Raw genomic sequence first — 72089 nt, forward strand, 5'->3', positions numbered from 1 at the left:
ACTGCTAAAAGCAATAGTGAACATTTATGCACTTTTATGTATTTTTCTTAACTTTCTTGAGCAGGGTTTTCATTTCTGTTTACACTGACCAATTATAATTAAAATTGAAGTGTAATTTACCCTTCCCACTCGTAAAATTGAAGATGATTAGGAGCTTGTCAAACGAGTGTGTAAGTCCAAGAGTTGAAACTGGGGAAATCTAAATTTGCCCACATAAAGGTTTGGTAGCTTAATATTTTAATGGGTCAATAAAAATTGCAGGAGTTCTAAATGTTTTACCAGCCATGATAGTTCCAATAATCTGGAAACCCTTTCTCCAAAGAAGAAGCAATAGATGCACGTCCTTACCAGCCATGATAGTTCCAATAATCTGGCAACCCTTTCTCCAAAGAAGAAGCAATAGATGCACGTCCCTAGAAAACAATGTCAACTGCTCTCCGACTGCTGATGCTGCATGAGCGGGTGGTGGGATGGTCCTTGTGGGGAGGGGGAAGATACTGACTCACCCTGTACAACAAAGACAAAGCTGAATATTTTGTGTATATTATATTTCTTAAATATGTTTTTATACTTTTTAAATTGCGCCTTGGTTTCTGTGTCGTTTGTTTTCTTGGGTGGTGCTTGATGCTGCTTTAAGCTGCATCGAAGTTCTGAAGACAGATTTTGGAAAAGGGACTGGAGAGAGATGGAAAAGTTGGGTACCAGGGGGAATTGGGAAGACTTGGAATGGGCTACTGTCCACCAAAAAGCTTCGATCCCACTGGATGGAGCAATCCTGCATGGTGCAGTCTACCATGAGTGTCTGGTGTGCCAGCCGATGGATGGATGGATGAATTGAGATGTGAAAGTACAGGAGCAAGGGAGTGAAGGACTTGCAATTGAGGGGTGAACAGATCTGTGCATTTGGGCATGGCGGGCAGAAATCATATTGTCCAATGAATGATCGGAAGCCAGAATCCAGGGAGTTCACTCTGGCTCTCCTCGTACTTGCTGTTAGAACCTGCCTCTCACCCTTACTTAATCAATAGATTTCATTGCAGGGCTCAGAGATCAAAGGGGATTGGAACTGTTGAACAGCATTTCTAGACCTCCTTCCCTCTAAAAACAGACTTGGAGACACTTTAATTTGCAGTTGCTATAAGTGGTTAATCCCGGCCTTACCCAAGTCATGGAGCTAAACCACCAGAAGTCGAAACAGCTGAGTAACCAGCAAGAAAATCCTTGAATGACCGGATTAACTGAGGTACTAAGGAAGGCTTGGAGTGGGCTATTGGTTACCAAAAAGCTTCCATCTTACTGGACGGAGTAATTGTGCTTTGTGTAGTCTACCATGAGTGTCTGGGCCCTCCCTTGGATGGATGGCTGCTGTTCCCCGAGACTCGTACCTGAAAGAATGTTTTTGAGTGGCAAACAGTGATCAGGCAAAGTTAAGACTGCTGGTGACACCTCTATGGCTGTAGTTGATGACCATATGTTTGCTTTTCTGTGTAGTCTATAATAACTTGGTAATGGAATTCAAAACAGTTTATTTGCCTTTGGGAAAAAAGCACTTTGGAAATGGCCCCATCAAATTTAATGCAATTATGTTTTAAAATATTGTGTTGAAATGTAAATGTTGTATACTTGTAAAGCGCACAGCTGCCCCAGCAACGGGGCGTCCCGGCGCTTTATACCTCTGGGGAACCCATCCTGGCTTACCCTGTGAGATGGTCCCTACTGGGCATCTCCAAGGTGAAGACAAGCATCCCCGGCGCTGATGGGGCCGTAAGTGGAGATTAAGCAAGCTATTGCCCAGAGTTGCTGAGCGGGATCCATGGTTAGAGTAGGCACCGAGGCGAGAATTATCGAGTCCGCTGACCTTGGCCCAAGGCCCTGCCGCGTCGGGAATCAAACCCTGTTCCCGGCCCGACCTCTGCTTCCGGGTCTGCCGCCTCTAGCCAGTGAGCCACACCACTCCACAATACGCCACTCAATACGCCTTTTAGACGAGGTGGTTTATTATGGGTAAAATTACTCTTACATGTTTTTCACATTTCTTCATATATTTTGGTGACGTACAGTTTCGGGGTAGGGCTTCAGAAAAAAACCTAATCACAAACTTCAGATCCTTTTGACGAAGAGCTGCATTACTGTTGCCAGTTCATCGAGGCTTTGGTTTCTCAGAAGTAAATCTATATTCTAGAGGAGTGCTCCATTGAAGACCCTTCCCTCATTTGTTTAGGTCGCTGCTCTGCTAATGTCCCTGTGACTTATTTATTTTGAGATTGGCTGATGAGTCCTTGAATTCCCGTTTTGGACACCAAGTGACAACGGTTGCAGACTCCACCATGTATTCTATGGCGACTGCAAAAGACTTTAGTTGGCATGCAGTTTAAGGTGTCGTGTGGCAGCTCAATTCCGACACTGACTAACTCCTGAGGCGGAAAGCCGGGAGCAACGCTACGTTTTTAATTTTATTATTGGCATTTGTTTTTAGCTTCTGGGCACTTACCCCCCTCATTCCTCACTTCCCCTCTCCGCTCTTACCTGCACAGCCGATTAGGCGCTGTAGCGGGTTACGGGGACGATCGCCGCCATCGCGGGGGAAGCCCTGGGTGATGTTGCTGACGCTAGCCACGCCCACTCCCGCCCTTATTTAACGCGCCCCATCAGCGCGCGCAATTAGACACTGACTAACTCCTGAGGCGGAAAGCTGGGAGCAACGCTACGTTTTTAATTTTATTATTGGCATTTGTTTTTAGCTTCTGGGCACTTACCCCCCTCATTCCTCACTTCCCCTTTCCGCTCTTACATGCACAGCCGATTAGGCGCTGTAGCGGGTTACGGGGAGGATCGCCGCCATCGCGGGGGAAGACCTGGGTGACGTTGCTCACGCAAGGCCACGCCCTCTCTTCACCAGCATAAGAGGATGTCCCTTTCCCGGCCGCGCAGCGGGCGCGCCAAAGGCCAGCCCGTCTGCGCCCGTCCGGGGCCCTTCACTATGCCAATATTCTTACATACTCTTCTGCACAATTGCTAGCTTATCGTGCCGATTGGCCTATTAGCAATTCCTTGGTGGCTCGCCTTAATACTCTTGGCATCTCTCAGTTAGACTACACCAACTTGCCAACTCACCTGCTTAGACCGCAAACATTGGCGTTGCCTTCTGTATATCTGCATCCGTTGCCCTAACTCCATGCAAGTCCTCCCCCTATGGCCACCGCCTACCTCCTCAATACTCGCTCTGCTGTCAAACATCAAGTGGAGCTCTTTGATCTCCTGGACACTACTAAGCCTGATGTTTTGTTACTGACCGAAACCTGGTTCATTCCTGATTCTTTGCCAGATGTTTTAGCAGCACTTCCCATCCCGTACTACATCCTGCGTGCCGACCACCTGGAGGGGAAGACCGGCGGAGTGGCGATGATAGCCCACTCCAACCTCCAGTTTCAACCTCTTCCCCCATTGCAGCAGTTGACTGCTTCTTTGTTCGCTCCACCAACCTTGCGACCCCTCTTACCTGTGTGCTTTTTTTATCGGCCCCCTCAGGCAATGTCCCACTTTATCCCTGCCATACAGGAACTATTGGCCACGCTTGTTATCAATAATTCCGCGGTACTACTATTAGGAGACTTTAATTTCTGGCCGGGTGATCCTCGCGAGGACCCCATGTCCACAGATTTCAATAATATCCTTCACTGTATGAACTTCACATCTTATATTTCTCTCCCCACCCACACACACGGTCACACACTGGACCAAGTCTGGTCTGTCAATCAGTCAATTTCCACCCCGTCGGTGCTTCCCTGTGCATGGTCAGACAATTTTTTGATTTCTTTCCTTCTCGACCTGAGGGTGGCTACTAATCCTTCCCTCCCCAAAAATATCTATGTCCGAAACTGGATCCGTGTGGATTTGCCAGCTCTTTGCCGTTCCCTAGCGTCCTCATCTCCTGTTTTAGTTGACACCTTCCCTAACTCTCAGGTGACCACCGTCCATAGTTGGCTACTCGCTACTTGTGACCAAGTTGCCCCCCTCAAACGGGTTAGAACGTGTCGCTCCCATGACGCCAACAGATGGTTCACCAACGACCTTAAAACCCAGAAACTTGCGCTTAGGCAGGCTGAACGCCGCTGGAGGCACAAGTACTGTCAGGATCGGAAGGCTCATTATTTGGCCCTTCTACGGGATTATAAAAAAGCCATACTTTCAGCCAAGTCGGAATATTTTTCCCAGAAAATCCATCAAGCGGCCAATAAACCCAAAGAGATCTTCACGATCGTACATGAGCTCGCAGCCTCTGATAGAGTTGCCCCTAAGCCTACCCCCTCTCAATCCCTCTGCAATGCCCTCAATGACTACTTCATTAAGAAGATTGCTAAGATCAAGCACCACATCCCGAGGCCTCCCCCCTTCTTTCTCTTGTCCCTTACCACCGCCCACCCTCCCCACCCTTGACTATTTCCCTCTGATCCCAAAGGAGACCTTTCTCACCCTGTTGAGGAAAGTCAAGACAGGCTCCCCCTCAGATCTTTGTCCCGCCCATATTCTGAGGGAGATATTTTCCAGCTGCCCTGATCACCCCCCCTCACCCTGCCTAATTCTTCCATTTCTCAGGGAATTGTTCCTGACTTGTTTAAAGTCGCTACGGTCATTCCCATTCTCAAAAAGGTGGGTGCCGACCCCACCCTCCTTTCGAACTTTAGACCCATCTCTTTACTCCGATTCCTGAGTAAGATACTGGAGAGCTACATCACTTCCTACCTCTCCACCTTTATCGAAGATAATCACCTCCTCGCCGCTAACCAGGCTGGTTTTCGCCCTGCTCACTCCACGGAGTCCGTTGTCCTCTCCGTGGTGGATGAGCTCAGGAGGAGTGCTGACATCAACTCGCCACAGGCCCTGGTCCTCCTCGACCTGTCCGCCACCTTCGACACAGTCGACCACTCTATTCTTTTAGACCGTGTCGGGGGTGCCGGCGTTCGGCTCTGGCCTGGCTCACCTCTTTCTTGACGGACCGTACACAGACCGTTAGACTGGATGGCTTTTCCGCCCCCATCTGTCCAGTCTCTTGCGGGGTGCCCCAGGGCTCGTCTCTCTCTCCTCTTCAATCTTTATATATATATATATCCCCTGATTGCCGCCTTGCAGGAAATGGAGGTCACGGTATTTAATTATGCCGATGAACTTCAGGTCATTTTCAATCTCTCCCCCTCTCCTGACTCTATTCGCAAGTTCCGCTCCACTTTGACATTCATCTATGATTAGATGAACCTCAACCAACTTAAATTGAATCCCGACAAGACGGAGTTAACCCCTGCTTTTTGGCCCCCTACTTTTGGCTCCCCTCCTCTTCCCTCTGTGAAAACCTTGGGTATTAAAATCAGCCAAGACCTCTCTATGTGCTCCCAGATCAGCTCGGTGGTCTCATCCTGTTTCCTGTCCCTTAGAATCATCCGTAAAATATCTCGTTACTTCTCTGTGGAAGCCCTCAAACTCATCATCTTGGCCATGATTCTATCCCGCCTGGGCTATGGCAACGGCCTGTATTCCCGCGTACGAGCGCCGCAGTATGCAGCTCATCCAAAACCAGGCAGCTCGCCTTATTTACAGGCTTCTGAAATTCCATCATATTACCCCCCTCCTAAAGACCCTTCACTGGCTTCCCATCCTGGAGCGATCCTTATTCAAGATGGGTTGCCTGATCTTTATGTCACTGGCCGGCACGGCTCCAGATTTGATCAGATCAAAGATCAATGCCTACGTCCCGGGCAGAAACCTTCGCTCCTCTACCCAGTTCCTCCTCAGCGTCCCTCGCTACCGAAGAAAAAAACTTGGTGGTTCGAGATTTTCTACCCTTGCCCCCCTCTTCTGGAACGCACTTCCTTTTGCCATCTGATCCATTTCCATTTACATGGACTTTCGCAAAGTTCTTAAAACCCACCTCTTCTCTATGGCCTATTCATTGTAGTATCCTCCCTGCGTTGCTCATGATAGTCTTTGTTCAGCGCCAAGAAACCGCTTGGTAATAAAGCGCTCTATTAAACCTTTCAACTTCAATTCTGGCATATATACACATTGAGACATGTCTGTGCACAGGCCAACTGTCCTCCTGAAACATGTACACACTACATAACGGTGCTCTGTCTCCACCTTCATGCAACTGGCAAGATGGCTTAGTGAGTTAAATACGCTGTGCTAACAGCAAGTGAATGACAAGTCACAAGTTTGAATCCTTGTAAGCCCAACTTGACCTGACACCCACAGTTGCTAAACTGAGGCCCAATGAATTGTAGCACCACACATTTAAAGCGCTTGGGAGTGGCAGAAGTGTGGTAGGGTATATAATCACGGCACTATAGTATGGTATACCACAGCAACAAAAATTGAATTTGTGAGCCAGAGCCCTGCAGGACGATTCTCTGGCTACTGGTAGATTCAGTCACAAGTGGCTTTTTGAGGCCGCCTTGTTGGGCTCTCATATTATACAAAGTTCCAGTACGAGGAATGGATGTGATAGAAATGGCTTAGTTTGGTTATAGCACTGGAACACCACAGCAAGAAGAAAAAATGCTGTCACACAGGATGACTTGCACTACAATTACTGACTGGTGGTGGGGTGATCTAAAATGTGTGCAACACGACAAAGTATGGCTCAATGGGGAGACACACTGGGGTATATTTTCAAGAACGTAGGATAACTACTGCAAAAGTAGCTTAACGCAACTCTTCACATTGCAGTCTATCGCGCGAAAAGAACACTGGTAACGTGGTATTCCCAAGCCAGCGGTACCATGCGATAGGCCCACGATAACGCATCAAATGTCCGCGATAAAGTCAGCGCGATGCCGAAAAAATGCGAAACACGAACGCAAAAAAGTTGCAATGAGGCCAATCGTGATACACAAACCAGCCACAGACCTGCAAATCCCACGCCTCATGCGGGAAAATGCACTATAAAAGCAACGGGGGAGAAAAAAAAAAGAAACTGCGTAGCACCATGGATGCACCTGGCCCGTGTGCAGAGTCCAAGTCCCACAGACCACCAGCAAGGAACAACGGGGTTGGGGAAGGCCAAGGAGAAGAGTGAGCGGAAGAGTGGTTGCAGTCCACAAGAAAACCAGATCAGCGTCACGGAGGTGACAGAACACTACCATCAACTGACGCACAATTAACCAACGTGAATGCAGTCCGTGTCGAGGAGAGCAATGGAGGAGGCCACGAGGCGCTGGCCTGATGTGAAAAGCCGAACCAAGCACAAACCTGCTGCCAACAGGAAGGCAGCAACTGCCACAGGAGGTGGGAGTCCTGCACCACAGGAGGAAACTGGGGCCAAAGTCATCAGTGTGGAGACGCTGCAAGGAGGTGGGAGTCCAGACACAGCTCGAGAGGAACTGACACAACATCAACAGGGTGAGTAACTACCAGGGACTGGGGGGGATGGGGGGAGATGGGCACAATGGCATACATGCACAACGATGTGTAGCACACTGCACTCCCACAATGACCCTAGATCATGTCCCTGATTCCCGTGGCACACTGCAGCACACACACAGCAATCACAGCACATCCACGTTGACCACAATGTGCAGACCCGACACCGCAGAACAGAGGACACAACTGGCTGCGCTCATGTGCTGAAACAGGCCAACCACATCTAACAGAGCAGGAAACTGAGAAGGAAATGTAAGTGTACAATCTCACATCCGTCATGTAGTCCAAATGTCCACTGTCCTGCATCAAAATCCAGCACCTCCCAAACAGTCACAATGTACATAGTCCTACAGTCTGCATGTAAACAAGAACAATGCACCAACATAAATGTCAACACAATGTTAACATGTATCTCCCCATCACATTGCAGAGGGACAAACGCCTCCAGCAGACCAAACCAGACTACTCATCAGTAATGCTGGAGAGGACCACCACTCCTTCGACACAGATGCCCCACAACAGCTCATGGACATCCCAGGCAACCCACCACCAGGACCAGGGCACCCAAGCTACATAGAGGAGAACCCAGCCCCTTCACAGTCCACACAGCAGGAAGCACCCGCCAGCACGGCTGGCTCCCAACATGTCACCGAGTCACACATGGTATTCCAATGCCAGGTGTCAGGATGCCAAACGGAGGAGGCCGAACAGGTGCGGGTGTGGTCCGAACCCATGGAATACGAACTAGATCACATTCGTGGGTGTCTAATTCCCCTCATGGACCACCTACACCACACAGAGACCCACACTGTGACAGAGACCCATGCATTTGCACATTTCCAGTACTGAACCATGCCCAGAGGCACGCAATTATCATTCACAAACCCACGCTGGACCTGCGTACGATGGCCCAGTCCACTCCTCTTATGTATTGAGTGGGTGACGATAAAGCTACATGTCCAAGGTCTAACACGCTGCCTGTGGTGACACGTTGGTGTCCGCTGTACACCACACAATGTAATGTTGTCGGGCCCGGGCCCTCATGCATACATTATGATCACACGCAGATAGTTTGTGGAACTGGCCATGGGCACGTGCACCCGGCCCCTTTATTGGCAGGGCCACATGTAAAGTGACGGCTGTTCTGGATGTGTGTCGGGTAAGTGTGAACCAGCTCCCACGGAGTGGTTGGTGCTGGCAACAACTTGAACAGTGAACACCATTTAAACGGAAACAGAAAACACCAGCATAACAGAGGCAAATGCGGAGTATCATGGAGGTAGCCAGAGCAAGTACAGAGGTCACCCAATATGCAAACAGAAGTGTCCGTGAGTTGCAGTGCACTGAGGTTGGGGCACCTGGAGTGCTGAGCAGGGTATCAGGCAGATGATGGCATCCACCACAAGTGTGAGCAACTCCGTTAGTCTGCCAGTACGACTGTTTCGACTCTTGCAGTTGGTGGTTGGAGGTGGTCCTGGTGGTGGTGGCGTGTGCCTCCTGCAGTGATGCGTCGTCTGGGCTGGTCAGGACTCGATTTGTTGTGTGAGCCCTGGTCTAACGCAGTTGAGGCCGGAGGCAGCGGACAGCGCAGGGCCACATGCACATGGCGCAGATGACCCCAAGGCCATCGTCTCAGAGGCCATCCAATATCTCAAGAGCCAGCGTCCCTGACTAGAGCTGCAGAGAGTTAGTGGCCCCGGATGCACTGCGGCTGGCACAGTCACACCGGCACAGGACGGTGATTTGCGATGCAGTGAGAAGGGCCATGCGAGCTGAGCGGGTCCTCATTTATGTCCGAGGTGAATGTTGCAGAGGGCTGCGGGAGACAGTGGAAGGTGTCCTCCAGGGCAAGATTCAGAGGGTAGAAGCTGTCCGGAAGCAGCAAATTGAGGAGTGGAATGCTACTGCCTCGTTTTTGCCACCAAGTGACTATCACCGACTGATGGTGACGACAACCCCCGGTCCATGGACTCTGTCACCACCAAAGTTCAACCAGAAAGTGTCCATGGATCTCGGGGAACAGACTTAGTGGCACTGGAGCTTTAAGGGGATGCAGTCCACGATGAGGCCTGTACAATGATATCAAGTCTGCCATAAACAAATCACGACTGAGTTCGAAATGTGTGACCTACTCGACTGCAGTGTAGGCCCGAGGCAGCGGTCAGCTTGTCGGAGGTAAAAGCACCAGAGCTGAGTGGGTGTTCAGTCAGCGACGATGACGTGTCCTGCCTGGTACGGACTGGATTGAATTGGTGTGAGGTCTGCTGGACCGCAATGTAGGCCGAAGGCGTCATCAAGGGCCCACAGACACGTTTGGTTGGGATGCTATGCACAGACTTGGTGTCACCACATCGAAGGAAGTATATTGATTTAAACTCTGCCTTAATGTGTGTACTCTGCCATTGAAAAATCAAGACTCCGTTCCAAATGTGTGACCTACTCCAGCGCAGTGTGGCCCAAGAGCAGTAGTCTGCGTGGGCACACAGACACGTGTGGTTGGAATGCTATACACAGACTTGGTGGCACCACATCGAAGGGAGTATAGTGAGATAAAAGCAGCCATAATTAATGTTCTCTGCCAGAGTGCAATCACGAGTCCGTTCCAAATGTGTGACCTACTAGTCCACAGTGTATGCCGATGGAGTACGTCAACAAGAAGGGAGTACTGCGGGCCTATGTTGCGGAGGCCGTCAGGTTCCTGGCACTCAGGCTTGGAGCTTGCACTGGCACCTAGTGGTCCCTCTTCGACACACGCCAGTGTTGGCAGGTGTGCATTGAGGCTTGGGTGCACAGGGCCTGGCAGGACTGGTACGGGGACCTGCGGCCTGGGGGTGCAGCAGGCACACAGGATCGCAGGCAACGCCGCTCACGGCGTCGGCCTCGTGGCGGGGTGAGGGGCGCCACCCTGGCAGAGACATTGGGCTTTCCAGAAGAGAACCACGCCCAGAGCTACATGCTTTTTATTCACACCCCTACTCTGGGCTGGTGTACGCGGGGCCAGCCCACTTCGCTCATGCTTGCGGGGGGGACGTAACAAGCTACATTTCCGGGATCTCCCCCCCCCCCCCCGGCTGGGGTGCATGGTTGCATCCACTGTCCACTACACTCTAAACACCAGCGGTGTATGTCGACATGGATATGTGTGTGCTCTGCATACTGCAGTCTGGCCATCGCATCCACGCCACACTTGGCATTGTGTACATTCTCATTCATCGGTCACTTGCTTCTTTCGCAAATGCCTGGTCCCCACCTCTTCCGACAATCTGCTATCGTGTGGTTGAGGTGCCATGCCTTTGATGGCTTATGTGCATGGCTGGCCCAGTTTGCTACAGTAAGTTGTGCTGTTGTGTCTGGACATGTTGTTTGGCATGTTGTATGTGAGTTTGTGTCGTGTGCATTCCCAGTGTTGTGAGTTGCATGATTGTGGAGTTGAGGTGTGTGGTGTGTTCATTTGGTACTTGCCAACGAGCAGCGCCTTTCCGTAGGTGCCAGCCTGGAAGCGCCGGTTGATGATGGACTGTCGGAAGATGTGGGACTCATGCACTCTGCCTGGGTGGTTGGCGTCTACGTTGGTGTACATTCCCCAGTGGTCCACTATTGCCTGCACATTGATGGAATACGTGTGCTTTCGGTAGCGGATATTGTGTGCAGTGTTGCCAGGGGGTACAAGTAGGACATGTGTGCAGTCAATTGCCCCCTGAAAAGTGCGGGAAGCCAGCTATGGCGTAGATGCCTTTCTTGGTCTCCAGCTGTTCCTTCGCAGTGTGGGGGGAAGGAGAGGTAGTGTGGTACCAAGCTGATGACGGCATACAAGAAAGTTTTGGGGAACTTGGATTGGGCTGGCTGCGAGACTCCTCCGACTCTGGCAGTTGTTGTTTGGAAGGTACCAGAGGCCAACAGATGCAGCACAGCCAGCAGCTTTGTCTGAGGTGGGATGTTGGTTGTCAGCTGTGTTGGTACCGTCAGCCTGTGGGCAATGGTGGTCTGGATGCATGGGATGGTTGTCCTTTTGAGCCTGTGGTGGGCAATGACATTCCCTGGTGTTGGGTCTGTGAGGTTGGTGCGTTTTCAGGAGGTCGCTGTCTTTGTCTGCGCTGCCTCAGTGTTGGTCTGGGAGGGGGCAAGGGGATCCAGGGGGCGGTGGTCCTGGGGGTGGTGGCGGAGGGTGTTGTGGCCCTGTTGTGGCTCCAAGCTGCATGATCCGTGGATCCATGACATCTGTTGTTCTTCAGGTGTGGCTGTGTTCTGGGTTCCCTTTTCTGGTGTCGATTGTAGTCCGACTTTGCACCAGGTCAGAGCAGGTGTTAATTTCCTGCTGCCATCGCGCCTTATCGCCTGTTTTGTGATCTTATCGCAGATCAGGCTGGCTGTTGAGAATGTTGAGGTGAGGTGTTGTCGCTGATATTTCATTAGGAACACCTACTCTGCATCTTATTAGCGATAGTTGCCGGGGTCATCTGTGGCGATGTTTTTTGAGGATGCTATCGCCGAAAAACTGGTGATGTCGGCTGTTAGCACTGGCTTGTGAATGGGGCGGTAAATTTATCGCGACTTTGGCTGCGATAAAGTGCTGATAACTTGGCGATGGCTCCTTGAGAATATTCCCCACTATCTCATTTGATGACTGTTCTTTGTACTGATAACGCACTGTGAATTACACTTCTAGTGAGCAATGGTCTAACCCAAAACTTCTGTTGGGAAATGGGCAGGGTTGGACTGGGACAAAAAACAGGCTTGGGCACTAAAATAAGTGGCCCCACAGGAGAATCTGGGGTGTTTTGAGTTTGAAAGGCATGACACGCTGTAATGGTTTTGCAAAATATAGGCGACCGCATGCATTGTGGCAGGTGATGTTTGTGGTAATACCGCAGCAAACGGTCCACCAACCCTTAAAAGAGACCCACAAACAGCTAAAAATGCATCCCACACACTGACCTCACAGTTCAACCCTGGTCTCAACTGGGTGTTGCTGGGCTTCATTTGTCAGCTGGAGCCTTTTACTTGTAGCCTCCTTGTGCCACTGTACCTTTGGGCCTCAAAATTGAGCATGAAGTGCACAGCTTTAACACTTGTACTTCAGGTGGCTTGGCAGAATGGCCCAATGCTTAGTCGGGTAAGTGTTGAGATATTCAGAAATTGAACAAAAACACCCAGTGGCACAACAGCCCCGCTCAGTGCTTTTACTTCAAAACAAAGTAGTCGATTAAATATCACTAAATACTATACAAAAAAGAATGCACAGGTACAAAAAGGAAACTAGAAGTAATTCCAGAACTAGTTTATACAAAAAAAAATCGATCCTCCATACTGACTGTATATCGGGGCAATTTAGTGCTCATCACAGTAAATGAGAAACAGCCAAACCTATATCTAGGCTACCCAACTGCTGCAGTAGATTTATTTTTTAGGGTCCTATAATTTAGGCCAGAGCATTGTGGTTTTTTCAATACATAAAAAAAAACACAATGCAGAAGGAGCTATTGCATATGTCATGCAACAAAGTTGGAAACCAGTTCCATCGAAGAGTGTAAACCATAAGCTATTCATCCCACACCCAAGACACCAAACAATCTGCATATAGTTCTTTACATATCTCTGCATCCCAGTTTGTGCAACAGTGTGGCATGTAACAATATAGCACTTCAATCCAAGGCGTAGCCAGTCTTTCTCACCTACTATACTCAATAAGCCCCAGGGAGTAGTAGTGCAGCCTTTCCTATCTTCTTTTCAGGAGCTGCCCTTCTAGTGGGGCATATTCCAGAATGCCCTCTCCGGGGAGCCCCTCAGCCCTCCATCCATGTCGAATTTGTGCGTATTTTTGGAATTGGGTGGAACTCATCCCCTAGTCTTGTTGGAGTAAGGAAGACTGCACGATACCCCCCACCCCCTCCAAGGAGGTCTCCCACCTTGGATATTTCAATCCAGTCCCATGCCTCAAATCCATCCTTGTGATGTTTTTATCGGGGGGGGGGCAACCTCACCACCCACAGAGGCGTTTCTCTAGTGAGTTTACCGTGCCACCCTATAGGTTTCCTGGCCGTGTCCCATTCTGTTACTGTAACCTATGTAGCTGGGAGGAGACACCCAGTCCCCCGTCAGTATATATAAATTTTGAAGACAAGATCTGTCTCCCCACTGAGCACGTTCCAACCGAAAATCGGAATGATCCAAGGGGGCAAATAGACAGTCATGGATAATAAGGTGTGTAGTCATGTATGTTTGGCAGCACAAGTCTGCTATTATATTGGTTATGGTGTAAAGTTTTTAGGGTAATTCTGGGGTATTTACCATCCCACAGTAGAGTTTGCATATCATTGTCAATCAGCTGGAAGTTCTCTGGTGGGATCTTCTAATGGTGGTTCTGAAGGACATGAAGCAATTTGGGCAAGATCCTTTTAAACATGGCTGCCCTTCCCATCCGTGTAAGGGGCAACCTTTTCCATCTTTCCATGTCTTCTTGACAAGCTCTCACCACCCTCCCAAGGTTATGCGCATAGCAGCATATCCTTTCTGATGTCAGAAATATGCTCAGGTATTTGAACCCAAGTGTAGTGAGTTGAGCGGAGGTATCTCAGCCCACGCTGCACAAGGAAAAGAACTGACTTATCCAAATTGATGCTGTAGCCCGAATAGCTCCCATTTTCCTCAAAGTTGGAAGAGTGAGGGGAGCAACAATGGAGGGAAGGGTGAGGGGAGGAACAATGGAGGGAAGGGTGAGGGGAGGAACAATGGAGGAAAGGGTGAGGGGAGGAACAATGGAGGATCAGTCGGATATAGCAGGATAGCCACAGAGAGATCTTTTCTTCAATGACTGATCCTCCTTCAATTTTAAAGCCTCTGATTCTAGGGTAGATACGTAAGTACAGCACAGGCTAGGGACTCTAAGAGGGGACAGAGGGCATCCCTGCCTGGTGCCTCTACGAATGGGTAACTCTGCTGACAATACCTCGTTAACTTGGACCATAATCATAAACGATGAGGCTTGATATAATAGCTTGATACATCTACTGTAGCAGCGAGCAAAACCAAATTTAAGAAGAGTAACATCATGAAAAGGCCAGTGCACTGCATCGAATGCCTTTTCAGTGTCCAGTGAGACACCTGGATCTAAACGATCCTTAATCTATTCAACCAGCTGTGTGTTCTATGAAGATTGTAATGGGTCGATCTCCCAGGCATGAAGCTAGAGTGATACCTATGTATTAAAGGTGTAATCTGTAGGAGTCTAGAGGCCACTACAGTAGCCAGGATTTTGACTTCCATGTTGAGTAGAGGTATCGGACGATATGAATCCCAAAACTCTTTAGGCTTACCATCTTTGGGGATTACCACAATTATTGCCCACCTAAGGTCTGGGGGAAGGAAACTCTGATTATCTGCTTCTACAAATAAGTTCAGTAGATGAGCTCCCAATAACCTAGAGTATTGTTTGTAGAGTTCTGCAGGAATTCCACTGGGTCCCGAAGTTTTATTAGATTTAAGTTTGGCTATGGCATCTTCGACATCTGCTAGTGTAATGTCAGCATCGAGAGCCTCACAGGTCTCGGCATCCGAAACCGGGGTATTTATGGACTCGATGTGAGGTAATGTCTGTAATGGTCAGGCTTTGTAAAATCCCTCATAATAGCAAACAAAAGCTGCAGCTATAGCCTTGCCGGTCTCAACACAATCTCCCTCAGGGCCCACAATCCATTGTACCCATCTGGCTTCTCGCCTACCCAGCCATGCAAGGAGTTTTCCAGCCTTATCCTTGGTATGCTATAAACTATGCAGAGAGGCCATAATTTAGGATTTGGCCTCATCATGTGCTAAAGTTCAATACTCCTCTCTTAGGAGACTTAATTGTCTGAGGGAGAGGATCGGGATCTGAGCCCAAGGTCACCTTCAACCCCAGCAGTCTATTCTCCAACTCCTCTATGGAACACATCCTCTTTCTTTTGGCTATAAGATTCTGTGCACTGTCCCCGGAGGACTGTTTTATATGCTTCCCAGAGGATTATTTTAGATGTAACTGATTTCTTATTTTCTTGAAAGTAGAACACAGAGTCTGGTTGCCACGTCCCGATCCCTCAAGCCCCACATGTTTAATTTCCAACTAGATCCTTCCATACACAGATGACTTCATTTCACCAGCAGATGGGAGTGGCCAGAAAGGGCCTGAGCCAAATATTCTGCTTGATTTACATTTCCAACCTCCCCCGCTAGAGCAAAACATAGTCCAGACAGGAGAAGACCTTATGAGCTTCAGAGTGGTATGAATATTAACGCTCGTTAGGACGTGCCAGACGTCCAACTAAAAGAAGCCGCAAAAGAGGGATAGGGGAGTGGGCTGCGTGGACTAACCCTGGGGGCTCATCCTATCCATTTCGGGTGTCATGACCTCATCGAAGTACTTCTCCCTCCCCATGAAGTGAAGTGGGGAATCTGCCTTCAATAAAACCGCTGATAACTTCTCTAATATGGGGAGCCTGTAGTCGAGGGGGTGCATGTAGGAAGGTGGAATCTGACTATATGGTTGCCCCCACTTTTTTCCTGGTGTTTGAATGATTTTTGACTAGTCTGGCTGGGATCCTGCTATCCAGGACCCCAGCCTATCTGCTTACTCCCTTAAATGATTGGAGTGCATATTAGATGCACTAGTGATTGGATACTGTGGTACCTTATGAGCCCCTAGTATATGGTACCTTAGGTACCTAGGGCATTGGTACTTCACAGGCCTACCAGGGGCTGCAGCATGTATTATGCCACCCCTGGGAAGCATTCTCAATCTGATACCACAGGCCTGCTACTGCAGCCTGTGTGAGGTAGTGTTAGCACTCCTCACTGAGGTATAGGTTCCTATATCTCACCATACACACACATGTAAACCTATCAGCCACCCCTATTGCAGGCCCTATCAATCCTGAGGGCAGGGTGCTTCGTTTACTATGTGAGGGGGTGCTTCTGCATGAGCAGGACCACTCTGCAGCTGGCAGAGTCTATTCTCTGCTGCTGTTTATGGATGCGGTTAAACCATATACTCTTAAGTGCATTATAACCTTGCGGTAAATGCCAACTTTGGAATGACTGCATCAAAACATGTCGTGTTTGGTGTCAAACAACTTGGAATCATACCCCCACACCAGTAACTGGTATGGGAGTATGATCCCACCCTTCTGGAGGGGATGACATGTACCCACTGTACTAAACAGTAGAAATCTCCTAGAGCCCTGGCATCACAAAATGGATGCCACCAGCACAGACACTGGGCTGCCCTCCTGCTGCTGACCGAAACTCGCAGAGGAGGAAGCCCAACAAAAGGCATCCTGTCACAGGGAGGTGTCACCACCTCCCAGACAGGATTTAGTGTATTGGAGCTGGGTGGGTGCACTCTTAGAGTGCTTTGAAGTCCTCCACTGGGGGAGCAGTAGGCTCCTCTGTGCATATGCCAGCTCAAACCGGTTCAGGGGCTACCTGCCCCTACTCTGGCGTGAAACTGGACAAAGGGAAGTGGGTGTAACCACCCACTACCCTGACCCTCCTAGAGGAGTGGTCATCGAGCTAGTCCCTCCCCTATCTTCACTATAAGATAGCAAGCATTGCCAATGCAATTCAGATTACCCTGGACGACGCTCTACAAAGAAGAATCCTGGCCCTTCGACGTTCCACTATCTTTGGAAGACTGAAGAATCTCCCTTGGAGTCAAGGAGTGACTCCCCTGCTTGGCAAGCACCAATAACCTCAATCAACGGTTGCAAACTTCACCGCTCCTACCGGAGTCCGAAGTCCCTGCGGCCCCAGAAGCGGGTTTCCTGACCTCTCAACGGCCATTTTGAGTCCGCAGCGAAGCTGTGGCATCTGGACCCCACAAGTGACGAGGAACGGCAATACCTGGGAACCATGCACTGATTCAAGTGCAAACCCTAAACAACGTTCTACGAACTTGTGCTTTGGACCATTTATGGCCCAATTCCCCAGCAGATCTTGTTCCAAAAATCAGTGGCCTCCAGTGAAACTTTTCCTGTGAAGGCATCTTCACGGTTACTTGCCCATTGGCTAGTGACTCCCCCGAAGACTTTCCAACCAACTTCAAGGGCTCTCCTGGTTTCTCCAGGCCTGCCCTCACTTACACTCGCTGGGTAAGTCCATCAGACCTTGCTGGTCTGCATCACCGACTATCTTTAGTCCACACGAGACTTGCAGTTGCCAAGGTTTATTGGCTCCAATCCGGTTGCCGACACTGTCATCAGCTGCAGACATCATGGGACACTCCGAATCCAGCTGCTGGTCATCGTCGATCCCTCCTGGACCTCGTGAGCGAAGAGACAAAACACCATCGACGACCTGAAGCGATGCAACATCTGTGGTCATCCATCTTGCTGGCCACCGGTCACTGGCAAGTGACCTTGTACACTCTCCCCTCAATTTTCAGGTCCTCTTCATCTTCAATCCACCTTCGGATTCCAGCGGACACGTCTTCAGTCGTCTCAAGCAGCAAGTCTTCATTGGTCACCATTGAAAACAGCATCGCAACCCAACACCAAAAGACACATATGAACCCGGCTTCCCTGGGTGAGGTAACTCGTGCACTCCGGTGCCCAAGTGTGTGTTGGCCCTCGAAAAACTTACCCTGTAAGTGGCTTGCTTGTTGGCTTCTTCGAAGTGCCCTAAAACTTTAAAATACAAACCGCGACTTGCTCCATTGTAACCTATAGGAAACCCGCGGCTGTGTTTAGACACTGCACGCGTCTCCCGTGGGCTTGTTACTTACCTGCTAACACTGCAGTAGTGAAGCCCCAGCGATTCCCAAGGCCCTAGGCTTTGTCATTTTGCAAGTCGACTTTGTTAAACCATTTTCTTAGTATATGGTCTGGTACGCCCCTAGGGCTCCAGCCATATTTGTGCTTAATTTATTGAGAACTGTTGACATTTGAATTTGTATCTGGGTTCTAATCTCATTAAGAGATTAGTAGAGTGTATCTAGAAATAAATACATATATATTTGATATATATACTTGTGTGGTGTCCTTTTCATTTGGTAATTCAAGAGATTATAAGGTAAAACAAGCTGCTTTACATTCCTCAGAGACTTAGCCTGAAGGCTGCTCTCCACAGCTACCACTAGGATAGCTTTCTTTAAAAGGTTGTCTTAAACCTATCTACCATAAGAGTTGAATTGGACTGGTGCAAGGTGGCCACTTTAACTAGTGACCAGCATATGCCAGGCCAACTTCTCACATTGGTGGGCAGTGTGTGGGATTCCAGCTTGCCATTGTTTTACCAGAAAATCTCTATTTGAATTACTAACTGAAAACCACTAAAGGTACTCAAGGTACATATAAAGTCAAGCTAGTATCAATAAGTTCTACTGAACTTAGAGCTGTTTGTGAAGGGATAAGCACACCCTTGCTACAGCTCAAGCTAGGTTCAGTAGGCCTCAACTAGTGTAGGTAGTACAACACTGCACAACACTAGTATGTCTCACCAAGGTGGAGCCAGTGGGTCCACCCCATCTCAGTACAAAGACATAGCCTACACTGACCTGAAGGCCTTATGCTTTGAAAGACAACTGAGGGTGGGCAGGAGTCCCTCCTCACAACACCTGATAGATCTGTTAGTAGCAGATTATCTTAAACTAGCTCTAGGAGCTAGTGGGTCAGCATCAGGGAGTGGGTCAACCATAGTCTCTGGGTCTGATGATGAAAATCAAGATGACCTGGAGTCTGTGATTGAAGGGCCAGACCCAGAAAGGTCTGAACAGAACAGAGGAATTCTCCTTAAGAGAACTGACAGAGTGGGAGAAAGGCCTAGGTCCCCCTCAAGGGACTCTGACCATTCATATCACTCTGGAAGAGAATCTGTTCCACAGAGGACCTCAAACTATCCCAGAGAGACCTCCTCTGATAGAAGGTTCAAGATGCTCCAGTATGAGGAAGCTAGGCTTGCCCTCAGAACCAGGCAATTGGCCTTAGATAGGGAAGCCTTCGAGCTCCAAAGAGATACCCCTGGTGGCAGCAACAGTGTCCCTAGAGGCAGAGATTACATTCCAGACCATAGGAACCTGTCCAAGGTTGTTCCTCCCTACCAGAGTGGGGATGATATCCACAAATGGTAACTGCTATGGAGAGGGCCTGTAAAGTTCAACAGGTCCCCCAGACCCAGTGGGCAGCAATCTTGTGGCTCTCCTTTTCAGATAAAGCTAGAGACAAGCTCCTCACTGTCAGAGAAGAGGATGCTAATGGCTATGAATCCCTGAAGAGTGAATTAATAGATGGGTTTGGCTTAACCACTGAACAGTACAGGTTGAAGTTCAGAGACACCCAGAAAGCACAGACTCAGGATTGGGTGGACTTTGTAGATTGTGCTACCAATACGCTGGAGGGTTGGATAGTTGGCAGTAGAGTCACTGACTTTAAAGGATTGTATAATTTGATTATGAGAGAGCAAATCATTAATAATTGTCAAAACCAACTCTTACACCAGTACCTGGTGGACTCTGATCTGACCTCTCCCCAAGAATTGGGAAAGAAGGCAGACAATGGGTCAGAACCAGGGTTAGGCCCAAGAACCAAGTGGGTGACCAAAAGAAAGATTCCACTAAGCCCAAAGAGAAAGGTGGGGATAATAAAACAGAAAAGTCCTCTGAAGGGCCCCAAAAACCCAGTTCAGGGGGTGGGTCCCAAAATCCTTCCTCTTCCAATAAGAAACCATATTGCCATGTGTGCAAGCAACCTGGACATTGGAAAACTGACTCCAGCTGTCCAAAGAATGACAATAAAGAAAATGTTCCTCCCACTGTAGCTCCAACACCTCCTGTTACTACCAGTAGTAATCCCCCAGGTGGTGGGAGTGCACCCAAAAACTTAGTTGGGTTTTCTTGGGGAACTCAGGTGGACTCTGGCCTAACCATGTCCCCTACACAAGCAAATCTAGTCTGTGATGGTGGCATGGGGTTTGCCAACTTTACCATGAGTCCCAATATATGGGGCAGGTACAGACAAGAGCCCATGATCAATGGTCAGAAGGCTGTGCCTACAGGGACACAGGGGCTAGTGTCACCATGGTGACAAAGAGACTAGTGCCCCTAGAACAGCTTTTACCTGAGTTTAGCTACCAGGTGACCAATATTGATGGAATTAGGACAGACCATCCCATGGCAGTGGTAAATCTCAGCTGGCGAGGGGTTACTGGCCCAAAGAGAGTGGCAGTGTCCCCAACCTTGCCTGTGGATTGTCTACTGGGGAATGATCTGGAAATCTCAGCCTGGGCTGAAGTAGACCACAATGCCCATTTAAGAATGTTAGGCATCCATGAGAGAGTGGATGAGACCCTGAGGGCCTCACCTCAATACCAGGAGAAAGTAAGGTGGGGAACAGACTAAAGGTAAGGGGCAAGTTTCTAAGGGAACTGATCCTGCCCCTTGTGAAGTAACTGCCCCAGAGGTGGACAGGCCTGTCCTGGCCACATCTCTGATGGCAGGGGATCCTTCCAAGGTGGCACCCAGTCTGGAGCAGGTATCCTGCCCCTCTCTACCCTGCCTCAGTCAGCCCAGGGCTGCAGAGGTCAGGGAGGTCAGTGGACCCTTAGTGGGCCCCTGTCCAGAGGAACCCCCTCACCAGCAGATTAGGGACACCCAGCAGAGTAGTTCTAGCCAGGTGAATATTCCTCTACAAACTGAGGGATCCCCCTTACCCCTAGGTACAGGCACCCCCCAGATGGACTTTGTTTGGCACAGGGAAACCTGGGGCATAGTTGCCCCAAACATTCCAATGCCCTCCACTATTCCAACCAGAGGGACACAACCCCCATCTGTTGGCAGCCAGAGGTTGACCCTTAGGGCCAGATATGACACAGTCATGGACAGAAAGGCTTCCATGGTTACCATTGTGCTGAGGAAGTTGAGACCACCCCAAATAGGGCCTCACTTCCAGACTCAGACACCCCACCAGCCTACTTCTGTACCAGAAAACAATACAGGTAATTTCCCCAGACTTTGGAGAAACTCCAAAACCCCTTGAGGTAGGATTTCCCAAGTGGACCATGAGACAGGGAGCAACCATGCTAGTGCAGGTTCTTCCTTATATGGCCACTCAAGAAATAAAGGCTTAACTGGGCAAGGTTAGCCTTATCTCCTTTCGTTGGGGGGGGGGGGGTTATGTAGGAAGGTGGAATCTGACTATATGGTTGCCCCCACTTTTTTCCAGGTGTTTGAATGGTTTTTGACTAGACTGGCTGGGATCCTGCTATCAAGGACCCCAGCCTATCTGCTTACTCCCTTAAATGATTGGTGTGCATATTAGATGCACTAGTGATTGGATACTGTGGTACCTTATGAGCCCCTGGTATATGGTACCTTAGGTACCTAGGGCATTGGTATTTCACAGGCCTACCAGGGGCTGCAGCATGTATTATGCCAGCCCTGGGAAGCATTCTCAATCTGACACAACAGGCCTGCTACTGCAGCCTGTGTGAGGTAGTGTTAGCACTCCTCACTGAGGTATAGGTTCCTATATCTCACCATACACACACATGTAAACCTATCAGCCACCCCTATTGCAGGCCCTATCAATCCTGAGGGCAGGGTGCTTGGATTACTATGTGAGGGGGTGCTTCTGCATGAGCAGGACCCCTCTGCAGCTGACAGAGTCTATTCTCTGCTGCTGTTTGTGGATGCGGTTAAACCATATACTCTTAAGTGCATTATAACCTCGCGGTAAATGCTAACTTTGGAATGACTGCATCAAAACATGTCGTGTTTGGTGTCAAACAACTTGGAATCATACCCCCACACCAGTAACTGGTGTGGGAGTATAATCCCACCCTTCTAGCCTTCTAGAGGGGATGACATGTACCCACTGTACTAAACGGTAGAAATCTCCTAGAGCCCTGGCATCACAAAATGGATGCCACCAGCACAGACACTGGGCTGCCCTCCTGCTGCTGACCGAAACTCGCAGTGGAGGAAGCCCAACAAAAGGCATCCTGTCAGAGGGAGGTGTCACCACCTCCCAGACAGGATTTAGTGTATTGGAGCTGGGTGGGTGCACTCTTAGAGTGCTTTGAAGTCCTGCACTGGGGGAGCAGTAGGCTCCTCTGTGCATATGCCAGCTCAAACCGGTTCAGGGGCTACCTGCCCCTGCTCTGGCGTGAAACTGGACAAAGGGAAGTGGGTGTAACCACCCACTACCCTGACCCTCCTAGAGGAGTGGTCATCGAGCTAGTCCCTCCCCTATCTTCACTATAAGATAGCAAGCATTGCCAATGCAATTCAGATTACCCTGGACGACGCTCTACATAGAAGAATCCTGGCCCTTCGACGTTCCACTATCTTTGGAAGACTGAAGAATCTCCCTTGGAGTCAAGGAGTGACTCCCCTGCTTGGCAGGCACCAATAACCTCAATCAACGGTTGCAAACTTCACCGCTCCTACCGGAGTCCGAAGTCCCTGCGGCCCAGAAGCGGGTTTCCTGACCTCTCAACGGCCATTTTGAGTCCGCAACGAAGCTGTGGCATCTGGACCCCACAAGTGACGAGGAACGGCAATACCTGGGAACCATGCACTGATTCAAGTGCAAACCCTAAACAACGTTCTACGAACTTGTGCTTTGGACCATTTATGGCCCAATTCCCCAGCAGATCTTGTTCCAAAAATCAGTGGCCTCCAGTGAAACATTTCCTGTGAAGGCATCTTCACGGTTACTTGCCCATTGGCTAGTGACTCCCCCGAAGACTTTCCAACCAACTTCAAGGGCTCTCCTGGTTTCTCCAGGCCTGCCCTCACTTACACTCGCTGGGTAAGTCCATCAGACCTTGCTGGTCTGCATCACCGACTATCTTTAGTCCACACGAGACTTGCAGTTGCCAAGGTTTGTTGGCTCCAATCCGGTTGCCGACACTGTCATCAGCTGCAGACATCATGGGACACTCCGAATCCAGCTGCTGGTCATCGTCGATCCCTCCTGGACCTCGTGAGCGAAGAGACAAAACGACCATCGACGACCTGAAGCGATGCAACATCTGTGGTCATCCATCTTGCTGGCCACCGGTCACTGGCAAGTGACCTTGTACACTCTCCCCTCAATTTTCAGGTCCTCTTCATCTTCAATCCACCTTCGGATTCCAGCGGACACCTCTTCAGTCGTCTCAAGCAGCAAGTCTTCATTGGTCACCATTGAAAACAGCATCGCAACCCAACACCAAAAGACACATATGCACCCGGCTTCCCTGGGTGAGGTAACTCGTGCACTCCGGTGCCCAAGTGTGTGTTGGCCCTCGAAAAACTTACCCTGTAAGTGGCTTGCTTGTTGGCTTCTTCGAAGTGCCCTAAAACTTTAAAATACAAACCGCGACTTGCTCCATTGTAACCTATAGGAAACCCGCAGCTGTGTTTAGACACTGCACGCGTCTCCCGTGGGCTTGTTACTTACCTGCTAACACTGCAGTAGTGAAGCCCCAGCGATTCCCAAGGCCCTAGGCTTTGTCATTTTGCAAGTCGACTTTGTTAAACCATTTTCTTAGTATATGGTCTGGTACGCCCCTAGGGCTCCAGCCATATTTGTGCTTAATTTATTGAGAACTGTTGACATTTGAATTTGTATCTGGGTTCTAATCTCATAAAGAGATTAGTAGAGTGTATCTAGAAATAAATACATATATATTTGATATATATACTTGTGTGGTGTCCTTTTCATTTGGTAATTCAAGAGATTATAAGGTAAAACAAGCTGCTTTACATTCCTCAGAGACTTAGCCTGAAGGTTGCTCTCCACAGCTACCACTAGGATAGCTTTCTTTAAAAGGTTGTCTTAAACCTATCTACCATAAGAGTTGAATTGGACTGGTGCAAGGTGGCCACTTTAACTAGTGACCAGCATATGCCAGGCCAACTTCTCAAATTGGTGGGCAGTGTGTGGGATTCCAGCTTGCCATTGTTTTACCAGAAAATCTCTATTTGAATTACTAACTGAAAACCACTAAAGGTACTCAAGGTACATATAAAGTCAAGCTAGTATCAATAAGTTGTACTGAACTTAGAGCTGTTTGTGAAGGGATAAGCACACCCTTGCTACAGCTCAAGCTAGGTTCAGTAGGCCTCAACTAGTGTAGGTAGTACAACACTGCACAACACTAGTATGTCTCACCAAGGTGGAGCCAGTGGGTCCACCCCATCTCAGTACAAAGACATAGCCTACACTGACCTGAAGGCCTTATGCTTTGAAAGACAACTGAGGGTGGGCAGGAGTCCCTCCTCACAACACCTGATAGATCTGTTAGTAGCAGATTATCTTAAACTAGCTCTAGGAGCTAGTGGGTCAGCATCAGGGAGTGGGTCAACCATAGTCTCTGGGTCTGATGATGAAAATCAAGATGACCTGGAGTCTGTGATTGAAGGGCCAGACCCAGAAAGGTCTGAACAGAACAGAGGAATTCTCCTTAAGAGAACTGACAGAGTGGGAGAAAGGCCTAGGTCCCCCTCAAGGGACTCTGACCATTCATATCACTCTGGAAGAGAATCTGTTCCACAGAGGACCTCAAACTATCCCAGAGAGACCTCCTCTGACAGAAGGTTCAAGATGCTCCAGTAAGAGGAAGCTAGGCTTGCCCTCAGAACCAGGCAATTGGCCTTAGATAGGGAAGCCTTCGAGCTCCAAAGAGATACCCCTGGTGGCAGCAACAGTGTCCCTAGAGGCAGAGATTACATTCCAGACCATAGGAACCTGTCCAAGGTTGTTCCTCCCTACCAGAGTGGGGATGATATCCACAAATGATAACTGCTATGGAGAGGGCCTGTAAAGTTCAACAGGTCCCCCGGACCCAGTGGGCAGCAATCTTGTGGCTCTCCTTTTCAGATAAAGCTAGAGACAAGCTCCTCACTGTCAGAGAAGAGGATGCTAATGGCTATGAATCCCTGAAGAGTGAATTAATAGATGGGTTTGGCTTAACCACTGAACAGTACAGGTTGAAGTTCAGAGACACCCAGAAAGCACAGACTCAGGATTGGGTGGACTTTGTAGATTGTGCTACCAATGCGCTGGAGGGTTGGATAGTTGGCAGTAGAGTCACTGACTTTAAAGGATTGTATAATTTGATTATGAGAGAGCAAATCATTAATAATTGTCAAAACCAACTCTTACACCAGTACCTGGTGGACTCTGATCTGACCTCTCCCCAAGAATTGGGAAAGAAGGCAGACAATGGGTCAGAACCAGGGTTAGGCCCAAGAACCAAGGCGGTGACCAGAAGAAAGATTCCACTAAGCCCAAAGAGAAAGGTGGGGATAATAAAACAGAAAAGTCCTCTGAAGGGCCCCAAAAACCCAGTTCAGGGGGTGGGTCCCAAAATCCTTCCTCTTCCAATAAGAAACCATATTGCCATGTGTGCAAGCAACCTGGACATTGGAAAACTGACTCCAGCTGTCCAAAGAATGACAATAAAGAAAATGTTCCTCCCACTGTAGCTCCAACACCTCCTGTTACTACCAGTAGTAATCCCCCAGGTGGTGGGAGTGCACCCAAAAACTTAGTTGGGTTTTCTTGGGGAACTCAGGTGGACTCTGGCCTAACCATGTCCCCTACACAAGCAAATCTAGTCTGTGATGGTGGCATGGGGTTTGCCAACTTTACCATGAGTCCCAATATATTGGGCAGGTACAGACAAGAGCCCATGATCAATGGTCAGAAGGCTGTGCCTACAAGGACACAGGGGCTAGTGTCACCATGGTGACAAAGAGACTAGTGCCCCTAGAACAGCTTTTACCTGAGTTTAGCTACCAGGTGACCAATATTGATGTAATTAGGACAGACCATCCCATGGTAGTGGTAAATCTCAGCTGGCGAGGGGTCACTGGCCCAAAGAGAGTGGCAGTGTCCCCAACCTTGCCTGTGGATTGTCTACTGGGGAATGATCTGGAAATCTCAGCCTGGGCTGAAGTAGACCACAATGCCCATTTAAGAATGTTAGGCATCCATGAGAGAGTGGATGAGACCCTGAGGGCCTCACCTCAATACCAGGAGAAAGTAAGGTGGGGAACAGACTAAAGGTAAGGGGCAAGTTTCTAAGGGAACTGATCCTGCCCCTTGTGAAGTAACTGCCCCAGAGGTGGACAGGCCTGTCCTGGCCACATCTCTGATGGCAGGGGATCCTTCCAAGGTGGCACCCAGTCTGGAGCAGGTATCCTGCCCCTCTCTACCCTGCCTCAGTCAGCCCAGGGCTGCAGAGGTCAGGGAGGTCAGTGGACCCTTAGTGGGCCCCTGTCCAGAGGAACCCCCTCACCAGCAGATTAGGGACACCCAGCAGAGTAGTTCTAGCCAGGTGAATATTCCTCTACAAACTGAGGGATCCCCCTTACCCCTAGGTACAGGCACCCCCCAGATGGACTTTGTTTGGCACAGGGAAACCTGGGGCATAGTTGCCCCAAACATTCCAATGCCCTCCACTATTCCAACCAGAGGGACACAACCCCCATCTGTTGGCAGCCAGAGGTTGACCCTTAGGGCCAGATATGACACAGTCATGGACAGAAAGGCTTCCATGGTTACCATTGTGCTGAGGAAGTTGAGACCACCCCAAATAGGGCCTCACTTCCAGACTCAGACACCCCACCAGCCTACTTCTGTACCAGAAAACAATACAGGTAATTTCCCCAGACTTTGGAGAAACTCCAAAACCCCTTGAGGTTGGATTTCCCAAGTGGACCATGAGACAGGGAGCAACCATGCTAGTGCAGGTTCTTCCTTATATGGCCACTCAAGAAATAAAGGCTTAACTGGGCAAGGTTAGCCTTATCTCCTTTCGTTGGGGGGGGGGGGTTATGTAGGAAGGTGGAATCTGACTATATGGTTGCCCCCACTTTTTTCCAGGTGTTTGAATGGTTTTTGACTAGACTGGCTGGGATCCTGCTATCCAGGACCCCAGCCTATCTGCTTACTCCCTTAAATGATTGGTGTGCATATTAGATGCACTAGTGATTGGATACTGTGGTACCTTATGAGCCCCTAGTATATGGTACCTTAGGTACCTAGGGCATTGGTATTTCACAGGCCTACCAGGGGCTGCAGCATGTATTATGCCAGCCCTGGGAAGCATTCTCAATCTGACACAACAGGCCTGCTACTGCAGCCTGTGTGAGGTAGTGTTAGCACTCCTCACTGAGGTATAGGTTCCTATATCTCACCATACACACACATATAAACCTATCAGCCACCCCTATTGCAGGCCCTATCAATCCTGAGGGCAGGGTGCTTGGATTACTATGTGAGGGGGTGCTTCTGCATGAGCAGGACCCCTCTGCAGCTGACAGAGTCTATTCTCTGCTGCTGTTTGTGGATGCGGTTAAACCATATACTCTTAAGTGCATTATAACCTCGCGGTAAATGCTAACTTTGGAATGACTGCATCAAAACATGTCGTGTTTGGTGTCAAACAACTTGGAATCATACCCCCACACCAGTAACTGGTGTGGGAGTATGATCCCACCCTTCTAGAGGGGATGACATGTACCCACTGTACTAAACGGTAGAAATCTCCTAGAGCCCTGGCATCACAAAATGAATGCCACCAGCACAGACACTGGGCTGCCCTCCTGCTGCTGACCGAACCTTGCAGTGGAGGAAGCCCAACAAAAGGCATCCTGTCACAGGGAGGTGTCACCACCTCCCAGACAGGATTTAGTGTATTGGAGCTGGGTGGGTGCACTCTTAGAGTGCTTTGAAGTCCTGCACTGGGGGAGCAGTAGGCTCCTCTGTGCATATGCCAGCTCAAACCGGTTCAGGGGCTACCTGCCCCTGCTCTGGCGCGAAACTGGACAAAGGGAAGTGGGTGTAACCACCCACTACCCTGACCCTCCTAGAGGAGTGGTCATAGAGCTAGTCCCTCCCCTATCTTCACTATAAGATAGCAAGCATTGCTAATGCAATTCAGATTACCCTGGATGACGCTCTACAAAGAAGAATCCTGGCCTTTCGACATTCCACTATCTTTGGAAGACTGAAGAATCTCCCTTGGAGTCAAGGAGTGACTCCCCTGCTTGGCAGGCACCAATAACCTCAATCAACGGTTGCAAACTTCACCGCTACTGCCGGAGTCCGAAGTCCCTGTGGCCCCAGAAGCGGATTTCCTGACCTCTTGACGGCCATTTTGAGTCCCCAGCGAAGCTGTGGCATCTGAACCCCACGAGTGACGAGGAACGGCAATACCTGGGAACCGTGCACTGATTTCAAGTGCAAACCCTAAACACGAACTTGTGCTTTGGACCATTTGTGGCCCAAGTCCCCAGCAGGTCTTGTTCCAAAAATCAGCGGCCTACCCCATCCCGAGTGACCGTGGGCTCCTGTGAAACCTTTCCTGTGAAGGCGTCTTCACGGTTATTTGCCCGTTGGCTAGTGAATCTCCCGAAGACTTTCCAACCAACTTTAAGGGCTCTTCTGGTTGCTCCGGGCCTGCCCTCACTTACCCTCGCTGGGTAAGTCCATCAGACCTTGCTGGTCTGCATCACCGACTATCTTCAGTCCACACAAGACTTGCAGTTGCAAAGGCTTGTTGGCTCCAATCTGGTTGCCGACACCGTCATCAGCTGCAGACGTGGGATACTCCGAATCCAGCTGCTGGTCATTGTCGATCCCTCCTGGACCTCGTGAGCGAAGAGACAAAACACCATCGACGACCTGAAGCGACGCAACATCTGTGGTCATCCATCTTGCTGGCCACCAGTCACTGGCAAGTGACCTTGAACACTGTCCCCTCAATTTTCGGTCCTCTTCATCTTCAATCCACCTTCGGATTCCAGCGGACACCTCTTCAGTCGTCTCAAGCAGCAAGTCTTCATTGGTCACCATTGAAAACAGCATCGCGACCCGACACCAAAAGACACCTATGCACCCGGCTTCCCTGGGTGAGGCAACTCGTGCACTCCGGTGCCCAAGTGTGTGTTGGCCTTCGAAATACTTACCGTGTAAGTGGCTTGCTTGTTGACTTCTTCGAAGTGCCCTAAAACTTTCAAATACAAACCGCGACTTGCTCCATTGTAACCTATAGGAAACCCACGGCTGTGTTTAGACACTGCACGCGTCTCCCGTGGGCTTGTTACTTACCTGCTAACACTGCAGTAGTGAAGCCCCAGCGATTCCCCAGGCCCTAGGCTTTGTCATTTTGCAAGTCGACTTTGTTAAACCATTTTCTTAGTATATGGTCTGGTACGCCCCTAGGGCTCCAGCCATATTTGTGCTTAATTTATTGAGAACTGTTGACATTTGAATGTGTATCTGGGTTTTAATCTCATAAAGAGATTAGTAGAGTGTATCTAGAAATAAATACATATATATTTGATATATATACCTGTGTAGTGTCCTTTTCATTTGGTAATTCAAGAGATTATAAGGTAAAACAAGCTGCTTTACATTCCTCAGAGACTTAGCCTGAAGGCTGCTCTCCACAGCTACCACTAGGATAGCTTTCTTTAAAAGGTTGTCTTAAACCTATCTACCATAAGAGTCGAATTGGACTGGTGCAAGGTGGCCACTTTAACTAGTGACCAATATATGCCAGGCCAACTTCTCACAGTGCATTAATAATATTGAAGATGACATTTGTTCTGCCCCCTCACTCCCACATACTTACCAAGTGGGTCTGCCTATATTTTAGACACATGGGGGCAGATTTATGTTAGACTTGCGCCACTTTTACGCCGCCGTTGCGTCACTTTTGTGACGCAGCGGCTGCGTAAACCCTGCGCCACGTTGCGCCATATTTACATCGTGACGCATCTATGGAGATGCATCACGGTGTAAAGCCCTGCGCCACATTAAACCTGCGTCAGGTTTAATGTATGCAGGGTGGGCGTTCCATCGGCAAAAGCCACGGAAAAGTGACGCAGTGAAATCTACAAGATTTCACTCAGTCACTTTTCCGACGCTGCTGCGTCAAAACCTTGCGCCTGCTTGAAGCAGGCGTAAGGCATGACGCAGCATGTTAGGTATGGGCAGCCCCTAAACATTGCTGGAGTTTCGTCGTGCTTGCGACACAACTCCAGCAATGCGCCGCCCTTACGCCATCAGATGCGTCACGCATCTGTTTATCCTTGCGCCACGATGCGCTGCATTGTAAATGCAGCGCATCTGTGGTGGCGCAAGGGTAAACTTGCGTGACGCATCTTTCCTGGCGCATCCCTGCTGATTTGCAGGGATGCGCCAGGAAACATAAATCTGCCCCATGGTAGGGTAAATCCTTCTTTATCAGGACAGCTAATAGCTACTCCTCTTGACCCAGAAGTGTATCCGGCATGGGCAAATGTAATGTAAGCGCCTCTCACTAAGAATGTACATTGCGTCCGCTTAAGATTTGTCTCCTGTAGGAGTATCACATTGGGATGTATGAATTTGATATATTGGGCGACTAGGCCCCTCTTGATTGTGTCCCCAAGGCCATTAACATTCCAAGAAAGGACTGACAAAGTCCTGGTTTCTTACCCATCAGAACATGAGACAATATTATAGGGAATTGCTGCCCATTTGCGTATAGCAGTGGTGTATGTTGCCTGTAATGCGTTATATGCCGGCTGATGCATCGTCTGAGTCATTACCCAAACTCTAACATTGGAACCCCCTGAATGTGTCCCATCCTCCTCACCCCGAGGCCCCCTGACAGTGTAGAACCCCATAACATAACAATGACTCACTCAAAAGAGATTTGAGGTCTGTAGCCCCGCTCCCCCACCCAACAATTCAGTCCCAAATAAAACTAACCACAACCATTCTATTTCACTCACCCTCCTCACTGAGGAACAACAGTGAGTCTGAGGGGGCGAGGTAGAAGGCTTCAGAAACTCCAAGAATTACACCACTTCAGTTGCCGGGATTATTCGCATTCATTGCGGCATTGATCACAAAGGACTCTACCCAGGACTGTCCCGGTTCCTGCAAGTCAATTTATTTAGCTAGTGGATGTGGATCATCCGTGTCTGAGGATTGATCTTCATCTGGTGCATTGGGAGTCTGACTGCTGCTTTCTCCGGCCAATTTTGACGTTTTGCGTAGCAAGGTTGTATCTCCTTCCGTGCTGGAGGACAAACTGCTCCTGTCGGTTAACCACCAGTGGAGTTCCACTACTCCAAGGACCATCGGAGTGACCTAGCCTTCCCCTCCCATATTTGAGTCTTGGGCCTTGTTCCCGCCAGGTACGAAGTACTTTCCCCGTTACCTCCATCTTCAGTGTTTTTTTTAGTGGAATAAAAAAGATTTACCTTCAAATATAACCTTAAGCTTTGCGGGAAACAACATATTTCAACTGGAGGGCTCATAGTTTAATATTAACTGAGTCAAAGTACGCCGCTGTCTCTGCACCTCTTGAATAATCTGAACTCCATGATTTTGTTTCTTTTGTATTGGACCTCTCCCAAACGACGAACCTCACTTAGAATCATATCTCTATCCAAGTAATTCAACAAGCATTTGCAATGCAATAGGTCTCGCATTTATACGAGTTTGAGCTATTGGCATTGTAAATGACAATGCTTTTTATTTAAGTTTGTTTTTTTTAAAACATAAATAAAAGGCACTGTCATTTACAATGCCAATAGCTCAAACTCGTATAAATGCGAGACCTATTGCATTGCAAATGCTTGTTCTATCATTTGCCGAACATTTTCAGCCATTCTGCTCCCGAATGGTGCGCAGGGACCTCCCTCCAGACTGTGTGTCAAATACCAGAACATCTGCTCTGCTTAACCATTTTGTCAGACAATTATCTAAAAAAAATCATTAAAAAAATAATCGAATATTTTGACTGCAAGCCAGAACAACACTGATATTTATACGTGCAATGCTATAGAACGAATATTGAAAAAAATGCCTTCGAGACAGCGTGCGTGGCATTGTATTTGTACTTTTTCTCCCCTCTGCGATGATCTCCAGAAGCATTAATTATTTCTCATAGCGCAGCTTTGTCCCGTAAAGTTTCAAAATGCCTTCCTGAGCTATTCTAGGCTTTGTGCCCCGAACAAAGTCCAACAGGTGGTTTGTGTCAGTTGTATTCGTGCGCTATAAAGTCTGTTCCTAAATAGTACTAAGAGCGCACTGTGAAAAGGGCCGAAACTTAAGACATATTTTAAACAATTAAGCAGATTCCCGTTTCAAACCTCATCCATTAAAACTAGTGGAGCAAAGAGCTATCTTTTGTTTGGCCTTTCTGGAAAAGCAGCAGACACACAAACTCCTAGCCCTCTTTCGACACACCCGCACTCCTGGAGGCTTGGTAACATGATACATTGTGCTGGTCTTGTTTCTATGCTTGGGGAACATGCATGTTGGGGCTGTCCCGTTACGGAGGGCAGGCACCCCTATTGTAAGCCCCACTTGGCCTATTGCTGAACAGGGAAGACCTGTTGCTAAACTATTTTAACCCGCGGAGAGGAAAAAACACTGTTACAGAAATCCACAGTCAGGTGCGGCTTGAGCGACGGGGAGAAAGAAAGATAGAGCAGCCTTAGCGCCAGCGCAGTAGCATCAATCACGGGGTGTCCCAGCAAACCGCAGCCCCCAAGCAAAAACTGGGCCAATAATTAGACACGTTGGCTGACTCAGGTTATAATCCAAATGTGCGTTGGGAATGCTTACAGACAAACCTGCAGTAGTCATGTACAGAGGGGTGTTTATTGTCCGTCCTGACAAAGTACTTTTATGCCGAGTATTTCAATTTAGTACATTGGCTCATTCTTCATTGTCAGGCTACTTCGCGTGTCATAAGTCGCACAGACCACAGAAATTACTTTTAGATTCATGTATTTATATATCTAAGGCCTGAGAGGGGTATGCAGCCTTGAGTTGAGCTCCGTGCGCTCGTGCGCCAGCCGCTAGTCCTGGGTGGCGCGCCGCTGAGTTGAGCGGTGTCCGATTCGGGAACGAGCAGACACCTTTGTTTACCTCAAAAACATTTGTCATAATCAAGAGCACGTATCCCAGAACCTCTCGTGCAACTTATTATTGCAGAACCTTTTATTGCAATTCTGTGTAAATTCCACATGAAAGTTTGAAGGTAGAATCTGTAGCGTGGTCAAGAATTGTGGGTGTGTGTGTGCGCCATGTGAGTTGGTACGCATGTGAGAAAGTGTGTGTGTGGTTGAGTTGAATCAGACTGTCTGTGTATGGGTGGAAGTGTTTGGGCCTTCGCGTATGTGTGCCGTGAGTTATGTTGTGCATGTATTGGGGTGTGGGGACAGAAAGAGATGCGAGTTTCAGTGTCAGAGTGCACGTGAGGGGAAGAAGAGTTTGTGTGTCCGCATGTCTTTGTTTTACATCGGTCTCTGAAGCGCCCTGCATCGCTGCGCTGTTGAAGTAAACAACCACTCCTGCTAGCTGCATCCATTATTCAACCTTTTAAAAACGCTGATCCTTAGGTCAATGCAGCCTGTACCAAACAAGACAAGCCCGGCGGAGCGTGGCGCGTGCGCGCTTGGGGGCGGGGGAGCAGACCCTTTGAAGTGCTCCCAAAAGGCGGATTGCATGGCGGCACGATGCGCGTGATTGTGCGCATGCTAGCCATGCAATCCGCTTTTTGGGAGCACTTCTCAAACCCACTTTCTATAGTCTCGCTTTGCGATCGCTTACGCGATAGCAAGGTCGAGACCTAAAAAACGGGTCATTACTGAGTGGGTGGGAAGAGCCTGGGGGCGGTTTGGGAGTTAAGGTTCTGTGGGCTTGTTCAATAATGAAACATGAGAACTGTTCCGATGCGAGCAAGGCCCACAGCCAATCTGACAGGAAGCCCCCCAAACCCCATCCGGAAAGCCCACAAAATGTAGGTTATTCCTTATGGCTCGGTTTTCTGCGTCTTTAACTTCTGAGTTTATTGCCTCTGTCATAGTGACCCTCTCTGACAGGTTTCATAGGTCTTGGCACTATAGAGAGACATCAGATTGAACCTCACTGATGAGTCCCTCAATGACCTCCCATGAGAATTGAATTGCCAATAGCTGGGCTGCATTGTCTGGTATGGTCAAACTTTTTTGTTCCATCTCCACTGAGGGGCCACCGCTTTAGTGTAGCAGTCTAGTTTGCCTCGTCTTTGAGGCTTAGGGGGGCTGATTTACAAGCCCTGTGCGCCACTTTTGCGCCGCCGTTGCGTCACTTCTGTGACCCAGCGGTGGCGTAAAGCTAGCGCCATGCTGCGGGAGATTTACAACGTGACGCATCTAGGGAGATGCGTCACGTTGTAAAGCCCTGCGCCACATGAAACCTGTGTCAGGTTTCATGTGGGCGTTCTGGCGCAGGGGGGGGGGCGTTCCGGTGCAGGAACGCCTCGGAAAAGTGCCTGAGTGAAATCTACAAGATTTCACTCAGGCACTTTTCCGACCCCGCTGCGTCAAAACCTTGCGCCTGCTTGAAGCAGGCGTAAGGTGTGACGCACCATGTGCAAGATAGGCCGGGTTGACACAGTGCTGGAGTTGCGTCGCGCCCGCGACACAACTCCACCACTGCGCCAACGTTAGGATGGCAGATGCGACACGCATCTGCATTTACTTGCGCAATGATGTGCCGCATTGTAAATGCGCCGCATCCGTGGTGGCGCAAGCATTGTGATGCGTGTCGCAAGTTTCCTGGCGCATCCCTGCTGATTTGCAGGGATGCGCCAGGAATTGTAAATCTGCCCCAGGGTCTTTATCTTTAGCCGTGGTGGCTTGTGCTGAAAATGTTGCTCACTGGAAACCAGGAGGGACGTTCAAGTCCAGTTGCAATACTAGTGACCACTTGCACCACTCCAAAGTCGCGTGCCTCCCCACAAGCAACCCAGTGGCTATATCCAATAGCTGTTTAGTGAGACCAGGAAGGATCTGGGGTCTGCGGGTTCACTTCTGACGCAGCACGAGCAACCCCCGTGAGAGGAATGCACAGGTAATAGGCAGAAGAAGAGGATCTGGTAGTGCCACTGTGGTGTCACCAACATGTCAAAAGAGGGCAGAGTTTTGCCAGGAGCCCGGGACTTGTGTGGAAATCGCAGAGTATGGTGAATGCAGTCAGATGAGGCAGGGTCTATAGGACGGCACCAGCTCTCCAAGCGCAGGGTAAAGGGGCCCACCAGCACTCACAAGACACCCAGCATGTAGTGCAACACGAGCAGCCCCCAGCAGGAAGTCTCGAGGACCTTGCGCCTTCCTGTCTATAATGAATAGTAAGTGGTGGATGTGGCTTGTCTACAAGTGGTAGGCACAGTCAAAGAGAAATCAGCCCACCAGGGCCCAGCCGCTAAGAGCTGTCCAGAACCACGCCCAGTATCGGGGTCCTGTCATTAGTCAGGATCTAACCGTGGCCCTTCAGGGCCAGAGTCACCTCTGAGAGGGAGCGTGAGATCATGGGACAGGAAGCAACCTGCTCCACCTCTCAAGCAAGACTCCCCACTGCAGCAGCTCCACCGGTGTGGCAGGAGGGCATCCCACACCAATATGGCAGTGGGGAGGAGGGCCCAGCCTGACCCCCTCCTGGTATGCCACTGTCCACCGGCATGCCCCCAATGAAGGAAGCCCGGTCAGATCTGTCTCCTTGTGCTCAGTGGTGTATCTCAGCTCACTGGCGGGATGCCAAGCCTCCACCTGCCCGCTAGCGCTCGTCACATCTCCTCCGCCCAAGGGCACCACTACAGCAATCACTGACTTCAATTCACACGGCCTGCTTGGCCCGCAACCTGTCTGTCGGTCGCCACAGTGGTCCGCCTGGTGATTTCAGCGCGGGGATCGAATCCCCCCTCAGTTGCTGCAGGTTCAGCGATTCGAGATTGGCGTACCCTGGTCAGTGGCATGGAGGATAGATGGGGTTTCAATGAGGAGCTCTGTTACAGAGCGTAAGCCTGTTGGCCTCTAAAGCCACTGTCGTACTTTAGAATTTGGGACCGTGTAGGAGGCAGGGCCCTACCCCTGTCTATCCCGGTAATAGTGAACCGCGAATGGTTAATGCGGTATGTACAAGTGCTTTGTGTAACGTTTTTAGCTATGAATGCACTGTGTATACGCTATTTCACATCACTACGTGGGTTCCATTTTGTATCGGTGGCCATCTTATGGTTGCCCTCACATAGGCTATATAGCATGAAGCGAATACGGGCCTTTTAGAGCACATGTGGCTTTCTTTGACTTTTCTGTGACCTGGGCAGCTTGGCTCCGCTGCCCCAGGTCAAACTGGTCTCACGAGTTCCCCGTCCTCTGGCCACCTGTGATTAGCATCAGGGCTTGACACACCATAAAGCCTTTACATTAAACACGAGCCCCCAGCTAATCTCTTTCTCACCTGACTGTTCCTGTTTTATGGCTTGTTTTCCAAACAGGAGATGCTCATGTTTATTGGGGCCTATCGATATCTGATGTGGGATCTGAGCCTTGCTGTGTAAATAATTGCGGGCTGGCGTAACTGGAATGTGGGATGGTCATCATGACTCTGCCTTTTCGTTTGTAATGTATACTTTAAATGACCATGCCATAAACCTAGGAATGTATGCCTGAGGCAGGATATTCTGTATTTAAGAAGAAGCCCGTTTCTGTGATTTTCAGCAGTCTCCTGAGAACATACACGCTGTTGTACTTCTAGGATACCTGTAATTGGTCTGCAGCCAATAAACTGATCTTTGACTTCACCCAGAAGACTCTGTGTTTCTGTAGGTCTGAAACAGGAAGAACCCCGAAGTCATAGGGTGTGTTCCCCTGCACCACTGGGCTTAAAATACCCAGTACTTCAGTTGGCGCCCAACTCGGCGCGATTTCAGCGGTACCGGTCCAAGCCAGAGGTTCGTGAGGAGCTTCGTGTGGAAATTCTGGAGGAAGGCCGCCACTTCATCGACCCCTGCATGTCGACGTGGTCCGAAAGTCTTTTCTGCGAGGTTCTCCGCGTCCCGACGGCTACGAAGGACTGCTGCCCTGATTAATCGCCCTGTTTTGGACCCTTGACGATTTTTTGGTAGAGCGAAACAATCGAGAGAGTCTTCTGGTGACGCCATCGATCATCAATATTCAGTTAAGAATAAGTGGAGCATCTCCCAGTTTGAATTTGGTATCCTTCGGGATCATTTTGATTTGGTGCTTGCAAGTCCCAAAGCCAGAGGACTCGTGTATTCACGAGACTATCGTATTCGATAATCCTTTGACGTTTGAAACTAGACTAGTGAGCGAAGATGCCTGGTTCTAGTGTATTTTGTAGATTGTTTTGTTTGGGTTGTGGAAGGAATTTCCAGTTAGAGGATTCATGTCCGGTTCCTCCAATTGGAACTCCTACTTATGAGCTTTATGTAAAACATGGCGTGGGCCCCATTGCATATAATGAAGTATGGATCCGATACACCAGAAAGGACGGTGTTTTAAAATGGCCCCAAAATGGCAGTTTCGATACAGATATCTTAGATAATTTGGAAGTTAAATTGTTTAAAAAGAAAGCCCGGCCGGCGATGTTTGATTCTTTCCGCCTATGGCGAAAGGAAGCCAAACAGAAGGAAATTAAGCTAGCGAAGAGGAATAAGAAAGAAAGAGGTATGTCAGTGATGCAAGCAGCTGTGCAATTTAAAGATAATGAGGAGGAACAAATGAAGGAACAGTTACATAGACAGCACAAACTAGGGATCGATAAATGTTACCCTGTTTTGTCACCCCTTGTGCAAGATGAGACGAAAGAGAAAGAGAAAGATTCCTTAATGTCCCATTTGTTAAGTTCACCACCCCCATATGCGCAAAATGCCACAGCACCTCCACAGCTTGTAAATGCGCAGCCTCCAGTAAATATGCCTCAAGCCTTCCCACAGCCGCCAACTCCTCTTGAGCTGGCTCCTATCTCTGCAATACAGCCCTCTCAAGGGCCGCCAGTTTTGCTACCTGTTGCCCCCGCCTCCTGCGACTTTGCCTAGCGCGCCAGCGGCTTCCCCTGGCGCTCCTTCTTACACTACCCAGGTACCTGTCTCTGAATCTGTTTTTCTTCCCTCTGTCTATCCCCCCGTTTTCGCCTCAACCTCTCCTTCAGCACGACAACGACTAGCTAATGTAGTTACTAGTCTAATGACGCCTCTCTTTGGGTCATCGAGTGCGACTCCTGCCTTACAGCGTAAGCAATTGCGCAGTCAGCTGCCTGGTCCCGACGAGAAAGAGGTGTTAGATCATCTGGCGCGTAGGTGGATTGGTTTCCCTTCACTCTATGATGTGGAATCAGTTGTTAACATTTTTCACCAATGGGATGCCCCAAAACAGAGGTATGTCTTTGATAAAATGTGTGAATTCCTCTGTGAGGAATTGGAGGATAATGGTGCAAACCCAAACCCACAGGAATTGTGTCGAGTGCGATTTGATTTTGAAACAGGTATAATTGTGGGCCCCAATGTAGATAAAGCAGTTGCGACTTTACTGTCCCTCAGAAATGGTGATTGCCAGCAATCATTGTTCGAACAGGAACTCAATGTAGGGAAAAAGGTAAAAGCGCGCCAATATCCGATGCGTGAGGTTCCCCCAGTTTGGAGACCTGCTGATCCAAATGCTAATCCACCTGTCTTAGCACATTTTAACGTGTTTGGGTGCATGTCCCATGAAAGCGATCTGAGGTGTTAGCGCTCAAGCAGACATTGCCTGACCCCCGTAAGAACCCTACAGGATATTATAAGGAGTTATCCCAAACTGCAGAATCGTGTGTCATGAATTTGGCTGACATAGATATGTTATTCGGGAATGTTGTTCCACAGCCTTTATGGGGATCCATCCGTAATACGGATCATGCTGCAGAGGTAGGGGGTACATGGGCTAATATCGTTGCTGCAGACGCTAGACAAGTTGGTGGCGCGAAGCCTGACCCTTTGGTAGCAGAACTCCCTGGTAGAATTATTACCTACATGAAAACTATAATGCCTGCGATGCGTGTAAATTGGGATAAACTATCCGCATGTAAGCAGAAGAAAGATGAGACAGTGTCTGATTTCTTCACCAGGTTTGAAGAAACGTTTATCGACCACAGTGGTCAAGACATGAGTACTGAAGGTGGCCAACGCTTATTTGTTGATAAATTTGTGCAGAATCTACTCCCCGAGTTGTGTAAGAAGTTAAAAGACTCAGAAAGTTCTTGGGCTGTTTCCTCTTCAGCGCAAATACTGGCTACTGCACAGTATTATGAGAATAGAGACAAAGATGAGAAGGATAGAACAGATAAGAAAACGAAAGAACTGAAGACAAAGGTCCTTTTGCAGCAGGCCTATCCGCCACGTGGAGGACAGAGTAATTATAGGCAAACACAAGGTATCTATCAGCAACCCCAACAATTTCAGAATAGTCAGCAAATGAACGGGTATTATCAACCACGAATCCCTGTAGGTCCCAACCAATGTTCATATTGCAAAGAGGAAGGTCATTTTAAATATAGTTGCCCTAAATTAATACAGCGTAACAGTAATGCGTATGGCGCAAGAGGTAGAGGTGGTCAGCAAGCTCCTAGGGGTAGAGGGCGTGGAAATGCTCCCCAGAACGCGCGTCCTCTTCCGCCTCAAAATACCATAAATAGCTTTGATCAGCAAGCCAACGCGACTGGTAATACAGCTCAGTACTACAATAATGATTATTATGCAGAAGATGACAATGTAGAAGATAATGATTACTAGGACAGCCGTAGACAGAGAGAGGGAGTTGTTTCAGTGCCAGTGGATCAGAGCGGACCTTATGTTAAAGTAACTACAGCAAATGTAACGGAGCCCTTTCTGCTAGACACCGGTGCTGCAAAGAGTTCAATTATGCATTCAAAACTCCCTGGCGCGCCTTTGTCTGGCGAAATAAATGTTTCAGTAGGTTTTTCTGGCGCCCCAGTTAGGAACCCGATTTCTAGTCCTATGTCTCTTTCTGTTGGACCTTGTGAGCTAAAAGCACCCCTCATTCTAACAACAGGTTGTGGTGAAAATTTGCTAGGCTTAGATTTGCTAAAAAGATTGCATGCCACGCTGTATTGTTCTCCCTCAGGAGTACAACTTACATTAGGCAAGAAAGTGATTTCCCCAATGTATTTGTCTAAAAATGCAATGCCACCTGAATTGTCATCCCTTCCGGATGTCCTTTGGGCTACTGGTCCCAATGATGTGGGTCTCTTGGAAATACCGCCATATGTGGTAACTTTAAAGGCCAATGTCAGATTGCCACGTATTCCCCAGTATAAGATCTCCAATGAAGGTCAGAAAGCGTTGTTAGAAATTGTCAGCGATTTGATTAAAAAGGGTGTGATTGAAGAGACAAGAGGCAACGTTTGCAATAGTCCTGTTTTACCTGTCTTAAAACGAACGGACCCTTCACAGCCACCTGTTTACAGATTTGCGATTGATCTTAGAGAGGTTAATAAGATTGTTGTGCCACAGTTTCCAGTTGTCCCTGATATAACTGCCTTGTTAACTATGATTCCAGCCTCCGCTGCATGGTTCTCAGTGATCGATTTAAAGAATGCTTTCTTTAGCATCCCAATTGCAGAGGAGAGCAGAGACATTTTTGGCTTTAGTTTAGGAGGTCGCAGCTTCCGCTTTAAACGCGCTCCCCAGGGCTACTGTGAGAGTCCATCAATATACAGTCAGGCTTTAAAAGCGCAGCTTGATGCACTGGTTTTACCTAGTGGCGCTATCCTCATTCAGTACGTCGACGATTTACTAATCGCCGCGGACACTGAAAAGATTTGCAAAAATGCTACCTTGTCATTGTTGCGTCATTTGTCTGCCTTCCATCACAAAGTGTCTCTCTCAAAGCTGCAATATTGTCGACAAGAAGTGACCTACTTAGGTCATCTCTTATCGAAGGAGGGAAGGAAACTGACCCCAGAAAGAATTCAAGCCATTGCACAGTTGAGTGTGCCAAGAACACAGAGAGAAGTGCGTGCTTTCTTGGGCATTACTTCTTACTGTAGGCATTGGATTCCCAATTTTTCCTTGTTGGCAAAACCTTTGTTAGCATTAACATGCAAAGACACACCAAATCCTATCCCATGGTCTGAAGAGTGTCAGAAAAGTTTTTTGGAATTGCGTAATGCGTTATGTTCAGCTCCTGTGTTGGGTACCCCTGACTACAGCAAGCCTTTTACATTGTATGTTCATGAGAAAGATGGTTGCGCATTATCAGTGTTAACACAGCCTTTTGGCGACAGACCGCGTCGGTGCGCGTATTTTTCGTCAACCTTGGACCCGGTAGCGAGGGCATTGCCAAGTTGTCTGAGAGCCACAGCCGCTGCAGCTATGTCTATTCGACAGTCTGCTGGACTAGTAATGGATAACACATTGATTGTTATGGTTCCACATGCTGTGGACACATTGTTAAACAGGACCAAGACACAACACTTAACTAGTGCGCGATTATCTGGTTATGAGCTGACACTGTTAGCAAATCATATACACATAAAGAGATGCAACACATTGAATCCAGCTACACTATTACCAATCCCAGCAGACCTAGATGAGATTGAGCAACATGATTGTCTGTTCAGAACAGAAAAAGAGACGAAAGGGAGAGTAGATCTTAAAGATACTCCCCTGACTGAGTGTGATGGTACTATGGGTGGATGGTTCGTGTTTCAAGCTTCCGAATGGTGATACGACTGCTGCATATGCTATCACGACTTTGCACACGATTGTGGAAACTGCGCGTGTGCCACAAAATTCGGCTCAAGCAGCAGAATTAATTGCCCTTACGAGAGCATGCGTGTTGTCTGAAGGAATGAAAGTGAACATATATACGGATAGCCAGTACGCCTTTGGCGTGGCTCATAGTTTTGGGCGATTGTGGAAAGAACGTGGATTCCTGACTTCGCATGGAGCTAAGATTCAGAATGGCAAGTTGGTGAATGATCTCCTTGAGTTGCTGACCCTACCATCACAAGTTGCGATTATGAAATGCAGTGCGCATAAGAAAATCACTGATGATGTTGGTCGTGGTAACGCGTTTGCTGATGAAGTTGCGAAAGAAACAGCAAAAGATGTGAAGATTCGAATGTATGTTGCAGGCCCTGCCAGATGGGTTGGTGATGTTGGAATGTGTGAAAACACAATAGAGAGTGTAAAGTCCCTTCAAGCTGAAGCCACAGAGAAAGAATTGAGCAAGTGGAGAGAAAGTATGGGTAAATTGGATGAGAATGGTTGTTGGATTGATTTGTCAGAACATAGGCGATGGTTGTTACCTGATGCATATGTGCTTCCAGTGGTTACTATGGCACATGGAACGGCACATATCAGTACGAAAGGAATCTGTAAGTTGTTGGCTCCAGTATGGCAGAATGCTGGAATTCCTAAGTGTGCAGAGAATGTGGTCAAGAATTGTATGGTATGCTTGAAGTACAACCCTGGTAGGGGAACCCCAACTCCAGCTGGTCATTTTGCGCCTCCATCATATCCATTTGAAGTTTTGCAGCTAGATTTTATCCACATGGAAAGGTGCAACAACCTGAAATATGTATTGGTGGTTGTTTGCGCTTTCTCAAAATGGATAGAGGCCTATCCTCTAAAAGATAACACTGCTCTATCCACAGCCAAAGCCCTTGTGAAGGAATTTTTCCCTAGGTTTGGAATGCCAAGAATGGTGTGGAGTGATAATGGGAGTGAGTTTGTGGGCCAAGTGATGAAGGATGTGTGTGAGGGACTAGGTATAAGGCAGAAATTTCACGCTGCAAATCACCCCCAATCAGCTGGATTAGTGGAGCGCTACAATGGCGCTCTAAAACTCAAACTGGCCAAAATCCAAGCGAGCTCAGGTCTTAAATGGCCTGACGCTCTGCCTCTAGCACTCCTGTCCACTAGAATGACCGTGCATTCACGGGTGGGACTTAGTCCATACGAGGTCGTTTTTGGCCACCCGGCCAATGTATGGGGTGTGCCAAGACCGACGAAATTCAGTGAAATCGAACACCCAGTACTGCTTGATTACTTGTATGATTTGACGGTTAAACTGCGTGTTTTACACCAACAGGTGCACAATACTCTCCCCCCGGCCTCTGAGGCTCCAGGACACCCCATTGACCCTGGCACGTGGGTGCTCATCAAAAACTTCCAGCGGAAAACCAACGATGAGCCCCGCTGGATTGGCCCTCATCTCGTGCTACTGTCTACAAGATCAGCTGTTCGAGTAAAGGGGAAAAGGAACTGGATCCACGGCGCCCACGTGAAGAGGATCCCTTTGCCTCTGCCATATGACCAGTGGGTCCAGGAGGGTATCGCTGACTCTGAAACAGACACTGTACCTCGTTTTGTGCCGTTCAGTGATGCACGCATAAAAGACACAACTTCAGCACAGGAGAGTGACGATATTTTGCAAGAAGCTGTGCCACCGTCAATTCAATTGGACACTACAGAGCCTGAACTTTTGTTTCAAGATCAAACAGTACCTGGCCGTTTTCATTACAATCTAAGACCAAGGCCCATGGACAAATAAATATTCTTTTTCTTTTACCTTTTTATTTTTTTTGATAACCAGAGCTCTCCCATCTGAAGCACTTTCTTGATTTTTGTTTTTCGAAAACCACCATCCGGGTTCAGCCGCAGGGTCGCGGTGCCGAGACTTTGGGGTACAGGCCGAAGACGTTAGGTCGACGGTTCTGGTTGGTCTAGGGCGTTCCCTGGACTGACAGGCGTACTCCTTAGCAGAAGATACTCACCCGCCGCGAGCGGCACGATTAGAGGATGGAGTTTTTTAAGATGGAGAGACTCACTGAGGAAATGAACTTTAAAGCAAGAATGAGCAAACGTTTTGTATTTTTATGCCTGTTTGTATTATGTAGTATGGTAGTGTTTACTGTAGGATTTGTATTCTTCTCCTCTCAAGAGCCCATTGCACCCACTGTACAGCCTATACCTCCTCCTACTGTCTCCTCACACTCTTTTCACCCTCTGCTTGAACATGAACAAGCTAGACGGTCTGAATTTGTGAATAACTCGTTTATTCAGCTCCTGCACCAGCACCAACTAGTCATGAATACAACCAATTGCTGGGTGTGCGGTTTAATGCCACATACCATTAATAAGGGTATTCCCTATCTAGTGCTGCCGTATAGTTACAATGGATCGTCATGGGCATTCCAGACCATGTTTCTCTATGCACTAGATGCGTACTCCCCGCGACAACCGCGTTCCATCAGACCTAGCACCAATAACAAAGCTTTAATGAAAGGAGTTGCCGATATGAGTAGAGATATCGATGCATACTCATCTATTCCCAAAGAAGAGTTGAGAGCTTATGTAGGGTGGAACGCAACGGGGTATAGTATTAGTCTGGGTGAAAGACAGAAAAAAATCTCATCCCCAATCTGGGTCGTACCCCACATAGGTCGGTTCTGTTTGCAAGGTAATGGTCAGAATCCTAGAGCTCAACTGGGAAGAAGTGACTGTACTGAAACGTACACTTTTCCATCACAGTTTTCCCCTGCGTTTTTGGCTGCCAAGGGTACATATTTTATCTGCAATGACCGAGCATATACATGGTTGCCCCCTGACTTCTCGGGCACATGTTATATTGCAAATCTGCTACCGCCAACATTTACTGCCGCCTCTGACTATCACAAGACCAGAGTTGTGAGAGTCGTGATTAGTAAGGAGGATACTGCCGGTCAGGAAGCGGCAGATTTCTTTTTGGGTTTCCTGCCATTTTGGGGACCTATGGTTAATAGTAGGAACCTGAGACAGCTGACTCGTGTGGTTGAATCCACTGTTAATGTTACGGCTGGTGCCCTTGGTAATTTGACAGCTGAGCTCCAAGCGGATCGCCTCATGACTTTGCAGAACCGCATGGTTCTAGACGTCATACTTGCAGACCGCGGTGGGGTATGTAAGATTATCCAATCCAGTTGTTGGATTTTCATACCAGACAATGCTCCAACAGTTTATCAAGCCATCTCCAAACTACATAAAATATCTGAGTCCATACACGTGGACAAAGGAGATTGGTCACTGGTGGGGTGGTTCTGGGAACTGATATCTGCCTGGGGTTGGAAAGTTCTGATGGTCATTGGAATGATCTTAGCCATCCTTTTTCTCTTCTGTCTGTGCATACAGTGTGCTCCTGCGATGTGTGGCCTCTGTGCTACATTATGTGTAAGGAAACCTGTATCGAGGGACGAGCTAAGTAATAGGATGATGCTACAGCAACATCTCCATGACTTCATGAATATCGACCTAGACTCGGATTGAAATGAGTATAGTTATTGCCTATGTAAGGGCAAAAGGAGGGTCTGTCGTACTTTAGAATTTGGGACCGCGTAGGAGGCAGGGCCCTACCCCTGTCTATCCCGGTAATAGTGAACCGTGAATGGTTAATGCGGTATGTACAAGTGCTTTGTGTAACGTTTTTAGCTATGAATGCACTGTGTATACGCTATTTCACATCACTACGTGGGTTCCATTTTGTATCGGTGGCCATCTTATGGTTGCCCTCACATAGGCTATATAGCATGAAGCGAATACGGGCCTTTTAGAGCACATGTGGCTTTCTTTGACTTTTCTGTGACCTGGGCAGCTTGGCTCCGCTGCCCCAGGTCAAACTGGTCTCACGAGTTCCCCGTCCTCTGGCCACCTGTGATTAGCATCAGGGCTTGACACACCATAAAGCCTTTACATTAAACACGAGCCCCCAGCTAATCTCTTTCTCACCTGACTGTTCCTGTTTTATGGCTTGTTTTCCAAACAGGAGATGCTCATGTTTATTGGGGCCTATCGATATCTGATGTGGGATCTGAGCCTTGCTGTGTAAATAATTGCGGGCTGGCTTAACTGGAATGTGGGATGGTCATCATGACTCTGCCTTTTCGTTTGTAATGTATACTTTAAATGACCATGCCATAAACCTAGGGATGTATGCCTGAGGCAGGATATTCTGTATTTAAGAAGAAGCCCGTTTCTGTGATTTTCAGCAGTCTCCTGAGAACATACACGCTGTTGTACTTCTAGGATACCTGTAATTGGTCTGCAGCCAATAAACTGATCTTTGACTTCACCCAGAAGACTCTGTGTTTCTGTAGTTCTGAAACAGGAAGAACCCCGAAGTCATAGGGTGTGTTCCCCTGCACCGCTGGGCTTAAAATACCCAGTACTTCACCACCCCCTGACACAGAGCATTGTTGAACATGTAGTCTGCTGAAGCATATCTTGTGTAACTACAGGGTGTGGTGACCCCCCCCAGCAAATATTAGCTGCTGTGGTGCCTCAATGATCAATTCCACACTTTACAACTTCATCACTGCCTCATCAGTCAACGATGCTTCTTTCAAGTTTATTTGAGGGTGCCTTTGCACATATGCTTGTTCCACATATTTCGAGGAAGTCTGAGTGCAGAATTCTTGCCTAGCGTAGAAGCCATGCCAGAGTGCCTTCCCCTGACACTGGGGCCTCTCCAGGTCTTGGCAACCCATTTTGGAGATGATTGGTGAACCAATACCCAATCTGGGGTGTAAACTCCCCCCATTCAGCAGCGGTAATCCGGCAAGTGGTGAGCAGTCGCCCCAGAGCACAAGCATAAAAGTGTGGCGAGTTAATTGAGGTGCATCCAAGTTCCCTCACACAAAAATCTCCCACCTGTATGATGGGGAGGGATTTGAGTACCTGTGTAAATTTTACAACCATGGCTTGCGATCTTCTACGTTGGAACGAGGAATAGGGTTAGGGGAGACATATGCCCATCCACAATAATGGTTTCTCCAACTGCTGTAGTGATTCAAATGTGGTTTGTGGCGGCCAGTCCTTTGTCACCAATATGCCTTCAGACCAGAATGGGGATTAAGTAGGGCTCAGATTTTGATGGGGGCCACCAAGTGATGTGCTAGCGGATTGAGCCAAAGTGGATTTACAACGTCTGGACATGCCAACACCTCTTACAGATATCACCGTGTTTGGGGTTTTAGATTTCTAATCCTTCCTATATAGCTTCTTCTCCAGGTAGCCGGGAAGGGCTTGTTTTCTAGTCTCCTTTCTGATCAAAGTGACCAGTACCTACATTACACTACATTGTCAAATCCTGATTGACAGGCCAGTTTAAAGGAAGAGAACAAATTGCCAACACCATTTTTCTATCCGCTTTCAGGTTGCTGAAGGACCCTGCTTATGTTCTATTTAACTTTTCTCTCAGTTATGGGTACAGTGCCTGCATCAAACTGAATTTGTGTTTGATGTGGGAGGACACTAGGATTACCTTAGTGCAAAAAAAAAAACACACACGCATGCACGCAAGCACACGCGCGCACACGCACGCACATGCACACACACACACACACACACACATACACCACACACACACACACCACACACACACACACACACACATATACACACACACACACACCACACACACACACACACACACACCCTCTGAGCCCAAGTTTAATGTGGCTGAAGACTTGTGCATCTTGAAAATGTCCTGACGCATGGCATTTTGGGCCTGTTTGCACAAAACAATCAGGAACTACTGAAAAAGTGTGTCAGTCGGAGCCTGAGAACTTTTACCCCATTGGTTAGAGGTCAGAAGTTAAATCAGCCCATAAGCTGGTGCAAGGCATGAATGTGGCATAATTAGTTACCCACTTTAGAACACTGTCTGGATGTGTGGAAAATTAGAAGAGGACTGAACCTGCTTTCTGTGACCTGAGACAAGCACTGAAAACTTAAAAACTGGACCTGCTCGCTCTTGTACCAAGGAAAAAAGAAGTGAACTCCGAGGGTCAGTTGGTTGACCGCCTCTGTGACTACAGGGAGAAAGCTGCAAGAGTCTTTTCACTGTGGATTTGTGTCATTTTGTATATAATATTTAACTCATTCTTATTAGATTTCTGATTTTTATTGTTTTGAATTTTGACTTTGTTGCTGTTTTTGTACTGCATAAAAATTAACACATTATCCTAAGCTAAGCCCATTTGTTCTGAGCATTAGCTACCGGGGGGTTGACCTCAGATTAATTTAATGACTTTGAGTGCTGCCCCAACAAAGGTTATGATTATTCCCACCCCAAATAATGATCCAATTTCTTACACACCCTATATATTCTTTACATTACTGATCTCTAGCAGGCAGCCAATGCTGTTACATCAGACCTAAAATAAACAGTGGCAGGAATCCTGGAAAGAACTTACAACTTCTGGAAGAGCAATTAAATACCCTAACACTCCAGTCAATGATTCTATCTAACAAATTACAGCATAAAATTAGGGTAACTGCAGGATAGTTCGAGAGGCGGATCAGTGAGAGGACAGATGTCACTCTCCAAAGGGAAGGTGCACCTTGGGTTTCTCTCATGACCATATAAAAACATTCTGGAATTTAAAGACATTTTCTGGAAGGACCTCAGTGAAGATGTGGGATTTTCATATTGATGCAAAATAAAAATAAAAAATGCTGATCCCTTTTATGACTTTACTAGCAGACTAATACAGGACCGGAAAACTTGCAAGAGGCCGATATATATAAAAAAATTATTATATGATCGCTAGCAGACAAATATTGCTGTTATGCCACACCTAAAGAAGACCGCTGCACGGAGGCTTGAAAGAAATGGCACCTTCTAGCAAAGAGATTAAGGCCCAGGTTTACTAACCGTTCACGCAAAGCAATGCACCAAGGCATGTTGATGAGTTCCATGAATGGAAGGCAGCTGAACGCCACCATGTTTGCAAAGATGTGGCACTGTTCATCTCTCTCCCTGTGCTGACGAACATGTGGCTGCCTGGTGCTAATGCAGGCACCCTTGCTCCAGGGTGCCTGTGTTATGGGTAGGCTCGTTTTTGTGCAGGGCGGACTACCATCCTGCACGAAACCAAGCCTGAGAGGCGTATTCCTGTTTGTATATGTGCTGCAGAGCGCAGCACGCACGCAATGAGAAAGTAATTAGGAGAAATAAATATTTCTCCTCATTAGAATGCCTATGCACGGCCCCTGGAACAGCACCTCAATGCCAAGTAGCGCAAGGCAGTGCTAGGTGCTGCATTATTTATTTATTTATTTCAAAGTGGGCTTTGCAAATCCTGAAATACATTTTGTGTCGCGGCTTGCCTAAAAAACATGTGGTGCACCCACTATGCAAATTGTTAGTAAATCTGGGCCTAGATACCCCCAACAGTCCATTTAAAGATTCTATATTGTAAAGTCAAGCACAAAATGAGGTTTACTGCAGTGAAGTTCATTACAAGTGGACTGGATGTTGGCACCTGAAGGGGCGGTTTAGCAGCACCCGTGAAAATCACTGTAAAGCAAATGCATTGCAACTCGTGGTTAAATGTGTACTGTGCGGCCACTGATCAAACAAATCATTGCATGCAACCACTGTTCTACTGATGCCAGGTGGAAATGTCTGGTCTGTTCTTTAAATCAAGTAAACGGACAAAGTATGCTTTGTGGGTTGAACCCACCCTCCCCCCCCAAAAAAAGAGAGACAATCCAAGAACAGTACCTATGATGGGATTTCATGGGATTTATTTTGCAGCGCAAGTCACAAATACTTTAGAAGAACTGCGCCTTGCATTTCCTAAACATAACCTTAGCAAGAACAATTACAAAAGTGACCATCAACTGAATAAATGTAAATACGGCCAGGGTGATCAGAAGAAATAGCCCCCCGTTTTGATGTCTGGCAGCAAAAACCTTACAACTTTCAATACCTCAAACAAGTAAATTAAAAAGAACAGCGAAAGAGTGCTTTCAACCAGCCACTTTAAGCTCATGCATTGAATGTGTTTTTAATGGTTTGTGATTGCTTGGACGGGCTGCCCTCAAGGCCACGGCTTTTAAGGGTGGTTTATTGTCCCATTTATGTTCGAATTCGGATTTGGAGAACCAAATAGTCCTTTTATTAGACTGCAGATGCGACATGACTTGTAGCTTTTAACTGAGGGCTGGTATGTGCTTTCTCTGATTGTATTTATAGCCTGGACATGTTAAATGATGAAGGATGGGTGTTTGGTTGTTGAATTGAGTGCTGTGTACAAGCCCTAATCTGTCCTAAAGACACAATATTATTTACTACTCTCCCTTATGGATTCCATTTTACTTTCCTGTCCATGACTTCATTTTTTGTTCATAAAATAATGACACGAAACACACACTTTCTTACATATGCAGTGGCGGCTCCTCTACCATGGCGGAGGAGCAGCGCCCCACTGCCTTCCTTTAACCAGTGCGAAGATGAAACATAGGGGGATATTCACAAGAACATGTGATAATCATCGCAAAATTAGCTTAACGCAACTTTGCACATCGCAGTCTATCGCGGGAAAATAACACTGTGGTAATGTGGCATTCTCAAGCCGGCGGTACCATGCGATAGGCTCACAATAATGCGTCAAATGTCCATGATAAAGTCAACGCGACGCCGCAAAAATGTGTAAACGAACGCAAAAAAAGCTGCAATGAGGCCAATCGCGAAACAAAAATCAGCAAAAACCAGCGACAGGCCTGCAATTCCCACACGTCATGTGGGAAAATGCACTATAAAAGCAACAAAAAAAAGGGAGAAATAAAGAAACTGTGTAGCACCATGGGTGCACCCGGACCGAGTGCAGAGGCCAACGCGAACCCCACAAGCCACACAGACCACCAGCAAGGAACCTCGTGGTAGGGGAAGGCCAAGGAGAAGAGGAAGAGGCAGACAGGGTGCAGTCCACAGGAAAACCAGATCAGCGTCACGGAAGTGACAGTACACTACCATCCACTGAACGTCAATATGACAAACGTGAATGCAGTCGGAGTGTCAAGGAGGTCTATGGAGGAGGACAAGAGGCGCTGGCATGATGTGAAAAGCCAAACCAAGCACAAACCCGCTGCCAACAGGAAGGCAGCAACGGCAACTGGAGGTGGGAGTCCTGCGCCACAGGAGGAGCAGGAGCAAATGGAGGCCACAGTCATCAGTGTGTAGACGGTGCAAGGAGTTGGGAGTCCGGACACAGCTCGATAGGACCTGACACAACATCAACAGGGTAACGACCAGGGACTGAGGGGACGGGGGGAGATGGGCACAATGGCAAACATGCACAACGATGTGTAGCACACCGCACACCCAAAATTACCCTAGATCATGTCCCTGATCCCTGTGGCACACTGCAGCATACACACATAGCAATAACAGCACATCCGACGACAATGTGGCACAAAATGCAATACCGACACTGCAGAACAGAGGACACAACTGGGTCCGCTCATGCGCAGAAACAGGCTAATCACATCTAACATAGCAGGAAACAGTGGGCTGGAAATGCACGTGTACAACCACACATCCGTCATGTAGTCCAAATGTCCACTGTCCCGCATCAAATATACAGCACCTCCCAAACAGTCACAATGTACATTCTCATACAGTGTGCATGTAAACTAGAACAATGCGCCAACATACATGTCAACACAATGTCAACATGCATCTCCCCTTCACATTGCAGAGGGACAAACTTCACCTCCAGCAGAGCAGACCAGACTACTCATCAATGATGCTGGAGAGGACCACCACACCTTCGACACCGACGCCCTACAACAGCACATGGACATCTTAGGCAACCCACCCCGAGGAGCAGGGCAGCCAAGCTACATAGAGGAGACCCCAGCCCCTGCTCAGACCACACAGCAGGAAGCACCCGCCACCGCGGCTGGCCCCCAACACTTCACCTAGGCACACATCGCATTCCAATGCCAGGTGTCAGAATGCTAAAAGGAGGTGGCAGAACAGGTGCGGGTGGGGTCAGAGCTCATGGAAGTCGAAGTAGATCACATACATGGGTGTTCAAGTCCCATCAGGGACCACCTACACCCCACAAAGGAGACCCACACCGCAACAGAGACACATGCATTTGCACATTTCCTGCAATGAACCTCGCCCAGAGCTACGTGCTTTTTATTCACACCCCTACGCTGGCCTGGCGTACGCCGGGCCAGCCCTCTCCGCTCACGCTTACAGGGGGAAACGTCACAAGCTACATTTCCGGGATCTTCCCCACTGGCTGGGGTGACATGGTTGCGTCCACTGTCCACTACACTCCATACACCAGCAGTGCATGTGGACATGGATATGTCTGTGGTCTGCACACTGCAGTCTATCCAGCACATCTCCGCCGCACTTGGCATTGTGAACCTTCTCATTCATGGGTCACCTGCCTCCGCGGCACATGCCTGGTTCCCACCTCTCCCCACATTCCGCTATTTGTGTGGCTGAGGTGCCATGCCGTTGATGGCTCTTGGACATGGCTAGCCCAGGTTGCCACAGTAAGTTATGCTGTTGTGTCTGGGTGGGCATGCTGTTTGGCATGTTGAATGTGAGTCTGTGACGTGTGCATTCCCAGAGTTGTGAGTTGCATGATTATGGAGTAGGAGGTGTGGTGTGTTCATTTGGTACTTGACAACGAGCAGTGCATTTCCATGGGTGCCATCCTGTTAGCGCCGGTTGATGATGGACTGTCGGTAGAAGTAGGAAATCATGAACACTGCCTGGGTAGTTAGCGATGACGTTGGTGGCGATTCCGAGGTGGTTCACTGTTGCCTGCACATTGTTGGAATGTGTGCTTTCTGTTGCGGTAATTGTGTGCAGTGTCTGCAGGGGTCACAAGTAGGACATGTGTGCAGTCAATTGCCCCCTAACACGTGCGGGAAGCCAGCTATGGCGTAGATGCGTTGCTTGTTCTCCAGCTGTTCCTGCGCAGTGCGTGGGGAGTATAGGTACTGGGGTACCAAGCTGATGATGGCATCCAAGATAGTTGTGATGAACTTTGATAGGGCTGGCTATGAGACTCCTCCGACTCTGGCGGTTGTTGGTTGGAAGGTCCCTGAGACCAACATGTGCAGAACAGCCAGCAGCTTTGTCTGCGGAGGGATGTTGGTTGTCCACTGTGTTGGTACCGTCAGCCTGTGGGCAATGGTGGTCAGGATGCGTAGGATGGTTGTCCTTTTGAGCCTGTAGTGGGCAATGACATTCTCTGGTGTTGGGTCTGTGAGGTTGGTGCGTTTTCTGAAGGTCCGCTGTCTTGGTCTGCGCTGCCTCTGTGGTGGCCCAGGGGGGGGGGGGGGGTGTTGGTCCTGTGTGTGGTGGCGGTGGGTGTTATGGCCCTGTTGCGGTTCCGAGCTGCATGATCAGTGGCTCCATGGCATCTGTTGGTCTTCAGGTGTGGCTGTGGTCTGGGCTCCCTTTTATGGTGCAGGTTGTCGTCCGACTTTGCACCAGGTTAGAGCAGGTGTTAATTTCCTGCTGCTAACACGCCTTATCGCATGTTTTGTGATCTTATTGCCAATCTGGCTGGTTGTTGAGAATGTTGAGGTGTGGTGTTGTCGCGGCTTTTTGCTCGGGAACGCCTACTCTGCATCTCATTAGCGATAGTTGCCGGGGTCATCCGTGGTGATGTTTTTTGAGGATGCTATCACTGGAAAACTGGTTACATCGGCTGTTTGCACCAGCTTGTGAATGGGGCGATACATTTATTGTGACTTTGGCTGCGATAAAGTGCAGATAACCCGGTGATAGGTCTTTGAGAATATGCCCCATAAAATGATAATAACTAAAATTATTATCATTTTGTGCTTCGTACTGCTTTGCAGGTGGGCGCTTCTGCACTGCTTTCGTAGCAGGGTAGTAGTGGTTTGCCCACTCCTAAGTGTGCAATGACTGTTTGGTCTGACCTCTTGGGCCGTCCAAAACAGTCATGTGCACTTTCCCTGTTCTCCATGCAGGCTGCATTATAGCCTGCACGGAGAACATGCCCAGGCCCCCACTATACACATGCAACAAAAATACATGCTCTTTCTCTATGTTTCACTATTATTGCAATATTGTTATTAAACCACTATGGGGCAGATTTACAAGCCCCATGCGCCACATTTACGCCGCCGTTGCGTCACTTCTGTGATGCAGCGGCGGCATAAATCATGCGCCACGTTGCGCCTTATTTACAACGTGACGCATCTAGGGAGACACATGCGCCACATTAAATCTGCGTTAGGTTTCATGTGGGCGTTCTGGCGCAGGGTGGGCGTTCTGTTGCAAGAACACCTCGTAAAAGTGACTCAGTGAAATCTACGAGATTTCACTGAGTCACTTTTACATCCATGCTACGTCAAAACCCTGCACCTGCTTGAAGCAGGCATAAGGAGTGACACACCATGTTAGGCATAGGGCGCCCCTGAACATTGCTGGAGCAGCGTCAAGCTTGCGCCACAACTCCAGCAATGCGCCGCCCTTACGCTGCAGGTTGCGACACGCATCGCCCTATCCGTGCGCCACGGTGCGCCGCATTGTAAATGCGACGCATTCGTGGTGGCGCAGGGAGGGAATTGCGTGTCGCATCTTTTCTGGCGCATCCCTGGTGATTTGCAGAGATGCGCCAGAACTCGAAAATCTGTCCCTTAGACTTTAAGCCGGGTACTGAAGTAATTAAAAACTGACTTTGAAATGTTCACTATTGGGCCCTGGGTACTTAGGGTACCATTTACTAGGGGCTGACATGTGGCCAGGGTTTGCCAATTTGGGTTTGGTTTGTTTTATGGAAGGAACATAGGCCCTGGGCACCTGATTGGCAGGAGTCCAGGGCACACTCAGTCAAAGTACATTCAGCAATTCAGCAAAAAGTGGGGGCATACCATGCAAGAAAGATGGCACTTTCTCACACTCAGTTCCTGTCGATGGTTCACATTTTACTTCCTCTTGTACTCCCTAAGATTATTCACTTTTCCAGATGTTCTTTATCGAGTTTTCTTTCAAGCAACAAATGATAGTTGTCTAGTACATTGTGGTAAATGGATTGCATCCAAGTGTATCGGGGCGAGTTCAGGTTGCGTATGAGTGTTTATGATGAGGCATAATTGAAAGCCCATGAGCTAAGTTGAACACAGGGCACATTTCTCACAGTGTTTGTCAGTGAGTCTTAAAGGCGTAGAGACTACAACCACATCTAGTCCTGGGCCTCTCTGCTGAGCCTATAGTGTTATGGTCACGTATGTGCCAATTGTATTTGTGCAAAAGTGTGTGATGGAGGTACATATCTGTTGAAATATGGACAGGAGTACGTGGCTTGGAGCCGACTGGCATGGCAAAACACTAGAGGAGCTCCGGCCTCAATGACCGCCTGAGCCCAGAATCCTTCCATAAATCTGGACCTCAATGACTGAAGCACAGCCCCAGTACGGGGTTGGGTAGCTACCTCTCCGAGACCACAAAGAAGGCCGTCTGTAGCGGAGGTGTGTGGCTGATCTTGAGGTCTCGTGGGGAAGTTGCGAGGCCTGGGGAACCGCACCTGCCTGGCTGGTGAGCTGCAGATTGGGCCCTAGCGGGCCCCCGTGACTGCCTGGCTTAGCCGAATGCCTAGTGGCTCCTTACTTAGGGGGAGCAGTGACGCCACATCAGATGAGTGCGGAGGTCGCTCCGCAATACAGAGAAGCTAGCCTGGACTACAAGGGGCCCCGAAGATGACGAGGGTGAGGTGACTAGTCTGGGTCTCTCATGGAAGGAGTTAAATCAGCGGGACAGAAGGATACGTGGAACGGCCCGGACACAGTTTGGATGCCCGGACTGATTGGCGGGAGAAGAGAGGATAAAAGGCTGGCCTGAGCCCTGGTGGCCTACCGCGAGGCAGAAAGGCGAGGTGCTGATGAAGTCGCCGACAAGTTTGGCCCTAAGCCCCAAAGGCAAACGGTCTGGATTGGTGGGCTAAGGAGCAGAGCGGGTCACCGAACAGCGGTGACAGCCGGAGATCGCCCTGGGGCCCGAGAGTATCTGCGCTCCAAGCAACTACAAATAGACAGCTTAAGATCGGTGGTGCAGTGGGGGAGTGGCCGCAGTGGCGTGGATGCTCCCTTGAGCTACGGGCCTGTTCTCCCCTGAACAAATGTGTTGCAGACTGGATTCAGTTCTATCAATTGAGACTGTTGACATCGGAGGTAGGACCAGTGGGCAGCCACAATAAAAGAGCCGCTTAGGGACAAAAGGAAGCTCCCTAGGGAACCCACCTCCGAGGCGACTGGTGCAGAGGTGGGGCTGCGGCACATGGTGGGCTACATGAAAGGCACTGGTTGAGGACAGCCAAAGGACTTTGGAATGTCGGCAGGCTTTTAACCACACCCCTCCCATGGTCCTGTGAGGATATGGTGAAACCAAAGGCCCTACACACCACATAATCCAACAAAATGGATAAATACGCTGTCTCAAAACGATCAACCATGTCCTCTGACAGGCAGCCTGACTGGGCAGGGGCAGAGGAGCCCACGCTGGGTGCTATCATGGTGGCAATCACAGACCTCAAGGGCATTATAGAACCTAAACTGGACGCAGTCACTACCAATGTCAACCTCCTTAGAACGGATTTCTTTGAAATTTATGAGAAGGTTATCACTGTGGAAACAAACATAACCCAGCTGCAGCACACAACTAAGCAATTAGAGGAGCAATTCCAGCACATCAAGCAACAGCAAGGGACCATGGCTGTGAAGCTGGAAGACCAGGAACAAGACAAGGGTAGTCGGAGTCCCTGAGGGAGAAGAGGGCCCCAGTGTTGACCTGTTCTTGGAAGACCTAATCCTAAACCATCAGCGCTTTGAGCGCTTATCAAACTTCTTCACTATAGAGCGCGTTCATAGGGCGCCCATTCCAAAGCCGGGAGCGCCTCCCTGAACGATAATAGCCAGGATCCTGAGCTATCGGTACAGAGACGCCATACTTCAGGCTGCTCGAAGTCATGGAGATCTCAAATACGAAAATGCCACAATCCACTTCTTCCCCGATTTCACAGCACGTACAGCACCAACGCCAGAGCTTTGAAGCAGTGAAGCATGAGCTACGGACCAAAGACATTGAATATATGAGAATATACGAGTAATAGCAGAAGGGAAATCCCGGCACTTAACCACACAGGAGGAGGCCTGGGAGTGGTTGGAGGGATGATGAGTGGCGGCTTGAAGGTCACCAAGGGATTGACGGCCTGGGAGGTCTCCCAACCATCACGGAGCCAACAAGGAAGATGGAAACGGGCACAGGCCAGATATCGGGTCCTGAAATGACGATCTGTGCTGGACCCTAACCCAATAAATGACTAGATGAGCCACACTGGTACACTGCAACAATGGCAACGCCCACACTAAACTTTGTGTATATCCTTTACTGCTGATAAAGATGAGAGCCTTGGCACCGGGGGGCAGGAGGGGGGGGATGCTATGAGGAGATACTGTGTAGGGGAAATATTTATGAGGGTCAGAGAGGGGCTGACTTTAATTCGTAATTAAGGGCCCGACTAGCAGCACCGGCCAACAATGGTTAACATGGGGCGACAGGGGCTTTGGCATTGGGGAGGTGGGGAGGTGGGTGGTTCTAACCCCATTATGACGGGTAGCAGGGAGGTGGGTGTTCAGGAACGGGATAGTTTATAATCATGTTCGACTGTATTTTTTTGTTAGTTGTAGTTGTTTGCTTAAGCTCACAGAAGACAGCCAGTACTGCTTCGGCGCACATACAGATCAGAGGTTTGGTGGCCCCCTGTACCTCCCTACACAAGCCAGTGCAGGTGAATCCCGGGTCCCTGTGAGTCCAGCCCCACTAAGTAGACGGTGGGAGCCCACTCACGATGCAATTGCTCGATCATAGATCAAATATGGCCCTGAAAGTTCTGACGTGGAATGTCAATGGCCTACATAGTGAGATCAAAGGCACAATAGTATTGCAATACCTCCATAGGCAGGCCCCTGACATGGTTCTCCTTCAGGAGACGCACCTGAAGGGGAACCAGTGTCGAGCTTTAGACAGCTTTAGAGGGTTACAAACTTCTAGCGCAAACAGGTTACACTTCGGGCTCTAGTAGGGTAGGTATAATGATTAGGTCCTCCATTCCATTTATCCCAGGCCAGAGCTGGTGCGACCGACTCGGTAGCTACATTGCTCTGACGGGTGCGTGGGAGGGCAAGACGCTGAATTTTTGTTCGGTGTGTGTACCGCCACGACTCCACAACGGCACCTTACCGGCATTGGGCACTCTTTGGCTGTAACTGCCTTTGGACACGCTGGTCCTGGGGGGGTGATATGAATGCCATGATGGACCTTGTGGTTGACAGTGTATCAGGGGCATGACGTGGTGCTGTTGAGGAGCCTTTGCGTGGTTTCGTGGAGGAAATGGGTCAAATAGACCTGTGGTGCAAACACAACCCAGTGTGGCGCGAATACACATTCTCATCTGCAGCACACGGTAGCTATTCCCGGCTAGACTATACCTTCACACTCTGGGCACACGCGGTTCTGTTCCGCAGTGCAACTCACAAGACACGCAGCATCTCGGACCACTCGCCAGTCGAGGTGCAGCTCTTAGGGCCAGTGAAGGATGTCACCCTGTCCCCAAGACTGGATCCCTGGCATTTCAGGGACATACAATTTGCCTAGAAGATCTAGAAGTGTTCAGTACAGTACTTCGAGGAAAACAAGGGCTCGGTTGACTCGGGCTTCTCTTTGTGGGGGGCATATAAGGCGGTGATCCAGGGGTACGTTCTGGCACAAATAGGAATACAGAGGAAAGTACAGAGGTGAATGTGAGGAGCTAGAGAAAGAAATCTGCCGGATGGAGCCCGAGCTTTTTAGTGGGAGGTCCTAAACTCGCCCCTAAGGCACCGGCTCTCACTTAAGCAAGAAGAGCTAAGGGATCTAGTCGAGCGAGTAGCACTTGCACAGGTGAGAGCAACCCAGAGGAAGCTATACGATGTAGGCGATTAGGCCAACAAGATGATAGCCTGGTTAGAGCAGAGAGACAGGGATAGAAAATGGGTACTGAAAATCTGTACTTCCAAAGGTGGAACTCACCGTACTGGAGGGGACATAGTGGAGGCATTTGCTGCCTATTATGAAAATCTATAACCACCTCCTTGACTCGTACTGAAGCTGACTGCATTGAGTTGCTGAGAGATATCAATCGCCCTACTTTATCGGCCGACGACCGGTCTGCACTAGATCAGGACTTCACAGTAGAAGAAATAGCCGGAGCTATCCGTGACCTCCAATCGGGTAAGACGGCTGGTCCCAATGGGCTCCTGGCAGAGCCTTACAAGAGTGTAGCCAGTAAAATAGCTCAACACATGCTTAACATGCTTCAGGAGGCCAGGAAGGAGGGAAGCCTACCCCTGGACCAAAGACTGGCTACCATAGTGGTCACATCTAAAACGGGTAAATACCCTGAAGACTGTAGTTCTTATGGACCAATATCACTACTGAACCTCGAAGCCAAGGTGTTAGCGAAGGCCCTGGCAGCTCGGCTTCGAACTGTGATCTCAACAGTGGTCCATCCGGACCAATCAGGATTTATATCCCAGAGAAGCACTCAGTTAAACCTGAGACGACTATATGGAGTGCTCCACATGATTGCAGTTGGACAGTGCGAAGATGTAGTGATGCTCTCCCTGGACGCACAAATGATGTTCAACAGTACTGAACGGCTGTATATGTTTCTGGCCCTGAACAGGCTTGGTTTCGGAACAGGGTTTTGCGCATGGGTCAAATTCCTCTATCAGGACCCTCAGGGCCAGAGTGTGAGTTACTGGAGTAGTATTCTGATCATTTATTCTCTGAAAGGGTACGAGACAGGGGTGCCCACTCTCACCAATGATTTTTGCACTGGCGCTCGAACCCCTCGCAGCATTGGGCCGTCGAGACCCGTTAATATCGTGTATACAAGGATGGGGGAATTGGGAACAGCGTATATCCCTATTCGCAGCCGATATACCACTCTATGTCACTAACCCTTACCAGTCGGTGCATAGGGTGCTTCACATATTCCAACTGTTTGGTAGTTATTCCGGATACAAGATCAACTGGAATATATCCCTCCCTTTCCCCCTGGTGGGAGAGGTCCCCTATCGACTGGCAGGGAAAATGGAGCTACTAGTTAGGGACAGTTTTACATATTTAGGTATTCAGATATCCAAGAAAGGAGAGGGCTTCCTAGTAAACAACTTACACTAACAGTTCGAACTTCTCAGAAGCGTTGTGGTGCACTGGAGGAAGCTGCAAGTGTCTCTAATGGGCAGGGCGGTTCTATTCAAAATGATGGCCCTGCCTCACCTACTGTATGTATTGCAACACACCCCATATAAAATACCGGTGGAGATTTTCCAAAGTATTGACAGTGAACTGCTTAAACTCCAATGGAATCTAGGAAGCTCCAGCATAGCGCTGCTAAACTCCAAAGGGGTGTTTATGAGGGAGGACTATCGGTCCCGGAAATCAGGAGTATTACTGGGCCTCCTAGCTGATCACAATCAATGACTGGGTGTTTATGGATCATCACGATCCGGCCTTTCGAGTGGATCATCTAGCCATGGGCAACGGAGGCTATCCTGTGGCACTATACTACAGGAGTCGGGAGAGACAGCTCTCCTTCCATACTCACACAGTGGTCCGGCGTGGCGCGAGATAACAAAATTCCTGGGCTGGGAGGGTAAGTTGACTAAGAGAACCCCACTATGAGACAGTGATCTGTTAAGAGAGGTGGGGAACCTAAAGGGATTTAAACAGTGAGGACTGCTGGGCATTGACTACCTGGGAGACATTGGAGGGGACAGGCGCTGATATCATTTGATGAAATGAAGAGGGACTACATGATGTCAGACACCGAGTAGTTCAGATACTTACAAGTGGGACATGCTCTTCGCAGACATCTGCTTGAAGAGGAATCACTATCTGAGTACTCACCCCTAGAAGACAGGCTATTGATGGACTCAATGGTAGCTGGGGCCACCTCCCTCACATACAAGAATAACTCACTGAAACCCCTGGGCCACTTAGGGAGGCATGGGAGACTGACCTGGGGCTGCTGGAGGACGATGATTGGGCAGAGGCACTTCAGAGTCCCAGAGAGGTGGCTATTTGTGCCTGCTTTCATCTCATACAGTTACGCATCTCTCACAGATCCTACTCCTCCAGAACACTTCTATATAGACTGGGCCGCTGTGACTCCAGGTACTGTGCTGGGGCTGTGGAGAGTTAGGCTCCTTTTACTACATTCTTTGGGTCTTCCCCTACATACAACATTAATGGTAGGAAGTCACGTGGGTATGGCCGAGTTCACTGGGCAAGAAGTTCCGGTAGAACTGCAGTCGCTTATCGTCTGTGTGACGGGGAGGCGAAATGGCCTAAATATCACGTAATATGGCTCAAGGTGGCAGCAATTGTTGCAAAATGGAATATTGCCATGGCTTGGGGGGTGCCCAAAGAAACCCAAGAAGTATACAAATTGGTATTTCAAATATATATTGAAGCAATTGGATTCTTATGTAAAATACTTTGCTGCAATGATTAGTAGAAGGAAAAAGAGCGTTGTAACTAGCATTGCAAGAATGGTACGAAAGATGACCAATTCAACCATTATAATTAGGGCTCCCTGTTTTCCGTTTTTACTGACTTTTATAGATAAAGACAGACAGAAAACACTGTCTCTTCTCTCTGTATTTATTTTTAAAAGCAGAAAAATACAGAGGGGCTCATTTATGAGCCCCTGAGTCACTTTTGCGCCACCAGTGCGTCACTTTTTGTGACGCACCAGTGGCGTAAAGAATGCGCCATGCCGCGCCATATTTACAAAGTGACGCATCTAGGTAGATGCGTCACTTCGTAAACCCCTGCGCTACATTATATCTGCGCCAGGTATAATGTATGCAGGGTGGGCGTACCCCCGCAAGAAAGGGTCGTAGGAGTGGCGCAGCAAAATCTATGAGATTTTGCTGCGCCACTACTAGGACGCCAATGCGTCAAAACCTTACGCCTGCCTCCTGGCAGGCGTAAGGGTGACGCAGGCCCTTTCACATGGGGCTCAATGAGATGTACTTTAATTACTGCATATCTCAACATGTATGTGTGTTATAACACTATTTTTTTTAATGTGGGTTTATTATTTTTGTATTTTTGGCTGTGTAATGTGCTAAAACCTGACAGGCATCTAAGTATGAGTCCACGTTTATCCGTTAAATAAATGCAGAAATATACAAGTTATCACCTCATCTGTTTACAAAACACAAAATAAATATGGATAAATACCAATAAGATGGGCAAAAATTAAATATGGATAAATACAGACGGAAATGTTCAAAAAATAAATACCATAAACCGGGAGCCCTAATTATAATTGGTGAAGTGATTACATGAATACATATAATTGTACTCCTACCTAATTCTACCTAGCCTAGAGAACATAGGGGGAATGCGGTTCTGCCAGACACCTTGGAGTGGTCTAACTCTCAACTTACCTGTGTGCATGGTCATCTGGAAGCCAGTCTGGTGTCGAACAGGCCGCCGTCCCTCTCAGGATAGTGATGAAATGCAGCAGGGCTGGAAATGTGGCACAGGGCGACCACAACAATCCATAGAAATGCTCCTCTGACGGGTAGTTTATATCATAAAAATGGACCCATTTGCACTATGCCTGAGTTCAGATCCTGCTGGCATTGTTGATTCTACCAATTCAGAGCTGTCTCTAACAGACAGTTCGCAGTTTGCGCAGTGTACTCGGTCCTTGGACAAAATGCACAATGATATGTGCCTACAAGGAAATGTATCTGTAAGTAAAAACACTGTCTAAGTAAACTATTGCATTCAAGCAAAATGTGCTGAAAGTCACAGTCTACAAAGATGTCAAATGTTAAACATGAACATGTACAAAATGGGAGCCTTTGTGCAAAGGCCCTAATAAGCTCACAAAAAAAGAGATTAACTGTAAAATATGTAGCTGGAGGATTTCAGAACTATTGGAGGAGAAATAGGGCCTACTCGTCTAATGGAGTGAGAGTGATGTATTTATAAGCTGAACCTGTTGACTGATGATGGATGGCTGTTTTGCTTAGAACGTGTATGATGTGTCTAAGCCATAGCCTGTTATAAAGATAGTGTTATTTACTAATCACACTTGAGCGTTACTTTTGACTTTGCAGTTGTTGAGTTAGCTTAGTGTTCACAAAATAAAGACCTACACACACAGGCTTTCTTAAATATGCAACAATACTTGTGCTTTCTCTGTTTCACTGTTATTGCCATATTTTCAATAAACAACGAATGAATGGACAAATGTAGACGTTAGAGGTATGGGCGCCAATTATAAACTCAGCAAAACTGTAAAGCTTACTGCTCCTCAGGGTAAGCAAACGCGATGGAAGCCTGCAACTGCTACAACAGTGTTATCCTTTGTGCTCCAGAAAAATGGGCCTGTAGTGCACAAAACGTGTTGCTTGGATGCATTAGTGGGGTGTTTATATTTTCTTGCATGTGGCATCTTTTGGAAGCATGAGAAGTGGAGAGGGCCCTTAATGGTGGCTGCTTTAGGGTCATATACCTTCATAACATTCAGATTTGTAGTAAAGGAGTTACATGTACTCATCAGAGGCAAAATATTTCAAAGGTGGGAGGACCTGTACATGCTGCCCTTGCATGCAAAGATCTGGTATTGTGGCAACTGGATGCCTTCTTTCGGTGTTAGAAGGCAATGGATGTCTGTTCCAGTAGGTCCACAGTGCTTATAGTAGAAGAGGCAACCCCTTCTCAACAGGTGAAACTCAACACATGAAGATGCTGGATGAAATGGTGTAAAATTACTTTCTAAACTGGAGCACAAACAGGCCAGAAATGGAAAGTTAAAAAAAGCAGAAGGCACAAAAGTCAATGATAATTGTAAGCTTGAAAACATCTCAGCCAACAAACTCACACAGTAAGAGAAGCTATCCAAGCATTCCTCCACACCCAGTTTGAAATTGAAATATAGAAGTGCAGGTACTCACTAATTAGAGTACCTGTTTCCTCCTGAGAAGTGCAAGTACTCTCCCATTAAGTGTATTGCAGCAGTGCTGAGAAGTACAGTTACTCTCCCTTTTGAATTAAAGAAGTGCAGGTACTCCATACCGAACAGTACCTGCCAATTTAAAGGACTGTCCTCACCTCACATCCAGGAACTCTGACCCAACAATTGCACAGAAACATAGTGACAATGGGAATTCATTCACCTCTCATTAGAAGGAACAAGTATCTCCTTCTCTAATTTGGCATGTCATCATGCTCAACAAAACACAGTCACTACCCCATGCTCACAACAACATGCAAAGCAGCACTATGCACAGCAAGGAGTTTCTCTTTAAAGAGTCCAGGGAAAGAAGTAAAGTTATTTTATGCAATATGTCTCTATCTGATGTAGGACCCATAATAATGCAATACATTCCATAGAGTCCCACTATAAGCCACTGCACAAAAGCTAAAAAATACAGGGTGGTATTGTTGTGTAACACCCAATAACCTCCTTGACTAGAAAGGGCAAGGGTTCTGTAGTGAATGTTTTTAGTTTTCGAGGAATCTCTGACATATATTGAACAATGCAATATCATTAAGTCCCATAGGTTAAGACTTTAGTTTGATTAGGGGAATCTGTTATTTGATTCTGCCTATGATTCTCTTCAACTGTTCTTGACATGGTCTGGTAATTGACATATCTGATAATCTATCAGTTGTGCTCACCTTGGGTCATGATGTCACTGTAGTCAGATCACAAACATGGCCGCCACTGATGCTTCAGTAGAGGAATGATAAGTCTAAACCATCTAGTGTTGGGACGTGGCTTGCGCTCAACAAAGATGGCAGCATCCCGCTAGCTCTCTGCGGAGCGACTGGAGTGTTTTCATTACTGCCAGCCACATTTCACTTTGGGTACAATGTGAGGTGCATTTGCCCATAACTATTGATTTTTGTGGCCTTTCCCAGCAAAGTACATGCATTTGTCTACATAACGCGCTCTTCTCAACCACAGCGAGAGTCTCCTGACAGAAAGGCTGCTTTGTAATGTTCATTTAGGGCCTTTCTTTTCTACTTAACAGAGCTCCAATTTTGCTGTCTTTGAGCACTCTTCAGTAGGTTTTTCCCTACATCACATCTATTTACACCATTTTAGGTGTTTTTTGAATTCTTAAAGCATGAAACCTGCTGTGTAGTTAAATCTACAAGCAGCAACGATTTACAGGTGTGAAACAGACTGTTTCCTGTAATTAGAGCTCCCGGTTTTATGGTATTTATTTTTTTAACGATTTCTGTCTGTATTTATTCATTTTTATTTTTTGGCCATCTGATTGGCATTTATCCATATTTATTTTGTGTTTTGAGAATAAATGGAGCCATAAAATGGTATATTTCCCCATTTATTTAACTGATAAACACGCACTCATACTTTGCTGCCGGTCCAGTTTAAGCACATTAAGCAGGCAAATGTAGCGAAACACTACACCCTCAGGTAAATATCAGAATTATAATATAAATATATGTTAACATATGACTGTATTTGGGGAAATCTCAACCTGTTTTTTTGACTTCCCATAAAGTCTATCTGGTCAGCTTTTGTCCTGTAAATCTCGAAAAACAGCATGTTGTCCACAAGAAGCACAACTTTTCATATTTATCCACTTTAAAAAATAAATACAGACCGAAAACACATAGTTTTCTGTCTGTATTTATCTATATAAATCAGTAAAAATTGAAAACTGGGACCCTTACCTGAAATATATCTACTACAGAGATTTATAATTGATGTCTTCCAGTGCTTATAAATAATATCTCCTCCTGAGTTTCTTTCCTGACACCATCAAAACGGAAATTATATTCTATATCACATTATAATAAAGCTTGTAACTTAGCTCACTTTAAGTCAACAACTCAGCACATTTCAGGAAATAGTTGGTGCTTTTATCTGACAGAATAGCGGTTTCTATACATCGTTTCTCAACATATACAAGCATTGTTGTTCTTTCCTCAATCTGTGCATCATTGAATAATTGCCAACCGTTATATGAGCAGACTGAAAAGACTTCAATGGCTCTATAAACCACTTCCTCGCTTTTTTAAGTCTCCTATTTTTCCATTCTCCTCTTGGGAATCACACCTTGAGATGGAGGACACAACTGCCTGGGCCGCTAGAAATTCCACCACCTCTACATCTCAGGTGGTGCCATTCCTTCACATGCAGTAGGGAAAGCTTGGACAAAAAGATTTTTAAAAAACCCTACTTCTCGTACGAAATCTACTTTTCAGTTTCCATGGATCTTTTTGGGAGGATATTAGAGCTCTACTCCCTTGCATTTAGGAAACCAATGCAAAACTCCAAAGTCTAGATGATAAGTGGTCTAAACTGGAGGAAAGGATGGTATTAGCTGAACAACATATCACAGACCTCACTAACTCAGTTCACACAGTACCACATCTTCAATCGCAGATCTACTTGCTTCAAAAGCAGGCTGAAGATTTAGAAAACAGAAACCGTCAAAATAATCTGCGTATTTATGGTTTGCCAAATGGAACTGAGGTTTCAGATCCAGTATGACTTTTATTTAACCTTTCTTACTAAACTACTAAATCTACCGGAATCTTCACCTTTCAACATACAACATGCTCACATACTTGGCCATGTTCCTCTAGTAGCTTCCACCTCCAAAAGGCCTTGAGGTTGTTATGTTATATTTTTTTGAATACACAGACCTGCTCAAAGTTTTATTAGCTGCTTGTTCTAGAAAACATATTTTATGCCTGGCATTAACTTGTATTTCTCCCAGGATTAAGGCAAAAATACAGCTGGCAGGCGCAAAGACTTCCTCTCCTTGAGACCTGCAATCCATTCCCTTGGGGCCCGTTTTGATTTGTTTACCCATGCCTGTTTAAAGTAACTTATAATAACAAAACTTACACTAATGAAGACCCTGCCCTTTGTGAGCTTCTCTTTAGGAGCATAAAGTGGACTTCATGGATGCTTCCAAAACTAACAAGATTTAAGATGCATTCTGTTTATTATTGTTGTAGCCAGTTAATCCTTTTTGAGGCATCTTTGTACCTGATGCATACAAGATGTTAAATTGATGTTATGACTTTGCTTTAATATACCTTTACATCCTGTTCTACTATACTCATCTTAATTTTCTCCTTACTGGGTTCTGTTCCTCAACACTATTTTGTGCCTACATCTCGTTCATCATCAACCTTCTCCCCTGTCATCTGCCTCAAGTTCAGATATGTTATCCTTTCGTGTAATCTCCACACACCCCTCTTCTTTGACAGTATTTGTAGGTATGATCGCTCTTATTCATGTTCTCCAAACAATTTTTTCGTTCTTTTGATTTTCTGTGATCCTCAACTTCTTTATAACTTTATTCTTTTTGGGAATAATTCCTTTACTTTCTGTAAACTATTTGTGTCTTTCCCTTATCATCTTTTCTAATCCTTTGTTGTCTTCCACTGCTTTCAGTTCGGATCTTCAAATATGTTCTTTGTTCATGCTCGATTAACCTTTTTCATTTTTTTCCAATAGGACATTAAACATTGGGGCATATGTACAAGCCCCTATCGCCACCACAACGTCACTTTTAGTGACGTTGTGGTGGCAATAGGGGCTTCACCTTATTTATAAGGCAGTATTAAGCCACGTAACGTGGCTTAATGCTGCCTTGTAAATAAGGTCCCCTTTTTCTCGATATGCTTAGGGTGAAAAGGGTGGGCAGTGGGTGTTGCAGTGGGCGTTCCACGCAACAACCATTGATTTTGACACTGCCTCCTATTTACAGGCAGCGTAAAAAGGAGGCAGCGTCAAAATTAAGACCAGGGAAAACCTGGTCTTAACTTGGCGAAACGAGGAGAAATGCTTTATTTCTCCCCGTTTTTGCTTTCTCCATATGTGCTGCCTTGTCCAGCACACATCGAAAAAGCAGAAAGCCTTTCATTGTTTATGTACAGGAAGGTGTCCCTTCCTGCACATAAACAATCTTAAAAAAATACATTTTTTGACTTCCATGTGTGCTGCATTAAGCAGCACACATAGAAGTGACCAAAATTGCATTTCAAGATTGTTTATGTGCAGGAAGGGAGACCTTCTTGTACATAAACAATCTTTTCCTGCACGCAGACACCCTGGCACTATGGTGCCAGGGTGTCTGCATTAGCACTACACTGCTAAGTGAAGTGCCAGTGCAGGGAGAAACGCAAGTCTGCACCATACTGTTGTAAATATGGTGCAGCCTTACGTTTCTGAAGTGGCGTAGTGAGGCGCTAAGCCATGACAGCTAACGCTTCACTCTGCCACTTCTGCTGTACATATCCCCCATTGTATCTTGGAATGTCAGGGGCTTGGGTTCACCAATGAAATGTCAGAAAGTTTTACCCCATTTGTCACATCTGAATGCTGATGTTGTTCTTATCCATGAATCACATCTTAAGGCAGCTGATTCGATAAAGTTAAAGAGAAGGCGGGTGGGTAATGTTTTCTTTTCACCAGGTAATGGTAAGAAAAATGGGGTTGCAAAGTTATGTCATAAATACCTTAATGTTCAGTTAATTTCTCAGGAATCTGACTCAGAAGGGAGATGGATGCTCACATGTCTTTTGATTAATAGTCTTCCAGTCTCCATGTTTTAATCTATGTGGTCCTACTTGTCCTCACAATCAGTTTTGGTCTGATATCACTCAAAAACGTTTACAATGCCCAGATGACAATTTTATTTTTGTACATGATTGTAATCAGATTGTTGATAGATGTTCTGCCTCTGCATATGTGCCCAAAAAAAATCAGAAACAATTTTTCCAAGCAATTTAACAGCACACCTTTATAGATGCATGGATACTTGCTTATCCAACTTTGAGTGAATACACTTACTATTCTCCCACACACCAATATCTATCAAGAATTGATAATATATTTATCTCACACAAAATGTACATTCCGCTGATATAGGATCAATTTTTATTTCAGACCCTGCCCCTGTTTCCACTGCATATGGGATGCTTTCAAAACCTCTGCCTGTGATTTTATTACCAGATATGTTTACAGAAAGAAAAAGACTCTCTATTAAAAACAAATATTGAACTACTTCAATATATCAAACAAGTAGAACATTCTTATTACACCCATGCATGTCATTTGGGGGTCGCCATGGGTCGCAGTTGTGATCCCAGGCTTACCCCTTGCGACGCCTGGCACTGCCTTTTCGACCCTTGGCCTCAAAAGTGGCAAAATCAGTGCCAGGAACACAGTGGCATTCCGTCCTTATGACCATTGGATGGGGCTCCACTCTCTTCATTTTCTCTCAATTGTTTTATTTCACTAATAGTGAATAATGTCTCATTATTCCCTATTAGTGTGATAACAAAAATTGGAGACATATTAGCTGTAATATGTATTTTCCTGGCAGGTGAGGTAAGTAAAAAATAGAGATTTGAAATATATTTTGTGTGCGTGCTTGACGGTGAGATGTGTGTTTTCTTGAGAAGGAAAGAGAGTGTGTGTGTGTAAGCTTGAGAGTGTGTGTATGTGTAAGCATGTGTGTATGAGTGAAACTGAAGGCGAAGGGGCATGAGATATCACTCCTGCTACCCCTGATATTTTGGTGAATTGACGTTCATAATTACACCTCTAAATCCAAAGAATGCCTTCATGATCTCATTAATGCCAAACTTCAGTTTAATAACGCCTCCACTGATGTTGTATCTCAAGATAAAAAAGAATAGAAACAAAATCGAATCTATTGCAGATACCCACTCTAATTTATTGTATAAAGATGAAGAAATCCTGGTTCAATTTGTACAATTTTACAAACAATTTTACACCCCTGAACATTCTCCTTCTCTTGCACCTTTTTCAACATTTCCTCACAATCAACCCATATCTTTTCCTTCTTACACAGCCATACAGTACACTCTTTCTTCCCAGGCTCTCTTCCTTTAAGTGACACAAAAGGAGCTACCCCTGTACTAGAATGTGGAGTAATTCTGTGCATCCACATCATTTTTCTCAATTCTTCTCTTCACGACAATCCATTAGCAAGTGACAATTGTATGTTTTCCATAACAATTAGATTAGTTCTTTCCACTAGACCATTTGCTTGTGGTCTGAAAAGAGCCACTTTCTCATGTACAATCCCCAACTTGTTCAAATAATCTACCATCTCTCTTGATACAAACTGCACCCCATTATCAGTCACAATACTGCCTGGCAATCCTTCCTCCAGAAAAACCTTTACAAGAAATTTTATGACATTACCTGTATTAATTTCACCCATGGTCTGTATTACAAACCATTTGTAATGATAATCAACTAAGACTAGGATAAATCTATCCCTCATTCCCAATTTATTAATCGGCCCAATAAAGTCCATGGATAATTTCTCCCAAGGTTTTGACGGAAACTTAGTACATTCTAGAGGAGGTTGACGCACAATCTTTGATTTGTCACTATTCAAGCAGAATTGACAATCCTTCACTAAGGCCTCAACTTCACTATCAATTCCCGGCCACCAAAACGATTCTCTAATTCTACGTTTAGACATCCCTTGACCTGGATGACCCTCATGAATTATTTCCAAAATCTGTTTCCTTGCCTCCTTTGGAGGTATGATCTGCCATCTTCTCATAATGTTGTCACCACAAAGACTTAATTCTTCTTTAATTTTAAAGAATTCTATCAAATCAGAATCCTTGCAATCATGCAAATTCCAGCCCTAAACAATTCTTAACTTCACCTTTTCCAACACTGGATCATTCTTCATAGCTCTCTCCCAATCTTCAGACAACAAAGCACACACTCCTACATTACCACAAACATCACCACATACTTCATCAAAATCTTCCTCCAAAGGCATCCTCGATAAACAATCCGCAATCACATTTCTCTCTCCCTTAACATATTCCACCTCATAGTTAAACTCCATGACAGATAGTAACCATCTAGAGATCCTTGGTGTTACACTTCCTTCCAAACCTTTCCCTCCTTTAAAGATATATAGTAAGGGCTTGTGGTCAGTTCACACTTTGAACGGGATACCCCATAAATAAAATTTGAAATGACACATGCCCCAGCAACACGCTAACGCTTCTCTCTCGATCACTGAATATGATCTCTCTGCACCTTGCAGTCTCCTACTTGCAAACCCAATAATTTTTTCTTCACCCTTAATTACTTGTGACAACACCGCCCCGATTCCAACACCGCTAGCATCTGTGGTTAGAAACGTTTTCCCACCAACTTCAAACCGTCCTAACGTGGGTGCTTCAGAAATTTTCTTTTTTACAAGTTCAAAACTTGTTTTGCATTTCTCTGACCATTCAAATGGGACACCTTTCTTCATAATTTCTCTTAAGGCCTCAACAGTTTCCGCAAAATTATTTACATATTTTGAACAATATTCTGCAAGACCTAGAAATGACCTTAATTCATCCTTATTCTTGGGTTCTGGTGCCAAAGTCACATCCTTAACAATACTTTTTTGTGGTTTTATCCCTTCTGTACTTATTTCATGCCCCAAATAATCAACTACACCCTTTCTCAGCTGACATTTTTCTCTTTTTATAGTTAGATTGTGTTTTTCAAGCCTTCTCATTACCTCTTCAAATAATCTATCATGATCAGAATGATCTCTTCCTGCAATCAAAATATCATCTTGAAAACACCAGACGTTTTTCATGTTTCCAAAAATACTTTTCATTGCCCTCTGAAAGACAGCCGAAGCTGATGCTAGACCAAATGGCATCCTTTTGTACCTGAATGCACCTAAGGGTGTGGCAAACGAAGTTAAGTGCCTGGATGCTTCATGCAAGTTAATTTGATGATATGCTGCCGACATATCTAAAACGCTAAAAACCTGTCCCTTTCCCATAGTTGATAGCATTTCAGATATGTTCGGTAGAGGCTCCCTATCTACCCAAATATTTCTGTTTAGATCGCGCAAGTCAATACATAGGCGAATTATTTTTCCTTCTTTTGGCGCAATTACAATTGGAGCCAACCATT

The 72089-nt window shown here is 47.3% G+C and overlaps 1 protein-coding gene across 3 annotated transcripts in view; it reads left to right on the forward strand.

Annotated features, from left to right (window-relative positions):
• LOC146868299 (RING finger protein 223-like) overlaps window positions 1-576 on the forward strand; it is a 15914-nt gene extending 15338 nt beyond the window's left edge. For all 3 annotated transcript variants that reach the window (XM_085609649.1, XM_085609646.1, XM_085609651.1), the window contains one exon: window positions 1-576. This exon is cut by the window's left edge and continues 2909 nt beyond it. The gene's annotated coding sequence lies outside the window, so the exon portion shown is untranslated.
• Window positions 577-72089: the final 71513 nt, after the last annotated feature.

This window comes from Triturus cristatus, chromosome 1_2 (assembly GCF_964204655.1).
Source record: "Triturus cristatus chromosome 1_2, aTriCri1.1, whole genome shotgun sequence".
In the NCBI taxonomy this organism is placed as follows: Eukaryota; Metazoa; Chordata; class Amphibia; order Caudata; family Salamandridae; genus Triturus; species Triturus cristatus.